The sequence below is a fragment of the Silurus aristotelis genome (assembly GCF_946808225.1).
Source record: "Silurus aristotelis genome assembly, chromosome: 24".
NCBI lineage: Eukaryota > Metazoa > Chordata > Actinopteri > Siluriformes > Siluridae > Silurus > Silurus aristotelis.
The window spans coordinates 14,947,608-15,019,696 of NC_139597.1; the positions used below are offsets into that span (position 1 = coordinate 14,947,608).

Sequence of the window (72,089 nt, forward strand, 5' to 3'; positions counted from 1 at the left end):
GAGTTGAGAAGGAGCCACCTCAGGAGTAGGAAGGACTGAGGAGTAGTGTGGCAGAGGGTGCCACCACCGAATAGACCATCCCACAGAGTCTCATCGGTGCCTCAAGTATGTATCAAGGGATATCAACATCAAGTCCTACACAACAGATCGGCATGATTTTTTAAAGTTGTTGAACAGCAGGTTTAGGGCTCATGATAATTTATTAAATATCATTCAGTATTTAACCCATTAATATCGATCTATGAATGAATTTGTGTGCTAAGAGTAACAGAGTTTTTTTCACATAAACTGAGTTGATTAAGCAACGTGTTATTAATGTTATTATCCTATTCTCGTTAACGAGATGAGTGATAGAGCTGCATGCACACTTTTATCTTTCGCACGTTTTCCCCCTACTTCTTTCTTTCCTATTTTTCTGAATTGGGCTCCTGAGGTCATCCATCATTTTAATTTGGATTCAGCTTTCTTTATTGATGTGAGGTTACCCAACCCATGCCTCTCCTTTCTGAGTTTATGAGTGAGGGAACTTCTCCGAGCAGTGGATTTACATTCCAGGTTAATTAACTGTGCAAATCAGCGCAAAAAAAAAAAAAAATATATATATATATATATATATATATATATATATATATATATATATATATATATATATATATATATATATATATATACAGTGGGTACGGAAAGTATTTAGACCCCTTAAATTTTTCACTCTTTTTTATTTTGCAGCCATTTGCTAAAATCATTTAAGTTCATTTATTTTCCTCATGAATGTACACATAGCACCCTATATTGACAGAAAAACACAGAATTGTTGACACTGTTGCAGATTTATTAAAAAAGAAAAACTAAAATATCACATGGTCCTAAGTATTCAGACCCTTTGCTCAGTATTTAGTAGAAGCCCCCTTTTGATCTAATACAGCCAGGAGTCTTTTTGGGAAAGATGCAACAAGTCTTTCACACCTGGATTTGGGGATCCTCTGCCATTCCTCCTTGCAGGTCCTCTCCAGTTCTGTCAGGTTGGACGGTAAACGTTGGTGGACAGCTATTTTTAGGTCTCTCCAGAGATGCTCAATTGGGTTTAAGTCAGGGCTCTGGCTGGGCCATTCAAGAACAGTCACGGAGTTGTTGTGAAGCCACTCCATCGTTATTTTAGCTGTGTGCTTAGGGTCATTGTCTTGTTGGAAGGTAAACCTTCAGCCCAGTCTGAGGTCCAAAGCACTCTGGAGAAGGTTTTCGTCCAGGATATCCCTGTGCTTGGCCGCATTCATCTTTCCCTTGATTGCAACCAGTCGTCCTGTCCCTGCAGCTGAAAAACACCCCTACAGCATGATGCTGCCACCACCATGCTTCATTGTTGAGACTGTACTGGACAGGTAATGAGAAGTGCCTGGTTTTCTCCACACATACCGCTTAGAATTAAGGCCAAAAAGTTCTATCTTGGTCTCATCAGACCAGAGAATCTTATTTCTCACCATCTTGGAGAACTCCATGCGGGCTTTCATGTGTCTTACACCGAGGAGAGGCTTCCGTCGGGCCACTCTGCCATAAAGCCCCGAATGGTGGAGGGCTGCAGTGATGGTTGACTTTCTACAACTTTCTCCCATCTCCCGACTGCATCTCTGGAGCTCAGCCACAGTGATCTTTGGGTTCTTCTTTACCTCTCTCACCAAGGCTCTTCTCCCCCGATAGCTCAGTTTGGCCGGTCGGCCAGCTCTAGGAATGGTTCTGGTCGTCCCAAACGTCTTCCATTTGAGGATTATGGAGGCCACTGTGCTCTTAGGAACTTTAAGTGCAGCAAAAATTTTTTTGGAACCTTGGCCAGATCTGTGCCTTGCCACAATTCTGTCTCTGAGCTCTTCAGGCAGTTCCTTTGACCTTAATGATTCTCATTTGCTCTGACATGCATTGTGATCTGTAAGGTCTTATATAAACAGGTGTGTGGCTTTCCTAATCAAGTCCAATCAGTATCATCAAACATTTCTGGACTCAAATGAAGGTGTAGAACCATCTCAAGGATGATCAGAAGAAATGGAGAGCACCTGAGTCAAATATATGAGTGTCACAGGAAAGGGTCTGAATACTTAGGACCATGTGATATTTCAGTTTTTCTTTTTTAATAAATCTGCAAAAAGGTCAACAATTCTGTGTTTTTCTGTCAGTATGGGGAGCTGTGTGTACATTCATGAGGAAAAGAAATGAACTTAAATGATTTTAGCAAATGGCTGCAATATAACAAAAAGTGAAAAATTTAAGGGGGTCTGAATACTTTCCGTACCCACTGTATATATATATATATATACCCTGATTGTTGGCTTGCTGCGTGTTTGACCATTTAAGTTTTTATTCACTTTATCCAGGAACGACTGATTTTGCGAAATGTAGTTGGGTAAAAATTAAGATATTTCACTTTGTAATGCAAAGAAGTTAAAGTCTCCCCAAAGGAAAATACTCGAGTAAAGTACAGAAACGTAAAAAAAAAAAATAATAATAAAAACCCTACTTAAGTAGAGTAACGGATTACATTTACTTTGTTACTGTCGAAAAACCTACCTGTAGATTTATAACCGTGCACTCTGACCCCAGCTTCCTAACATCTCTGGCTGTCAGGGGTTCACACCCCGGTATCGCCAAGTGCCCACTCTTGTGTCCTTGAGCAACGCCCTTAACCCTCTGTGCTCTAGGGGCGCCATATCATGGCTACCCTACAATCTGATCCCAGCTTCCGAGCGAGCTGGGATATGCAAAGAAAGAATTTCACTGTTCTATTCTATTCTATTCTATTCTATTCTATTCTATTCTATTCTATATGGCTAAAGAAATGTCTATCATTACCTTTATTTGCTTGTCCTAGATTTAATTCCCATTTGCCGTTATGATCTTCTAGGAAGGATTTCCACTAGATTTTGGACAGTAATTATTTGTGATTGGATACATAATCATTTGTGAACCCAGACTCTGATGTTGATTGAGGAGGCCTGGGGGTTGACTTGGTGTTTAGTCGGGTTGACTGAAATTGAAATTTGTTTGAAGAACAGGTTATGTCCAAAAACTTTTGGGCATATGACTGTATAGAAGCACTTGAACTTTCTTTTATCATAGCCAGGATTCACTGCATGAGTTTGCTCACAAGATAGATTTTTTTGCATGACATGCAAAACATGATTTTGAATGAACAATGCTAAAATAAAACTGATTTTTTTTAATTATGGGATGATCATTATTAACTAACCTATGGATTTGACATTTTTAGAGATTTCTTTTTACATATATTTTATAGAATTTCTATTAGGTATATTTTACAGTAATATATATTTTTTACAGACATTTTATAGAGTTATTTTAGGTATATTTTATAGCATTTATTGTAGTTCTATTTTATTAAATTATTTTTAGGTATATTTAATAGAATTATTTTGAAGCATATTTTATAGAATTTATTTTAGGTCTATATTTATAAAATTATATTTATGTATATTTGATCAAATAATTTTTAGGTATATTGTATACAATTATATTGACATATATTTAATATAATTAGTTGTAGGTCTATTTTATATAATTATTGTATGTTTATATTATTTAATTGTTTTTAGGTCTATTTGTTAGAATAATTGTTTATGGTATTTATATTGAAACACATTTCATTTATTTATTATTCGTGTATTATTATTAATGCTGTAACCCTGTTGTATTATTATTTTATTATTATTATTATATTTTTAATATAAGACTTTTCTAACACTCGAATCCAAATGCGGAAATAAAGCGCTCTTAGTGGCCATACCTCAAATAACACCCTGTTCGTTATCTAGTGTCCTACATAGGGTGTAAAACCTCCTCTCGTGTATTAGTTCATCCCCTATCCAGTGCAGGAAGCTTTGAGAAGGTTTGAGACAAAGCCCGAGTGATTGTAGCTTTACAGAATGACTGCTTGTTTTGATGTAACTGACCCAGGCTTGGGTTTCTCCGGGCACTGCTGAGAATTTTTCTATTATCTTTACTGGAAATAATTTTACTGTCACCTGAGAAGGGATAAAAGGGTAAGAGCGAGTGAATGAGTGAGTATATTGGATATAAACAAAATAAAGTCCACTTCGTCGATTGTGCGTTCTTGTTTGACGAGCTAGCTCGATTAGCTTAGCCTTTTCCGCAGTGATAAGAGTGGAGGCTAAAAGCTAAGATCACTCGTACAACACGGTTTAATAACAACAACAATAATAATTATAATAACACGGTTTAAATACCTTGTGTATAGTCTTTTTTCTGCCTTTATGCTTATGAGACTGGTGTAGTTAATTATCACAGTACAGCAGGTGGGGAATCTCCTTAACCCTGACGGGTCTCTCTATTTACCCAAGATTTCATAATCCCCCAATGGATACTGTTTATTGTTTTATTTATTTTTGCTTATTTATTTTCCACTTTAAGAGAACTGAATTGCATTTCGAGGCCCAATGTGGATCTCAGTCCTGTACTATAAAAGAAGAAGAATTAAATTCTGCTTGACTGATTTACAAAGTTATAATTCTGGATCTGATTGCGTGATTGTGATGATATATATTAGAACCAGTGGTTAATAGATGGTTTCAGCTCTATAATACATTTCCACATCACAAATGCATGAATCAGCCGTGACGCAACCGAATCACGTGATTACATTTTCCTGTTCAAGGGCGTGAGCTAATCAGATAGCTAGAATGGGAAGGGGGCGGGGCTCCGCGCTACCCCTCTATTCATTTCAAAAGTATCTTTTTGGATTCACACCTCCAAGGTTCCAGGTTGACTCTTGGACTTACTTGGGTTTCTGCTGGGTTTCCTTCACGTTCTCAGGTTTCCTCTCATCAGCCAAAAACGTTCCAGCTTTAAAAACTTCAATGTGCTGTCAAAAAGTTCAGAGACCGTTTACAAGAAAATACTATATTTGCCTGTTTACACACAATCATCTTCAAAATAGTCCCCTTGCACTGCAATACAGCGCTCCCGGCATTCCTGCAACTTCTGGAATATGTCCTGGAAGTCTTCTTTTTGAAGCACATTCTGCGATTTGCGGTTCCAGATTTTCCGCATTTGGGTCAAAATAGCGACCTTTAAGCTGAATCTTCATCTTCAAGTAAAGGGTGAAGTTCTCCAGTTGCACAGTTGCACAGCTCCCGATGTACACGGGACAATGTTTTTCGCACACTGACTTATGAAGGTCGGTGCTCCCTGTGACTGTGCGTGCAGCCTTGTGCTGCCATCTGCTGGCGTGTTACAAAACTTGTCTCGAATTTTTTAATGCCACCTTAAATGATGTGTTCCTCGTTTCATTTCATTACATTTATAGCATTTGGTAGACGCCCTCATTCAGAGGGACTTAACATTTGTCATGCATACCATTGAGCAGTTATGGGGTTAAGGGCCTTACTCATCGGCCCAGGATTGGCAGCTTGGTGTGGCTGGGATTTGAACTCGCTACCTTCACATCCTTTTTCCAATGCCTTAATCAATAAGCTACCACCTTCTCATTGGATCTTCCCCAAAGCAGTTTGCTTAGTACCTTATCACTGGTGCTTTTGGGCCCTAAATTTGACCTAGCTGTCAGAAACACAACACAGAAAACAGCTAGACAGGGGTTCACTCAAATTTGAACCGGGGACCTCTTAATCCTCAGTCAAATGCTCTACCACTGAGCTTTACAGAGACTAGACTCCATCTTTATTGAAAAGTTTTATCCGAAAGTGGTTACTGGTTGCCAACAGAAAATTGTTCACCTGATCTTAAATGCAGATTGATTTCAGGAAGGGAGGAGCATACTGCCTTTCTTCTGTCAGTCACAATGACACTATCCAATCATGTGGGCATCTGCTGCTGACTCGCGTGTGTGGAAGAGGGTCGATGGTGCTCGTTATGGACCGTTCATTTTGAACAAGACATAAACGAGAGTGTTTGTTGGAGAGGAGATGTGGGCGTGTCCAAAATAGATTTGACTTTTGATCTGCTGTTAAAAGTGGATTGAGAGTGTGGAATTGGCCTAAGTTGCAGTATTAGGAAACGACCACTAGTAACTTCATACTATGGCGACTGTCAGTGATAAAAACACTGCATTTGTGAATGTATCACTATGCTGCATGCTATGAAAGACTCAAAATTTGCTAGTGGACATGTTTTTTATTTGTCTTACACGGCTACTGTATGTCCTGTATCTTGGCTGTCATCTTGATAAACGCTTGATGTAATTTAATGAGGTGACACCAGCCATTTGATCTGCTACAGAATCCCACTGTAGTGTTTGATTCCACTTTAGCAGACACTAGGTGTGTCAGAAAGATGGACACAGAAACTGCTGACTTTTTCTAGTGTGAAATCTTACCACAGGTTTGCTTTAAATATAAGACACCGTAGTCATTGCATTGGTTCATTTCCAACTGTAAGAGATCAATCGGATTTGGATAAACGTGTGCGTGTGGACCAGAGACTGGGAGTAATGATGTACAAATACTTCGTTACTGCACTTGAGATTTTTCTGGTGTCAGTATTTCACTTCATTATTTATTTTTCGGACAACTTTTCACTTTCGCTCATAAAAATTTTCCCACAAATATGTACTCTCTACTTACTTTTTCAAACCAGGCACGTTGCTTTAGTTCTAATCTATTTGGCAACATGATTGATGTTTCTTCCTTCTCACCGCTTTACTTTAACCTGAGTGAAAAAGTGTAGTCAGTACCTAAACTTTTACCAGAGTATTTTAAAACCAGAGTATCTCAAGTCAAGTCAAGTTTATTTGTATAGCGCTTTTCACAACAGACATTGTCTCAAAGCAGCTTTACAGAAAACAACAGTGAAGGTGAATGGTGTGCGTTTGTCCCTGATGAGCAGCCGTGGCGACAGTGGCAAGGAAAAACTCCTTTAGATAATATGAAGAAGAAACCTTGAGAGGAACCAGACTCAAAGGGGAACCCATCCTCATATGGGTGACATCAAGAGTTTGATCATAAATCTTTCAACAATACAGAACAATTTGTGATCAGAGTATCTGTACTTCTACTTGAGTGAACGATGTGTGTATTTTTGCCATATCTGGTGTGAACTGTGCAAATGACTACAAACTGACCTGTCAACTTGGATCTAGAAGCATAACACTCAATAACACTACTGGTATATTTTTATCCTAAGGTAATATTCAGACAGGCTGTTGTTACTGAGACAGATGTGCATTCAGGCAAATACGTGGAGACAGCTTGTCAGTTTGCTGCCTCCCAGTTTGCCTACTTATACTATGAACTAAAGATATGCATAATGAAAGTGTCTACTTGAGATCTTAGACCATTCGGGTACCAAGAGTATATTAATTTCAACATTCTATGGTTTGGAAAACCCAAATTCTAATCTCAGGTACTATTTAGGATGGATTATTCCAGAAATCTAAGGCTGTCTTATAACTGGGGCTTCGTAAGAGAAAGATCTGCCCTGTGTTGTAGACGTCACTATTCAAGGTACCAACAAACAGCATGCACCTGCACCTAGAAGTAGGTGTGGCGGATCATTATCAACCAAAGGTTCACTCTGGTACTGCGGCGTATAACCATTCAGTGCTTTATGTACAAGTCATGTTTTTTTTTTTTTTTTTTTTTTTTTTTTCTCATCAGTTGCTCAACTTATACATTTGTCTTTGCGAGAATTCTTGCCTAACCTTTTTTGGTTTCATTTATTTATTTTAGAAATTTGTATTAGATATTATATCGTGCAAAATTGATTTTGTAGATGCTACTTCCATTAGATTTTTTCAGATGCTACTTTTATTTAATTTATTTGTAAGTCGACTACTGCTAAACTAACGTTTTTTCAAAACATTTCGAAACCATTATTGAGCACTCACACTAACTGGTTTCCTGATACATGAGTGTTTGAATTGTAAAAACTTTTCATGTAGCTTTGTTTGATGTACATGTGGAATTTCTAGATTAGTAAACACTTTTAAAAGTAAGATCAAAATGCTTCGAGGCTCGGTTTATGTCACAATGACAGCTAAAATCTTTGAGACTGAGCTCGTCAGTGCGGCGTGGTTCCTATCGCTCTGCCTGAAATCAATAAACATGTTTCAGAGTGACCTGTGAATTAATACACAGGGAGGTTTTGGGTTTTTCAAGTTGTTTCATTTGACTTTTAAATCCCCCAATGCACATACAGTACAATATCATTCATCAAATATAGACCAGGCTTCTGCTTTTCTCCTGGTGTGGATCATTTTCTTATAACACAACACTTCCCATCAGATCTGTAATTCGCAAGGCTCCAGGCTGTGACTAAAAAGGTCGCAAATTAATTTGCAAATAATATTTTTGCAGAGATCGCCACCTGCGACTGTACACATTTACACGTTATGACCTTAAAATCATCTTGTTATGACTTAGGATTAGGACTGAAGAGTTTTCATGGCTGAGGTATGACCACGAGAACTAGAAAATGTTTTGCAAATGTTAAAAAAAAAAAAGCACTGGCAATGTCTCGTGCATGCGGACTGTCATTCCTATTTCATTCCTACATTAAATAGACCAGTTCCCTGGCCATGCTGTAAAAAGATGGCAGATGTACACGCTACAGGACGACTGGAAGTACGTGTTTAACATTTTTAAAAGTTCTTTATTGCGTGGCAGTTAAAAATATCATTTGGCAACCGATTTTTTTCTTAATCACTCGGCCTGATGAAGAATTGACGGGTATTTGTGTGATTTATCAGGCTACTTTAGAGCTCTAGTATAAAATGGAAGAAGGAAACTTTTTTGAGACGTAAGGGTGAAATTTTGAATGGATAAAATAAAAAGTATGGCTTTAATTTAATGTGATTTGGTCACAGTAGTAATGATGATGTACAGGGAGAGGAAGATATCTTGGTCGTCTTTTTTTTTTCTTTTTTTTTTTTTGTTCTCTCATGTTCTCCCTAGTCTGTATCGCACTGCCGGATTCGTCCATTTCTTCCGTTTTTTTTCCCAAACCCACAAACTCGTCTCACTGGCTTGTCAGTTCGAGAAACTCTGAACCCGTCGCTTTATTTCCCCTCTCCACAGTCTCAGAGGTCTCTCAACAGTGAGGTGTTTGTACATTCAGTGATTTGTAAGGCGAGTGAGAAAAAGCAGATGGGTGTGTGTGTGTGATGTTGTAAAGGAGAACACAAGTTAGTGAGAGCGAAATATTTGGCTAGGAAGAGAAGAGCGTGAGAGCAGAACACATAGCAGGGTGTCGCTTAGCACCTCAGGGCGACGGGGTGACTGTGCTAATTAACCTCGTCTCTCTTACCAAACGCAGTTAGTCTTGACTTATTTGGTATACACGGACACATACGTTAACGAGCGTGTGCGTGCACCTGGTGCTCTGTGATGGATTTTTTTTATTTTTTATTTTCTGATCCTTGTAGGTTGACAGGCGACCAAACCATGGAATCCATGCTCAACAAGTTAAAGAGCACCGTCACCAAGGTGACGGCCGACGTCACCAGTGCCGTGATGGGAAACCCTGTGACGCGGGAGTTCGAAGTCGGACGTCACATCGCAAGCGGAGGACCTGGAATGAGTTGGAGAATCTACAACGGCACGAAGAAGTCCACCAAGCAGGTGAGCAACAGGTCAAATCTCAACAACCAGGGTCCGGTGTCTGACACTCCGGTGTTCTGTGATTAGTTTCTCGAGGTCTAGAACCAGAAATGGTTGATGAGGGGTGTTAGATTGATTTCCTGCCAGCATGTACCTTGAGGGGTTTATATGAGAATCATTAAACATGTGTAACATGAGAATCTGATAAAAGTGAGACTTTAGTAACGTCAATATCAGTATGATGCTGTAAAACGCAAAAAAAAAACAAAAAACATTTTGTTGTTTTTATTCACTATATAACACCTTATCCTGTCAGATACAAGCTCTTATTAAATGCACACAGAGACATTGCGGGAAACAAAGTTCAGAAGGAAGTAGCAGCGACACACAAAGTGATGCATCAGTTAAAAAAAAATAACGTGTGCATCGGATACAAGCATTTGTATATTTATATATTATTATTAATAGATGTGCTCTACTTTTATAGTGTAGAAAGTGACCATTGATTTTAAATGACCAGTACTTTATATGTAGATTGATTTCTCAGGCGCGTTCTCTCAGCACCACCGCCGCTACATGAATTTGACGTATCGCAACCCTAAGGAGACCGAGGCGTGTCCTGAGATTCACATAACATTTAGATTAACATGCCAGAGGCAGAGCTGGATTTTCTTAGACACACAACTAGGGAAAAAAAAATACATCTGGTTTTATTTAATCTTTTTACCTACTTTGTTGTTGTTGGGGTTTTTTTTGCTCTAGAAGGACCATGTGCAGTGTTCTTAAGTGTAGTTAATGTCCATTTATAATTTAATGTTTGTCTGAACCCAAGAAATAAACCCAAAAGTAAACTATTTGTGCCTTATTTATTTGCCTAACATCATATTTTTTCCATTAAATCGTGTTGTGTTGAGTCGAATCGGAATCGGATTGCACCGCATCGCAATACGGGTAAATCGCAGCGCATCACATCGGTAGCTGCTTCATATGTATCGTGTCGTTGGCTATGGATCGAGATGCGAATCGCAGAATCTTGAGACTTTTGATATGCGAAGCGCAGAATCTTGAGACTTTTCAAGTGGACGTGTCTTGTTTTTCACGCAAGTTTCCCGATGGAATGGTACCATTTACCCAGATGAGGATGGGTTCCTTGTTGAGGCTGGTTCCCCTCAAGGTTTCTTCCTTATTAATTCTCTGGGAGTTTTTCTTTGCCACTGTCACCACTGGCTCACTCATTAGGGATAAACTTGTAGGGACTTACTTTTTATTATTTTATTGGGATTTATTTCTGTGAAGCTGCATTGGAACAATGTCTATTCTTTTAATTGTACAAATAAAATGTCTGATAACAAAAAAAAAACGATTAGTTCGCACAAGTTTTAACTTTATTACAGTATAATAATTAATTCTTCACATGTTCATAAGAGACGAACAAGAAGTGGCACAAGTGAACACAGGGTGTTGAAAAAAAGCTATTTGATGTGAACGAAATATTAAATAAACAAACAAAATAAACCAAAAGAATTTGAATACATAAATAGGTGTGAAAGCATCCTAAAAGCTTCGCATGCATAATCCAATTATTAGAAATAGTTGAATCCTGTTTAATCAATGAATAATGTAATTTTATTTAACACACTTTTTGAGAGCATCTGAAACACACAGATAAGGCTGCATGCAGACTTGGGTTTTGTTGGTTAAATGTGCAGCAACAGAAAGAAGTGATGCAACTGATTGTGACATGATTGTGACACAGTATGAATAATGGATAATATCGCTTTAGACACTGAGAAAGCACCTCTGGCGATTCGTCGCGTGGCGTTGCAGTGTACCGCATTGTCTACAGAGTAACTGTTGAATATTTATATTTCGCACTTAGCCTTTACAAATCGGGGCTGCTGGAAAATTCATTTATGACTTTAATTTCCATTTCATTAACATGTGATTATCAAAAGCAGAAGGTCCACATTTGAATGGTAAGATCACAGAGGCCTGTTTAGAGGCTTAACAGGAGGCCAAACATGTATTTGGAGTATAGAGGAGGGTTGTATTTCAGATACAGAAAAGGATCTGAGTAAAGATAAATAATTGTGTATTTTATTTTAATATGTAACAAATCGAATGTTTCGACTTGTAATGGAATATATTTTTTTATTTGTTACATCATAAAGATTGTGCATATTTAGTAAATTGGATTCCATTTGTCATGTGACCTCTGTTTTGGTGGACTCGAAGACCATCTTAATTTTCTTTGTTTTGAAAGTCGTGTTTTGTTCTTACAGGAAGTAGCAGTCTTTGTGTTTGATAAGAAGGTTGTTGACCGATATCAAAAGTTTGAAAAGGACCAGATCATCGATTCGCTCAAACGAGGAGTTCAGCAGTTAACACGCTTACGACACCCGCGTCTTCTCACGGTCCAGCATCCTCTAGAGGAGTCAAGGTAAACCACACCTACACTTAATCAAACACACACGTTTATCTCAGCGCTGTTCTTTGTTCTTTCTGTTCTCTGTTCCATAATTTATTGGCCAAATGGACTCATAAAGAAAATTTTTTATTTTTTTTTTGTAAACAGTAGTGTTTTTAAGTGTTAAGGCTTTCAGCATAAACACAGTTCTTGGGTGAAATAGCACCTCTTCTCTGTAGACTGTCATTAAAAGGCACAGCTCAGCTTTGGAGAAGTGACAATGAATAATTTATGTATGAAAACGAGAAACAGATAATAGGAACAAAAGCTATTCATCTCCTCATATTCAACGAATATCTGCATAATCCTGGTGCACAGTAAACTAGGGCTGAAACTAATCCTCAAGAGATAACAGACATTGTATCAAAGCAGCTTTACAGAATTTTTAAAGTTAAGGTGTCCATATAACAACACAAGGAGCACTGTGTTTCACCATGGGCCATTATTCCTGATGCACCACCTGGTAAACCCTGGCACACTCTGGACAGGTGTGTGTGTATATATGTGTGTGTGTATATATATATATATATATATATATATATATATATATATATATATATATATATATTTTCTTTTCATTAGAAAATGAAAGAAGCTAAACATGACTCAATCTCCCTCGGACTGGGGCTCCATGCAAGATCTCACCTCGTGGGGTCTCAATGATCCTAAGGAAGGTGAGAAATCAGCCCAGAACTACACGGGAGGAGCTGGTCAATGACCTAAAAAGAGCTGGGACCACCGTTTCCAAGGTTACTGTTGGTAATACACTAAGACGTCATGGTTTGAAATCATGCATGGCACGGAAGGTTCCCCTGCTTAAACCAGCACATGTCCAGGCACGTCTTAAGTTTGCCAATGACCATTTGGATGATCCAGAGGAGTCATGGGAGAAAGTCATGTGGTCAGATGAGACCAAAATAGAACTTTTGGGTCATAATTCCACTAAACGTGTTTGGAGGAAGAAGAATGATGAGTACCATCCCAAGAACACCATCCCTACTGTGAAGCATGGGGGTGGTAGCATCATGCTTTGGGGGTGTTTTTCTGCACATGGGACAGGGCGACTGCACTGTATTAAGGAGAGGATGACCGGGGCCATGTATTGCGAGATTTTGGGGAACAACCTCCTTCCCTCCCTTAGTGCATTGAAGATGGGTCGAGGCTGAGTCTTCCAACATGACAATGACCCGAAGCACACAGCCAGGATAACCAAGGAGTGGCTCTGTAAGAAGCATATCAAGGTTCTGGCGTGGCCTAGCCAGTCTCCAGACCTAAACCCAATAGAGAGTATTTGGAGGGAGCTCAAACTCCGTGTTTCTTAGCGACAGGCCAGAAACCTGACTGATCTAGAGAAGATCTGTGTGGAGGAGTGGGCCAAAATCCCTCCTGCAGTGTGTGCAAACCTGGTGAAAAACTACAGGAAACGTTTGACCTCTGTAATTGCAAACAAAAGCTACTGTAGCAAATATTAACATTGACTTTCTCAGGTGTTCAAATACTTATTTGCAGCTGTATCATACAAATAAATAGTTAAAAAATCATACATTGTGATTTCTGGATTATTTTTTTTTTTTTGGATTATGTCTCTCACAGTGGACATGCACCTACGATGACAATTTCAGACCCCTCCATGATTTCTAAGTGGGAGAACTTGCAAAATAGCAGGGTGTTCAAATACTTATTTTCCTCACTGTATATATATATATATATATATATATATATATATATATATATTATACACACGTGTGTGTGTGTGTGTGTGTGTGTGTATGTATGTATATATATATATATATATATATATATATATATATATATATATATATATATTTGTGTGTATGTATATACATACAGTACAGACCAAAAGTTTGGACACACCTTCTCATTCAAAGAGTTTTCTTTATTTTCATGACTATGAAAATTGTAGATTCACACTGAAGGCATCAAAACTATGAATTAACACGTGTGGAATTATATATGGAATTATATACATAACAAAAAAGTGTGAAACAACTGAAAAATGTCATATTCTAGGTTCTTCAAGTAGCCACCTTTTGCTTTGATTACTGCTTTGCACACTCTTGGCATTCTCTTGATGAGCTTCAAGAGGTAGTCACCTGAAATGGTCTTCCAAAAGTCTTAAAGGAGTTCCCCGAGAGATGCTTGGCACTTCTTGGCCCTTTTGCCTTCACTCTGCGGTCCAGCTCACCCCTAAACCATCTCGATTGGGTTCAGGTCCGGTGACTGTGGAGGCCAGGTCATCTGGCGCAGCACCCCATCACTCTCCTTCTTGCTCAAATAGCCCTTGATGTCTTCAGTGTGACTACAATTTTCATAGTCATAAAAATAAAGAAAACTCTTTGAATGAGAAGGTGTGTCCAAACTTTTGGTCTGTACTGTGTATATATATATATATATATATATATATATATATATATATATATATATATATATATATATATATATATATATATATATATATATATATATATATATATATATATATATATATATATAAATATGTATGTATATGTGTATACATAAAAAAAATAATAATAAAAGTTCGCCAAATTTTTCTCGCAATTCTGACTTTTTTTCTCACAATTCCCACTTTATATCTCGTAATTCTGAATTGTTATTTTTTTTTTTTTGCTGATCGGGCAGCGTCATCACCTCTGTCGTGCCAGGAATTTTTACACATTGAAAATAAAAATGGTTTGATTCAGGCCAAAAAAAACACCAACAACAAATTTTCTAATTTTGGGATCATTTCAAACTAAAACATGGTCATTTGAAATTGATTTTTATATTTTTATTTACGATTTTTTTTAAATATTTGTGTTTGCGTTTTGATGTAATGTGCCAATTAAATGCACTAATATGAAGACATATTCTTGTATACAATTTCAGCAATAAAAATGTAAATGTATTGTTCATTTTATGAGGCCCATCTTATTTTCTCTTGTGTATTTAGTATAGCTCTTTAATAAAGAAAAATCGCTTGTTTTCGATTTTTAAGTATTGCAATAAACATTTGGGCTTCATATTATATTCTCATTGAAGCATCGCAGAGTGCAAACTCATCTGAGACTAACTGCAAGTAAACCAATGAGAAATAATGAGAACTAAAATCCGACAAGAAATCAAATCTCAAATGAAAAATTTAAATCAAATGTCAACCGCAGAAGATTTTTAAACCCAGATCTGCCATCTATTTGTTTGTATGGAAGGATGTGGCCAAAATACTATAATTCTGTAAGAAATCATTTGGTAGTTTCTCTTTGTGGAACAGACAATTCTCACTGCTTGCATCACTCCGACCAATTATTTCTCAATGTTTTCTCACGTTTCTCTTTCTGTACAAAATAGTGACAGTCACATGATAGATAGAGTTTGAGTTTGTATCTTTGTGAAAAAGATGTGAAATATACAGTGAGGAAAATAAGTATTTGAACACCCTGCTCTTTTGCAAGTTCTCCCACTTAGAAATCATGGAGGGGTCTGAAATTGTCATCGTAGGTGCATGTCCACTGTGAGAGACATAATCTAAAAAAAAAATAATAATCCAGAAATCACAATGTATGATTTTTAAACTATATTTTTGTATGATACAGCTGCAAATAAGTATTTGAACACCTGAGAAAGTCAATGTTAATATTTGGTACAGTAGCTTTTGCTCTAGATCAGTCAGGTTTCTGGCCTGTCACTGAGAAACACGGAGTTTGAGCTCCCTCTAAAGATTCTCTATTGGGTTTAGGTCTGGAGACTGGCTAGGCCACGCCAGAACCTTGATATGCTTCTTACAGAGCCACTCCTTGGGTATCCTGGCTGTGTGCTTCGGGTCATTGTCATGTTGGAAGACCCAGCCTCGAGCCATCTTCAATGCTCTAACTGAGGGAAGGAAGGTTGTTTCCCAAAATCTCCCAGTCCGAGGGAGATTGACAGTCATGTTTAGCTTTTTCCATTTTCTAATGATTGCTCCAACAGTGGACCTTTTTTCACCAAGCTGCTTGGCAATTTTCCTGTAGCCCTTTCCAGCCTTGTGAAGGTGTACAATTTTGTCTCTAGTGTCTTTGGACAGCTCTTTGGTCTTGGCCATGTTAGTAGTTGGATTCTTACTGATTGTATGGGGTGGACAGGTGTCTTTATGCAGCAAACGACCTCAAACAGGTGCATCTAATTTAGGATAATAAATGTAGTGGAGGTGGACATTTTAAAGGCAGACTAACAGGTCTTTGAGGGTCAGAATTCTAGCTGATAGACAGGTGTTCAAATACTTATTTGCAGCTGTATCATACAAATAAATAGTTAAAAAAATCATATATTGTGATTTCTGGATTTTTTTTTGGATTATGTCTCTCACAGTGGACATGCACCTACGATGACAATTTCAGACCCCTCCATGATTTCTAAGTGGGAGAACTTGCAAAATAGCAGGGTGTTCAAATACTTATTTTCCTCACTGTATATAATGAGAACACCACTAGATTCACCCGCAATCTGGAGACAAGTGATCACAAGTGACGTCAAAACTTTTGAAAATAGTTCACCAGCTGTTACTGTTTATCATACTTAAGTCTCAAACTTTTTTCCTCTCTCTTTTTCCTTTCTTTTTATTTTTAGGGATTGTCTGGCATTCTGCACAGAGCCTGTGTTTGCAAGCTTGGCTAATGTACTGGGTCAGTGGGACAATCTGCCCAGTCCTGTTCCTACAGATATCAAAGAGCACAAACTTTTCGATGTAGAGACAAAGTATGGTTTACTACAGGTGAGACAACAGTGCCAGAGGCATTTTCTAGAATTTTTCTACACAAAAAATGTATATATAATATGTAATATATTTTATATACATTGATTTTACAGATTTGGTAAAATTAGGTTTGATTGTACTTGTCGATAACCAATTGATCAACTGAGATATATATATATATATATAATCTCAGTTGATCAATTGGTTATCGACAAGTACAATCAAACCTAATTTTACCAAATCTGTAAAATCAATGTATATAAAATATATTACATATTATATATACATTTTTTGTGCCCAGATATCGGAGGGCTTGTCCTTCCTGCACAATGGGGTGAAGATGGTGCACGGTAACCTGTGTACAGAGAACATCATCCTGAATAAGAGTGGAGCGTGGAAAATCATGGGCTTTGACTTCAGCATCTCTTCCAGCAACCCGTCTGACGCAGAGGTAAGAAACATTGTTTATAATATCTGTACTTAAAGCCCATTGCAGAATGTATAAATATATATAAAATGATGATCACCTGCCTTATATTTTGCTGCCAAAACAGTCCTGACGTTAAGCAGCATTAACTTCTTTAGCAATTTGAGATACCTTTATTAACAGATACTGACCCCTGCTGACCAGGAAAAGCCCACAAGAGCTGCAGTTTTGGAGATGCTCTGACACATCACTATTTGGCCCTTGTCAAATTTGCTCAAATCCTTACACTTGCCCATTTCTCCTGCTTCTAACACGTCAACTTTGAGGACGAAATGTTCACTTGCTGCCTAATAGATCCTGAAGAAAAAATCAACAGCAAAATCGCTGTATGTATGTCAGCACTGGCTGCCAAGTAAAGGAAAATATTACTGCAGCTTTTAGTGGAGTGCAAAACAATGCATTAAATCCCTAATCCAATGACTAAAAGTAGGTGAAGATTTCAAATTATCCGAGATCTCATTCATGATCATAAATAGTCATTAAAGTTAGTTCCAGCTATTTTTGGTATTATTATCTAAACAGAGTTCTGAAGTTCTGAAGAGAGGACATTTTTATCACAGACTTTGTTTTGCCATTTTGTTGCTACGCATGATCTTTTCCATCTTATTATATCGTATGATATGACCGTGCTTAAGGTGGATTGTCTGTCTTATAGAAAACTATTTAAAAAAAGACTTGCGCTGTGTTTTTTCTTGTGTTGTAGCCCAAATACGTATGTAAAGAATGGGACCCTAATCTTCCCCCTCTCTGCCTGCCTAATCCGGAGTACGTAGCTCCCGAGTACATCCTGTCAGTCAGCTGTGAGACTGCCTCTGACATGTACTCACTGGGTGTGGTCATGCATGCAGTCTTCAATGAGGGCAAGCCGGTGTTCCAGGTCAATAAGATGGATATTTTCAAGAGTTTTAGCAGGCAACTAGACCAGGTGAGACCTGGCTAAAGTGTTAGTAAATATCTTCAGTCGATCAAGACTCTGCATGATGAGTGAATTTGGTTAATTTTTTCCACTTATTCATACAGATGTTTGGGTTTCTGATACCATATGCTTCACTGTTCTGTATAAAAATGAACACATCAGCTTTCTAGTGCAAGCGACAAATGCCCAACTCATGAAATCATATTTACCTGAAGCCAATCCCTTTTCTGTCTCTTCCAGCTGAGTCGCCTGAGTCCAGGAGTGCTAAGTAAGATCCCAGAGGAAGTGCGAGAGCATGTGAAGATGCTGCTGAGCGTCACAGCCAACGTGAGACCAGACGCAGACCAGATGACGAAGGTGAGATCCTGTTCTCCGGGCTTTCGAACCCCTTTCGCTCGGCAGCAGTTGATCTAATCCAGCTCGTTAACAGTGTAAGCAGGAGTGTTGGTCACATTGCAGCTGAAATCGGACAGGCCAAGTTGCGTAATTTAACCACGAATTATGTAAGACAAGTAAAATATTGTGTCATTTTCTGCAAAGGGGCAGAAAATTCCTGGAAACTTTCTATGGAAACTTTGTCTGGGGAATTTGGGAAATATGCCAAGTTGAAAACTTCTCAGGAATTTATGGTAACTGTATTATATAAAAACATAAATATCTACATTTTGTCTGGTCATAAACCGACATGCATGCAAACTAATACAGATTTTTAAAAAAAATCATTTTTCTATTAATCGTAAGTATAGTTTTTTTGCCCAATAGCTTACACACAGCACAAGGAAGATTTAAACATACATTTTTAATAATATTTAAATATGGATGATGTGTGTTATTTTATGGAGGAATACACTGTGTGTGTGTGTGTGTGTCTGTGTGTGTGTGTGTGTGTGTGTGTGTGTGGGCGTGGGAACTGTATAAAAACCAGATATAAGCTGTCTGTGTGTGCTTTTTATATTTTTAATGATTTTTTTTTTTTTTTTTTTTTTAGATCCCGTTCTTTGACGATGTGGGAGCGGTGACGCTGCAGTATTTTGACTCCTTGTTCCAGAGAGACAATTTACAGAAGTCACAGTTCTACAAAGGTCTCCCGAAAATCCTTCCCAAGCTGCCCAAGGCAAGGAAGAGTGACCATATGATCTCTAATAATCATTTCCTGTTAGTTTCTGGCTGTCTGAAACCAAATCCTTCATCTTCTCAGCAGGAAATGAGTGTAGTTTGTAATTCGGCACACTTCCCTGATTTAATGGTTCATTTGCCAGGAAATATTTGACCTCTGCATGTATAATACACTTTTTTTTTATATTTTGTTTTGGGTTATGATTGGGTGTTTATGTCTGTACTCTGACTGTATCAGTCTGTGTGACCGACCCTTGTTGTTCTATTCTACAGAGAGTTATAGTTTACCGGATCCTTCCAGCCCTCACATCTGAGTTTGTGAATCCCGACATGGTGCCGTTTGTGCTGCCCAACGTGCTGCTCATAGCAGAAGAGTGCACCAAAGAAGAGTACATACGTCTGATCCTACCCGACCTTACCCCAGTGTTCAAACAACAAGAACCTGTTCAGGTGCAAATGCGCACACTTACACACGTGTTGAAAGCAAAGAAGGGTAGATGATATTGATGAGGTAAAAATGGTGGTTCAGTTTAGTTCTGAATTTAGGTGTAGTATGATTTTTTTTGGTGGTTCTTTAAATAATGTTAAATTTTTTAATTCATTTTGGACATTGCACATCTGCACTCCATGAACTCCATGGAAGTCTTGGGTAGTGTCTTAATTTATTACTTCAATGAACTTTTGAATGGCGTTTCATAGAAATATAAATTTAACTCCTTTCCCCTCCACAAACCTTTATAGTGTAAAATAGTAGAGATAATTCTACAATGCTAAAAACTACTGTTCCATTGAATATCCAGCAAAGTGTTCATGAAATTCTGAATGCTGAATCAGACTTGCATGTGAGAACCTTCAGGACGGTGTGTAAATTCCAGCTAAAGGTGCGTGTTAAAAAATTAGCAAATATTTATTATTAAATTTAAATGGTTAAATCAGGAAAAACATATTATTCCTACTGTGTACTTTATATTTCGTCCCTGAGAGAAACATTGAATTTAGTGTTCCCTGATTTATTAAATAAATCAGAAACCTGAACACTAGCGATTAGTAATGGATATTTTCACAGGCACACACACACACACACACACACACACACACACACACACACACACACACACACACACATCCTCACAACTGGCCTATTCTTTCCCCAATGGATAAATGTCCTCAATTTTTCTTCTGACCCTTCTTATTTTCCTCCCCTTCCTTCATGCTCTCAGGCCAGCAACATGGTAAGTGGTCCTTATAACTGGAAGATCAGAGTGTTGTGATCATTCCAATATTTTGGTTTCATCGTTCAGTGTTTTCTCTAGTTTCCAGTATTTACATCATTAATTATAAAATGAAGTATTCATCACTTACATCTCTCTCTCTCTCTCTTTCTCTCTCTCTCTCTCTCTCTGTTTCTTATATATGTGTTGTAGCAGCTCGTTCTAAAATTAGGTGATGATGTAGTTAGTAATCTTCCTTTACACCTATTAGGCATAACATTTTGACATTATGACCGGTGAAGTGAATAACACTGAAATCTCTTCATCATGGAACATTTTGTCCTTAAATTGGGCAAGAGTAAGTCCTTGAGCGAGTTTTATGAGGGCCAAATTGTGACGTCTAGACGACTGGGTCAGAGCATTTCCAAAACTGCAGCGCTTAAGGGCTTTTCCCGGTCTGCAGTGCTCAGTGTCTATTCTATAAAAATTGTCCAAGAAAGGAACAGTGGTGAAATGCGACAGGGTCATGGTTGGCACGTGGGGAGCAAAGACTGACCCGTGTGGTCCGATCCAACAGACAAGCTCCTGTAACTCAAATTGCTAAAGTTAATGCTGTTGATACTCGACGGGTCAGAACTGTTTTAGCATCAAGAGGGGGACCAACACAATATTAGGCAGGTGGTCATAATGTTATGCCTGATTAGTGAATTCCATATTCAGTGAAAAACTAATTGCACATTAGTTGGCAGGTCTAAACATTTTTATTTTTATTTTTTTCTTTAATTGTGTGTAATGATTATTTCTGAATAGTGCTTAAAAAAGAATCAGTTTTGCTTTTCATTTATAATAAATAAAAAAAACACTATGCAGAACAGGACCTTCTCCTTGACTACATTGTGCTTTTTTTATTTTTATTTCTGCTATTCTGATACTTTAGTAATCTTTAGTAAGTAAAACAATTCATGTCTTTTAGTGGTAAGTTATCATCTCCCTTAAATATCAGGAATAAAACATGATGTGCTTTATTGAATATACAATAAAAGGATGGTGTAAAGTCCTGTTACACTCCAAAATTTTCTAATTTCCTAGAACAGCAGTCTTGGAGTGTTTTATTTCTTTTATGCCAGAGCCGTAGTTTTTTTTTACTATAATTTCTATTTATATTATGGCAGATAAAAGAGGACTTGACCAGACTTTTTGCAGCTTATCGTGCGTTGAAAAATAGTTCTAAAGGGTTTACAGTGGACACTCCATCCACAAATATGAAATAAACCTCTCCTCACAGAAAGCTTTATCATGTCCAATGTTTAAATAACAGCACATTTTGTAATAATTACATTTATGTGGCACATCCCGTATAAAATCCATCCTTGTCAAATAGCTCTTACTATAGAAACGATATCATAATATTAATATAAATCTGTAGCTAGTTGCTCTGATTTAGAAAAGGAATCAGCAAACAGATTTTAGATTTCAGCAGCGCTGTGGTATAAATCAGAGTCCTTATTGCTGGAGACTGTGAATAATACTGTCTCTCTCTCTCTCTCTCTCTCTCTCTCTCTCTCTCTCTCTCTCTCTCTCTCTCTCTCTCTCTCTCTCTCTCCCCCCCCCCCCACTCAGATACTTCTAATATTCTTACAAAAAATGGACCTGCTTCTGACCAAGACGCCAGCCGAGGACATCAAAAACAGTGTGTTGCCAATGGTGTACAGAGCACTAGAAGCTCCCTCGATTCAAATTCAGGTAACCATGCACTGAAATAAAGCATGTAGGCTAAGGGAATCCATCACAGTACCACGTATGTTCAAAACTTACGTTTTAAAATGATTTTGTTTGCAGGAGTTGTGCCTGAATATTATCCCCACCTTTGCCAACCTGATCGAATATCCTTCCATGAAGAACGCGCTTATCCCTCGGATCAAAACGGCTTGTTTGCAGACGTCCTCCCTGGCTGTGAGTTCAGCAGGATACAAAATGTATCTGAAACATGCTTTTTTCCCCACGTTCGCTTTCCTGAAACCGTTTGTGTGGCCTTCTCTCGGCAGGTGAGGGTGAACTCCTTGGTGTGTCTTGGGAAGATTCTGGAGTATTTAGATAAGTGGTTTGTCATCGACGAAATCCTGCCGTTCCTACAGCAGATACCTTCCCGTGAACCCGCAGTCCTCATGGGCATTCTGGGTAATTGGGTTTCATTATGATACAGATGCACTGAGAATTAGTTTTTTTTATACTCTGATGTAGATGATTGTAGTCTGTGACTAATGGCTGCTGTGAGGGTCATCACTAATGAGGACCAAACAACAGAAAATAATGAGGTATCCCAAAACGATGCTGAAAAATAATTTCATGGCTGCTAGGAATGGTTCATAGCAGCGATGGTAAGATTCACTGATTTGCTCTAGAAAAGTGTGCATCAGATGCAAGTTGGCATTTGTATAACAATGCATCGTTTTTTTTTATTTTTTATATTTGTGTCAGTCAAAAACGATCTAGTTATATAAAATTATTAGTAGATGCGCTTTCGCTTTTATTATTTAGAAAGTGAGCAATCATTTGTGACCAATATTTTTTATGTAGATTGATTTCTCTCGCTAAAAACAGTTTCTCAAGTGCGTTCTCTCAGCACCACTGCTGCTACGTGAATGACGCATCACAACACTACGGAAACCGTGGCGTGTCCTGAGAGTCACATAGAATACAGATTAACATGGCAGAGGTAGAGCTGCATCTTCCTGGAGACAGAACAGGAAAATAACATCTTTTTTTTCCCTTTAATTTCTTTTAACTACAAAGACCTGTTTGCGAAAGGGCCATGCGTTAAAAGTCAGAAGGCACTTAAGTAAATTGATGATTTGCTGTCTGTCTGAACCAAAGTAATAAAAGTGTACTATCAGTACCATATTAAATTGCATAGCATCATGTTTTTACTATTGCATCGTATTGCATCGCATTGTGTAAAATTAAATCAGAATCGAATCGCACTGCATAGCAATGGGGTTAATTTTAGCACTTCGCATTGGTAGTTTTTTTTATACAATGTGTGTGTCTTTAATGTATCGTATTATTGTCTATGTAGTGAGATGCAAATCGCATCGGTCTTAGTTTTGAAGATGCACATCCCTAGTTTATATACATATTTGCAAGCTGTTAGAACTAGTTTGTGTCTGTTTAATTCCTTTTTTTTTATTATTAGCATTATTATAATTTTTTTTATTAATATTTTATATATATTTTTTTTTTTTTTTTTTTTTTTTTTTACTACAGGCATCTATAAGTGCACATTTACCCATAAGAAGCTCGGCATCCCAAAAGAGCACCTTGCAGCAAAAAGTCTGCCGCATCTGGTCTCACTTAGTATCGACAACAACCTTAATCTCAACCAGGTAAACACACGCACGCACACAAAACACTGAAGATATACATATTTACTTCCTATTACAAGATAATGAATATAGCCCATTTTAAACGTAAAATCTTTTAGCAAATTGCAAAACTGTAAATGAAATGGGGACGTTTGAAACTTTTTTTAAGGGACACATACATGGTCCTTTTGTTTCTATGCAACAAATTAGTTAATTTAACAGTATAAAAATTCACATTGACCAAACAAATACAGAAGTTACTCTACATTTTTATTGAAAAAATAAAATCCTCTAATGAATAACAGCATTATACACTCTCGCTAGATGGAGATTTCTTTCTGACCTTGTGATACAGTTCATCCCAGAGCAGCTCAATAGGAATTAGGTGCAGTGACCTTGCAGGCCATTCCATGAAAGATAACACTCCAGCCGAATACGTGCTCTCTAAATAACGCTTACAAAGCTTTGATGTACTGTACACTTCGGGTTATTGTCTTGTTGCATGGTGAAGTCCCAATTAGTCGCAGTCCAGACAGAATTGTGTGGCGTTGAAGTATGTAATGGTTGCCATGTTGGCTCAGTATTCCTTACAATATTTAACTTCCATGTAGATAATGAGTTCGCAATGAGTTAAGTGTACAGAAACGTGTAAAGCGAAATGTGTCATAGCTACGTCTTTCATCCGGAACATATATATATATATATAATATTTTATATATATATATATATATATATATATATATATATATATATATATATATATATATATATATATATATATTTGTATACCCTTATAAAATGAAATATAAGATCTGATTACATTAAATATATTTGCACTTGGTCATTTTTGCAGTGCATAAAACATTAATGTTATATAAATAAACTCCATTGATTGTCTAAAATATTGTTCAATGTACCATACATAATGAGTGTATGCTTGCATAGTAAGTTCTACACACACACACACTCACACACACACACACTGCACCTGTTGTATCCCTTTGATTTATCCAGATCACTGTGTGTTTCAGTTTAACTCGTTCATGGCCGTGATTAGAGATATGCTGAGTCGAATGGAGGCAGAGCACAAGACCAAGCTGGAGCAGCTCCACAGCATGCAGGAGCAGCAAAGGTGCCACTTCTCACTCTGATCTCACAAAAACATTCACAAAAGCAAAAATATTTCGTTTTCCCAACAATGCGTGATCATTAATAAAAATGATAATAAATTGTAATCATTAAAACAGATTTATGCTGATGCACCAGATACACAGAGGAGAATTTTTTGCTATATAGCTTTTCTATAGGCTTTTCTTTCTACATTTAAATGTAGGTCGGGATGTCACGACACTCAGGGTTTGCGATATATATCATGCGATAATATCGTAATTGTTGTTTTAATGATATGCAAAATCACTATCGAGTATGTCCCTCAATTTCAGTAACCAATCAAAAGGCTGAATGAAGTGTTGACACTGAGTTCACTGAATGTTGTGTACTAGTGAGCGGTGCTCACATGCACAGCGCGGTGTAGCGCGACAGATTGCGGTGTTTGACAAAAGTTAAAACGAGCAAAGAAACCGTGAGAAGAGAAGATACACCAGTAACCTCACAATCCACGCAATAATTAATTCTTACACGTGGATCGCCATCACCAGCATGGGGGTGGTTTGGTTTTGAAAGGTCAGCTGTTAGTTGAAGGATGACCGATTTCTTTTACCATCTTTGAATTCCCACTGTACTGAATATTAGGATTATGAAAAGGTTCGCGAGTCAGCCGAACTGCAGCAGACGGTAAAATGAAAAAAGAAGTACACAAATGTTTTTTTTTTTCTTCAGTAAAGAGATTTAAACCTTCTTATCGATACTAGTCTCATTATTTGACTTTTTTTCGCCACAAGGTACCGGATGAAATAACATTGCTTGAAGTTTTTACCATGTAGTAGCATAAATTGAAAGTGTATCACGTCTAGATTGAAGTGAAGAATTGTGGGTATTGGCTAGGTCAAACTGACAGTTTTAGTCCAAAGAGGCTATTTTAATGAATTTCAGGCTTCGTTATAAGATGCGAGTCATGCTGAAATTTGTAGGTCCTTTTTGGCACCACTTAGGCGTAAGTCAGCATTTTGCTGAGAGAGCGAGAGCGAGAGAGCTGACTTGCTGACTTGCTGACTCATCTCTCAATTTACAGGAACACATACTATTTTTAATTAATTATCATCTAACATTTTCATTAGGAATAATGCCATTTTCTTATTTATAGAAGCCTTAACCTCAACCAAATAAATCCACCAGAAGAGACAAAGAGCAACCCCAGTCCACCCAGTAAAGTTCGCGATGTGAGTGCTGTTATAGCTCTTCTTATTTATATCTGAATTGTTGCAATGTCGCACCATAAAGAACCGACCTGTATGTGTTTCTCTCAGATTGACGACATCTTCGGTGCGAACTCAGCGTGCACAGGAGTAAACGGCAAAGAGAACGGGTCCTCCACTGCCCCTTTTCAGCCCTCTAGAGTAAGTCTGTGCAGTACAGAATGTGTGTGTATGTGTAAATATATATATAAGAGGTGTACTGGTACAATAAATGTACTGTTTGGTACGTACCTCAGTTTTTAAGTCACTGTTCGTGAAGACCGAGGTGTTTCACATAGAATAAAGATTAACATGGCAGAGGTAGAGCTGCGTCTTCCTGGAGACAGAAAAACAACATCTGGGTTTATTTAATCAGTTTTTTCTTATTTTATTGCACTACAAATACCTGTTTGTAAAAGGGCCATGTGTTAGTAAGAAGGCACTTAAGTAAATTTATGATTTGCTGTCTGTCTGAACCCAAAAGATTAAAGCAAACTGCCTTTACCACATTGAATTGGATAATTCACAATGCATCAAAGTGTTATTAGTGGATGAAAATGAGTGAATCGTTGGCTATGCATCGAAATGCGAATCACACCGGTTTCAGTTATGGAGATACACATCGCTAGTGCCCATAGGCTCGAAATTTTGCTACCAATGCTGACTGAAATATGAAACATAAAGTTGGTAAAGTGTGTTTGTTTACCTAAATGGATGTAAAATTCACTATAGTTTTCGATGTCAGTCTCACCACACTGTCGTGCTTTATTCTTGATTAATTTTTTTTGTTTAGGTGTCCCTCACTCTGGAAGAGAAGCAGCGCTTGGCTAAGGAGCAGGAACAAGCGTCCAAACTGAGAAATCAGCAGCCTCTGGCCCCACAGAACATCAAACCCACTACAACATCCACAGCTGGACAGGTTTGTCAGATGATGAAGTTTGTGCTTAAATATATGCAATCTTTTTTTTTTTTTCTTTCAGAATTGTGAGGTTTTTGTAAAAACCAAATGTTGTTTAAGAACCTCAGATCATAGAGAATACGCAATGCTTTTGTTCTTTCCCAGGCTAAAGACTTGACCAGCAGTCTCCTGAACAACATGACCTCGCTGAACAGTCTCTCGCTGACCTCCGGCCCTCGCACAGCACCCATGCAGACTTGTGCACTCTCATCTGGCTTCTCCTCCACAGCCTCTATGGCCCCCATTAGCAATGGGCCTAATTCTCCAATGAGCTTCCAAGCAGGAGGCATGGGTATGCGCCCTGCAGCACCCGGCCTCTACGGAGGCATAGCCGGCACCAGCAACACACCGAACTTCAATGCCCACTCGCAGAACCAGAATCAGTCCGGCAAGCCGCCCGACTTGTCCGCCCTGGACTCTTTGTTTTCAGCTAACAAGCCCAAAGTCAGCCTTAACCAAATGGTCCCCAAACCAACTGCAGGCACCACAAGCTCTCCCTGGATGAACCAGTTTGGTACAGGCCAACCCTCTCAGACTGCACCCATGCAGGCAATACCAATGGGAATGACAGGGGTGCAAGGAGGATTTGGAATGCAAGCTAACCCTTTCTTCAGCCCCCAGAACTTCTCACAACCTAATGCTGCTGTTCCCACCATGAAAACAGGCATGCTAAAACAGAGCATGTCGGTCAATAACGACCTGAAAGACCTCTTTGGTTAAAAGGCTCCTTGTTTCCATTTGCCTAATGAAAGGAAGGTTAAAAAAGAGGAATCAATACCATCCTTTTTTTTTTTTTTTTTTTTTTTTTTTTATTTATTTATTTTTTATTGTGCTGGACCTTGCAGTCAATCAGAGGTTGATTTTAGAGGTTGATTTCAGAGGTTGATCACCAGCCTTAACCAAGCAGGGTCACATGTCACACTAGTGTCTTTGCACTTGTTTTACTGTTATCTGTCTGAACACTGCACATTAGGCATAAATGTGTTCTTATGTTTTTTCGTTCTTAAATTTCACACACACACAAATATTCCTCAAATAAGGAGAAGACGCAGGTAACGGAAGTGCTTCTCCTGGTCAGTTTGCTAGAATGGAAAATAATGAGGAATTTGCGGTTTGCTCACTTTACACCGACCTCTCGGTGGAATTTTAGAAGCACACGCAAATTGTAATCACGAGTGGGCTATGGATTCTCTATTCTTAAAAAAAGATATCGAGAAAGCAAATGGAAAAAGAATGAGTAACAGCATGGGAGTCAGTGGGGACAGCTGCAAAATAATCAGCACAGTTACTGGAAAGCATCTGATGACAGTAGGTTTCAAATTTAGCTTTTTTCCCGGCAATGAAAAACGGCGAACAAACTTCTGGTGTAACTTTTGCTTAAACCTGAAATTATTTTCGTCACATATTCTGTATAACGAGGTCAGACATTTGCACTGTTTTTTATGGTTCCATGCTCACACTCACTGAGTGTTCTTTCTTATACTGTGAGTTGAAACCTGCCCAAGCATTTATCTGAGTTTTTAGGAGAGTTGACACAATTGGCGATCCATTTCTTTTTTTTTTTTTTTTTTTTTTTTTTTTTTTTTTTTTTTTTTGAAATCAAATTCATAGTATAAGAACAATTCAATCAACTTCAGTGCATCAAACAGCAATCGTATTATAATTCAGTTTTCCCAATGGCTTTCAATCATATTGCAATGCAACAATCCAGTTTGATTTCTAACATTGGAAATCATATTTTGACTGATGCTTGATTCCATATTGATTTTTTTTTAAGACATTCTGCTGCATCAGAACAAAAACTAATGAATGCAACGAGAAATTCCCTTAATTGATATCAAACAAAGGATGTATAATGGATTGATGCATACTGTAACACTGATTAGTTTCTTGTTTAAGTTACACTGGTTGATGGAATAATGCTTCAACAATGTTTGCATAGAATCTTTTTTCCATTAGTGGTTATGTAAATTATACCGAACCACATTTTCCATATTTCGTGTTGGAGAAGTAAATCTGGTTTGCAATAATCATGTTGATCCAAAGGAGCTGTTCAGATTTTAAGCATGTAGTGTTTCAGAAAAGGACCACATTCACACACATTGGTGCAAATGTGATACCTCTTGTGTGAATGTGAACCTGAGAAAGGATGATGTGTGAGTATTTTTTATTTTTAGAATAGAATGATGGAGAATGTTAGTTTTTTGTTGTTTTTTTTTACACCTAATGCTGGAGTTATTATAAACTAACAGTGTGCGATGGTTTGAGTTCGAGCAGAACAGAACAAATGGTTGTTGCAGCGCATGTCTTAGTTCTAGAAATCGATCAGGGAAGATTTCTCTCTGGGTATAAATTGGAATCTGACCACTTCGAAAGCCTTCAGTGAAATGTAGCCTTGGTGTGGGTTTTGCGTCTGGCTTTGCGTTCGTCCAACTGTTTGTGCAACTGATTTGTATTTAGTGTTTGCGGTTCTCGTTACTGATTTTCACTGGAGTCACGTGACCGTAGCATCGACGCTGAGCCGATTCAGATGCTTTATGAAATAAAGAAAATAAAAAGAATAATCACACATAGACCAACTGAACCTTTTATTTTTTATCATGACCAAATAGATATCATGAGACTCTGTATTATATTTACATATCATAGAAATTAATTGTACAGTAAAGTGAAATTTATTTGACATTAGTTAAGAGGTTTTTTTAATATATTATCACTTGGGATCACTTTCATAAAAGGGACCTCTGAGTACAAGAGTAGAAAAAAGAAAGAAGCCTTATGAATAGAGGTGTGCAATAAAAGGTCTTGGAAGGGTTTTGGTAAATTGGCTTGAAGTCAACGTGCGTTTTATTACATATGGTTTTGGTATGAGGACAGAATCAAACCTATCGAATACACAGTTTCATTTAAGCATCGTTATTAAAGATTCAGCAAAAAAGGAAGTCCACAAACTTGAACTAAAAAAATCTTTTTTTCTTTCATCTATTTTGAAAGTGTTTATTTCTCTGATCTGGTTTCATTGTTAGTCATTTGACCTCTAAATCAAAGATGATAAAAAAAAAAGAAAAAAAAAAAAAGAAGCAAAGCCTATTCTTCTATCTTTATATTATACCAATGTAATATGTGTACAGTGTGGCACTTTTGTGAACTTTGTATCGTGTTATGAGATTGTACTGTCTGAAGTTTGATGAAAATCTGTAAATATCTCTCAAACACACACACACACACACACACACACACACACACGCCGACGTTCTCTTTGAAGCTTTTCAGTCATTTTGTCTAACTGATTTGATTGTGTAGATTCTTAATGACAGTGTATAGTTTTGGACAGAAAAAAATCGATTTGAAGAATAACCAAAAGGTTTAAATAAAGATCTTCAAACAGCAAGAACTTTTCTTTTTTTAATGATTTTCTGATCATTATTAATGACTCTCAGAAATCGTAAACCTTGAATGAGTGTATTGAATTTACTTTTCATTTTAACATAGTTGAAAATGAAAAGTGTCTTGGTTTACGGTGACTGATGAAGCTGATGTCTTTTTTAGTCCTAACACTGAATAAATCTTTGTACAACAGCTCCTATAAAGTGACAGACAGCATCTGGGCATCATGGGCATGTGTGAGGACTTGAGTGACTCGTACACATAATAATGAATCATCTTCTTACAATGGCTCCTATAAAGTACATGCTATAGCATTAGACAGCAACCGAACACCCAGTTTTTAAAGTCGATGTGTTGAAAGCAGGAAAAAAGTACCTGAATTAATTTTATAAAAGCCAAATTGCGATGACAGGGTCAAAGAGTCTTCAAAATGGCAGTTCATGTCCCCCCAGTTCTTATTTTCAGTCTGCCTGGTAAATACCTATCAAAAGTGACCCTTAGAAATGACTACTGGCGAACACCTTTGTGTATGTGGAGCAAAGGTTAACTCATTTGGTTCGAGCCTGTAAAATTTTAGCTACTGCAAAGCTGTTGCTGCAGAAAAAGCTATTGTTAGACCTGATCGAAAGGTGTCTAAAACAGTGTTATAGCTTGTTTTGTATAACTGCAGATGTTCAGAGTGCCCATGCTAATTTCTGTTTAACACAGAAAGCACCTAGGGGCATGTGAGCATTAGAAGTGGACGATGAAGGAGCAATGGAAGTAGCTCTTGTTGATGTTTAACATGTTCTTTTATGTCAAGTCTGCATATTACACTATGACCACCTGCCTAGTATTGTGTTGGTCCCCCTTTTGCTGCCAAAACAGTCCTGACTCATGGAGCATTAACAGCGTTAACCTCTTCAGTAATTTGTGCTACAGGAGCGTGTCTGTTGGGTTGGACCACATGGGACAGCCTTTGCTCCCCAGGTGCCTTAAAAGAGCCTTGCCTGCCCATGACCCTGTCGCCGGTTCACCACTGTTCCTTCCTTGGACCACTTTTGATAGATACTGAGATGCTCCGACCCAGTCGTCTAGACATCACAATTTTGTCCTTGTCAAACTCGTTTAAATCCTTATGCTAGCCCATTTTTCCTGCTTCTAACACATCGACATTGAGGACAAAGTGTTCACATGCTGTCTAATATATCTCACTGACTAACAGGCACCATGATGAAGAGATAATCAGTGTTATTCACTTCACCAGTCACAATTGTTATGATGTAATAATGTTACGCCTGATGGTGTATAATGCTTACCTGGTGAAGAGGTGACACCAGGATGCACTTTGGGAAGAAGGTAAGCTAGAAGAAGCAATTTTAAGTGGAATGACCTGCTTATATTATTGCTTATAGCCACCAGATTTACACTGCTTTAAATGACATGCCAACTTTGGTAGATGCCCTTATCCAGAACAACTTACTTTTATTTACCTCCCCCAAACTCATCATTTGGCATCATTGGAAACTTTATTGGAACATGAAGCAATATCAAAATAAGTATAAATAAAAAAACAACTTAAAGGATTCTACCAGAGCTTCTACATGGATTTTTTTTATTGCCCCCTGGACAAGATTCTCATTAGCACGATATCTCAAGAATGAATAATCAAGCATTTGTTGGATTTATATGGAATTGTCATTGTAACCAGCACGTGCACTCATTTTGCAATCGACCCAACAAGGACAAATCCCATCCACGTCAAATTACATTATTTTCCCACAATAGCTTTTTTTTTGTAGTATTTCAGGCAGATATAATGAGAAAAACTAATCTTTCCAGTGGAGGCTTCCCGGTTAACATGCAGGCATCAAATTCTACTTGTTTTAGCTATGCAGCGTTCTGTGGAAACATCTGACTTAATGACACTCCATTCCTCTTGGTTTGATGGGGCTCGTTATGTTTCTACAACACCATGTCTGAAAACAGTGCTGAAGCAAATAATAAATTTATATGATGGTTTTTATTTTACATAATCATTTATATAGTAATAGCATACAGAGGTTTTTGTGTATATATATATATATATATATATATATATATATATATATATATATATATATATATATATATATATATATATATATACAGTGGGTACGGAAAGTATTCAGACCCCCTTAAATTTTTCACTCTTTTTTATTTTGCAGCCATTTGCTAAAATCATTTAAGTTCATTTCTTTTCCTCATGAATGTACACACAGCTCCCCATACTGACAGAAAAACACAGAATTGTTGACACTGTTGCAGATTTATTAAAAAAGAAAAACTGAAATATCACATGGTCCTAAGTATTTAGACCCTTTGCTCAGTATTAAGTAGAAGCCCCCTTTTGATCTAATACAGCCAGCAGTCTTTTTGGGAAGGCAGCAACAAGTGTTTCACACCTGGATTCAGGGATCCTCTGCCATTCCTCCTTGCAGATCCTCTCCAGTTCTGTCAAGTTGGACGGTAAACATTGGTGGACAGCTATTTTTAGGTCTCTCCAGAGATGCTCAATTGGGTTTAAGTCAGGGCTCTGGCTGGGCCATTCAAGAACAGTCACGGAGTTGTTGTGAAGCCACTCCTTCGATATTTTAGCTGTGTGCTTAGGGTCATTGTCTTGTTGGAAGGTAACCCTTCAGCCCAGTCTGAGTTCCAGAGCACTCTGGAGAAGGTTTTCGTCCAGGATATCCCTGTGCTTGGCCGCATTCATCTTTCCCTTGATTGCAACCAGTCGTCCTGTCCCTGCAGGTGAAAAACACCCCCACAGCATGATGCTGCCACCACCATGCTTCATTGTTGAGACTATACTGGACAGGTGATGAGCAGTGCCTGGTTTTCTCCACACATACCGCTTAGAATTAAGGCCAAAAAGTTCTATCTTGGTCTCATCAGACCAGAGAATCTTATTTCTCACCATCTTGAAGAACTCCATGCGGGTTTTCATGTGTCCTGCACTGAGGAAAGGCTTCCGTCGGGCCACTCTGCTATAAAGCCCCACTGGTGAAGGGCTGCAGTGATGGTTGACTTTCTACAACTTTCTCCCATCTCCCGACTGCATCTCTGGAGCTCAGCCACAGTGATCTTTGGGTTCTTCTTTACCTCTCTCACCAAGGCTCTTCTCCCCCGATAGCTCAGTTTGGCCGGACGGCCAGCTCTAGGAAGGGTTCTGGTCGTCCCAAACATCTTCCATTTGAGGATTATGGAGGCCACTGTGCTCTTAGGAACCTTAAGTGCAGCAAAAAAATTTTTGGAACCTTGGCCAGATCTGTGCCTTGCTACAATTCTGTCTCTGAGCTCTTCAGGCAGTTCCTTTGACCTTAATGATTCTCATTTGCTCTGACATGCATTATGATCTGGAAGGTCTTATATAAACAGGTGTGTGGCTTTCCTAATCAAGTCCAATCAGTATAATCAAAAATTTCTGGACTCAAATGAAGGTGTAGAACCATCTCAAGGATGATCAGAAGAAATGGAGAGCACCTGAGTTAAATATATGAGTGTCACAGCAAAGGGTCTGAATACTTAGGACCATGTGATATTTCAGTTTTTCTTTTTTAATAAATCTGCAAAAAGGTCAACAATTCTGTGTTTTTCTGTCAGTATGGGGAGCTGTGTGTACATTCATGAGGAAGAACAATAAACTTTAATGATTTTAGCAAATGGCTGCAATATAACAAAAAGTGAAAAATTTAAGGGGGTCTGAATACTTTCCGTACCCACTGTGTATATATATATATATATATATATATATATATATATATATATATATATATATATATATATATATATATATATATATATATATATATATATATATATATATATATATATTAGATCCATATACTGATATATGTATCATGTTTCCTGAGAATGCTTGAAAAAACAATCTGCACTTTCTGCAGCTGTAAATATTCAGACATGAGAAAGTCTTCAGTACAGATGACTTAATAGAAAGTCCTAGAGAGGAAAAGAGATTTCAACAAGAGAGGTGTTTAACAGCTGTTCTATAGTTAAGTCTGTAAAAGTGCAGACTCATTCAGAGAAGTGGATAATAAGATGTTGGACTTTTGATCAAAAGGTCATTAGTTTAAATCCCACCACTGCCAAGTTGCCACTGCTGGGTCCTTAAGCAAAATCTTTAATCTTCAGCTGTATAACAGAAAAATGTAAGTCGCTCTGGATAAGAGCCCTTGTCATAAAATATAAATTAAATTCCAGTAATCTGATTGTTCAAACAGTGTTCAGAAGAGCCTATAATTTCTCTAACCCAAATTTTGGATTTCACACTCCAACACTGTTTTTGGTATGGAACCGTCCAATTCCTGATTTAGAACAATTACTATAGTGGTATTAGTGACATCATTAGCAGACATGACAAGCAGTATAATACAATTTGTGACTTGAAATATGAAAATGGACTGAACAAGACAGAAAGGAAAGTAGATTTTAAGAGAAACACCTTTATCATATTTTACAAATTATTACATCTGAGCTTTAATTGCTATAATAGCTTTAATTGCCAAATTGCTATAAAGTGATCTGAGATCTGTTTTTGTTAGTGAAGCCAAAAAAAATGCCCATATGGTGCAAAATCCTTGATATAAATGTTGTACCAAAGGACCACTGGGGAAAAAAAATATGATTAAAGTTCAATCATATTTTAGTCAATCAAAGTTGATTAAAGTGCAGGTAAAACTTTGGCATTTGAGTATTACAGAGAGTTTTCTTTAAAACATTCAAAAGCATTTTCAAAACTTCGGTTCATGAGAAAAAAAAGACAGTGAAGTCAACTAATAGCAGACTCTATTCTTCACCAAGTTTATAAGAAAATATGTAAAGTGGGTGCAAATAGAATGTCTGGCTCAACTGAACTAGAAATATACAGTATACTTTTATAGAAACTCATTCCTATAGTCACACAACTCAAGAGATACAGAATGACAGCTAGGGTGATAATATAAATGCTAAAGTTTTTAGAAATAAATAAATAAATACGGAGAAAAGCTAGAAATCTGGTCCTTTAGAGCTAGACGCGGCGAACCGGCCTCCTCGTATGAGTGGATAGGTTTGTCTGGGTCATGTCTGCAAAGAACAAGAAGTCATTACTTGTCAGAATACTGTGTGTCTTAGTGTGTGTGTGTGTGTGTGTGTGTGTGTGTGTGTGTGTGTGTGTGTGTGTGTGTGTGTATATGTGTGTGTTCAATATTTCACCAAAACATTAATCCCATGTACATTAAATAAAAGTTTTCAAGTTAGATTCAGTTGTATGTAAAATGCTAAGTAGCTGCACTAATAATGAATAGAAGGTATTAAGATATTGTGTGTGTGTGTGCGTGTGTGTGTGTGTGTTTACCTGAGAAGTTGATTTGGTAGTTGAACTTCTCCGATCTGAATCTTATAGTTCCTGTCCTGTTCTGCTGGTACTGCATCTCAATCTGCTGACTTGAGATAGTACATTTCCCTCTTCCTGTGCCCTACACACACACACACACACACACACACACACACACAGGTTTTTTTTTTTACTTGAGATGAATTGCTAGTCTATTTTGCGAATAATCTCCAGCAGCCAGCTCTCCCCCATTCTACAAGATTGAACCAGCCAGGAGTGTGAGGGAGAGTCATTCCATTACTTTTTTTTTTATCTCCCTTAGATCTGTATATATATTTCACAAAATTGAGTACACCCCTCACATTTTAGCCATTTTAGAATATGGGACAAGGGACAATACTATAGAAATGAAATTAGATATATTTTAGAGTAATATAAGAAATTAAACAGTGACCTTAGATGTTTGGGATCATTTTTATGTTGAAAAAGTGCCTGGCAACCTAGGGCACAGAGTGGGCACAGTACATCTGTGAATTCTTGATGCTATCTATGAAATGCAACTCCCTGACACCTGCAGCACTCATGCAACCCCACACAAGAACACTGCCACCAACATGCTGTAGTGTTTTTACCAAGCATTTTTCATTGTACTCCTCACCCGTGCGACACCATACAGTTTGGAACCCATCAAGAGTCAAAAAACATTAATCTTTGCCTCATGACTCCAAAATATAGAGTCCCGAAACTCTTCGCCATTCACAGCATGAGTTTCTTCTAGTTCTAACTTCTTTCATCACAAAACGCTCTTGACGAGGTGTTAACTTGCGTGGATGTCTCAGCGAACTTCCATTCCAAATCCATCCTTTTCAAATTTTTACTAATTTTTCTAATAAACTACAGGGCATTATAGGAAGGTACATTTTCTCTCTTAAATACCACTCTTGATTCACAATTCTCATGTGGCCACCTGTGTGATGATCAAGTAAGACTCATCTGCTGGTGAATTTCTGTTCAATTGCAATTTTATTTAATGTTTCCTCCTGATGCTTTCATCAGAGTGTACAAATTTTTTGCACAATGATCTTAAATTATTTTGTAATAATAGTTTTTATTTTGCCTTTGGTATTAACTAATCAAATTTAAAACTAATCAATCAGATTTGCACAAATGTCTAATTGTATAGGATCCAATAGAATGTAGTAAATTAATAGAGAGATGGATCTACTCATTATTCTGGGCACTATATATATATATATATATATATATATATATATATATATATATATATATATATATATTCTTACTTACTTTAATGAAGTCTTTCCAGCAGCCGTCCATATCTTTAAACTGCCAGATAACTTGGCACAGAGTGCTGTGGTGGGAGGAGTTGATTGTCAATAAAAACAATCTGATCAACACAGTTTTATATTATAACCAAATCCTGGAGTATCACAAAATGTCTAATGTTGCAGCTTTGCATAATTTTAACATCAGCACAGTATAAAATGTGTTAATTCATGATGGAACCCTACCTGCTTTTGCTCTCGTTAGCAACGATTCTCCGAACTGCTCTAGTTGTCTTATAAGTCTTATTGATTTGGTACATTCCTGCAAAAAAGAAAAACAACAACATATGACATCGAACGCTGAAAAACTGTGAGTAAATTATTAGTAGAAGAAGTAGTTCGACTTACCATCGAAAGAGAGAGTGTAACTGTACCACCCAGCTCTGAAATCAAGCTGGCCATGTGGACTGCTCTGATACTGTCTCTCTATATCCATACTGTCCAGAGAGGAATTCTTAAAAAAAACACACACACACACACACACACACACACACACACACACACACACACACACACACACACACACACACACACACACACACATTCCTATGAAAAACTCAGATGCACCCTTCACTAAAGATACACTTAAGATACTGCTGCATGTGAAAGCTGTGCGTCTAGCTAGGAGGAGAATCACTCACTGGTTTCTGATAGTCTTTCCAGGTACCTTCCTCATCCATAAACTGCCAGGTAACCGTAGTGGGTGGATTTACAGTGGCTGATGGAAATGTATATATGCTGGAGGTTGATGGTTCCAAAGTGTTCAGACTGCACACAGATATGAAGTTTCACAATTTCATTTCATAACAGTATAAACATTTGCATTTTTATCACAGTTAGAAATGTAGCACCTGTTGTTTATGTAGACTGTGGAGATGAACTTTGGCCTGCGCCGCACTTTCCTCTGTTTGTGAGTGGACAGGTTTGTTTGCATCATGTCTGTAGGAATGGAAAAAGGTTGTTATTTTAATATGCATTTTAGATGTGCATAGAACCCAAAAGCATTCATCTTAGTTTATCAGGATTTTTTTTTTTTTTACCAGAGAAATTCAAAATGTACAATGTTTTTCCTGTTGTAAACTGGTAGGAGCCTTCAGGGTTGTAGTTATACTGCAGCTCCAAGTCCTGACTGCTGACCGACGATGTGCTGCAACTCGATCCCTGTGTGAGATTACAAGTGAGTAATACACACACACACACACACACAAATATTTATATATATATATATATATAAATATATATATATGTAGAGCTCTTCAGCCTCACCTGCTCGCCATATTCACACCAGAAACTGTTGTCTCTGTAAAACCAGCCCATGTCTTCTCTCTGGTCATGAGACATAGTCGATAGTCGGCGTACAGCAAGGTTGGCATAAGGCCCTATTAATGTCATGGCATCAAAGTCAATGTAAAGAGACCTGTGAAGAATGAAAAAAAAAGTTAATCAGAAAATTCACTAAATATAGCAATGCAAAAATAAAACTAAAAGAAAATCACCCTAAGTGTGTATCAATGGTGATCCCTTTTGTTCCAGGCTGGCAGTAGTTACACTCGATTATAAAATCGTTATTTATCTCCAACCATCTTTTGCCATCAAACAGGTTCCACTCATAATGTTTTGCTGTAAATTAGTAAATAAAAATAAAAAATATATAAAAATTCATTCATTCAGTCTCACACACACATTGGTTAGTTACGTAGTGACCTAAAATTTTTTGATTTGTATTTGTTTCAAATCACCTCTTAGGCTCGGTGGTGTCTCAGGTGCTGACATGCTGTTAAACATGCTGTTGAAGTTGTTCGAGTAAAACCATTCACCAGTGGCCATGGCTAAATTAAGAAGAAGAGAGACGTGATATTGGTTAGACACATGAAATTATACAAATGACAGTCTGCTTGGTCTTGAAAAGTCTTGACACTTGCATATGGTTACAGCTTTTTGACTCTAAAATAAACAAACTAACGACAAAAAATAAAACGTATGCTTAAAGTCTGGGGCACAGTAACATGTCAAGAAAGACAGAATCTGATAATTAGCAGATCTCAGTCATCAAAGTCAAATTTTGGTTACAATAGAACACAGAAAAACTTTCAACAGTCAAATATTTAATGAAGAAATTGACAAATTTAAGGAATACATTTAAAATGTATTCCTTAAATTTGTCAATTTCTTCATTAAATATTTTAGTAAAACTAAACAAATTGGGTTTGTAGTTATTATACAGGCATGCAATAATTTAGGGTTTTTTAATATTGTCAATTAAGTCAATTCATGCTGCACATCATTACAGCCCCACCCATTCCTATTTGGTTATAGTGCAATTGTTTTTCAACAAATTTTACCAATTGTTTCTCACATACTCACAGTTCAACTTCTCAGAATATGCTTTCTTTTGACATTGGATATAGGGGCCAGTATAAATTTTTCATTATGTCATTTCATTATGTTTTGGTGAGACGGAAAATGGTGTATCACCTATTAAATTGCTGCATGTGTGAACATAACATATGTTATGGGGGATTCAGTTAGCGCCTCCTGCCCCACCGCCACCCGGGCCCATTTAAATTATTTACCTGTTTTTCTGCTAATGTTTAATATACAGAATATGTTTACATACTTTGGGCAATTTTGCATTGATTCTTAATTTTTTTATTTTTTTTTATTTTTTAAGTACTAATGATTTGTATGGTGGGAGGGCGAAGCCATTGGGGAGGTGACAAAAGGAATCTCACCTCGGATGCCAAAAAGGCTAGAAATGTCCCAGTTTTTTAATTGAAAAGCTCTTTATCTACACCACTATTTTATGTTCCAAAGAATCCTCTAAAAATGCTTACACCCCATACTGTGCACATATACAAATGAAAGTCAGGCTTGTTTACATTTTTATTTTATTTTTTTCAACTCTATGGTCTAAACAGTTCTGTATTTAAAGACCCATCACTGATAACTACACCTCAACAATGATGGAAAAGTAATGAATAATCATTCTGTGCCACCCAGATGAGGATTGGATCCCTTTGAATCAGGTTCCTCTCAAGGCTTTTTAAAAATACAATCTCTAGGAGATGTCACCACTGGCTCGCTCATTACAGATAAACTTACACTAACATATATTTTATAATAATTTTATCTCTGTAATACTGTGTAATGTAACACTAATTTGTAACGATGCAACATTAATTTGTGACAATACCCTTGTTAAAAACGCTCTACAAATAAAACTGAAACTAAATTGACTTGAATGTTGAGGAAGAAGGAATCCATAATGTTCAGGAAGAGATCCAAGTACATAAACAGACATAGATTTGTTGACGATTTGGTGTCGTTGTTATGAGTAACTCAAAACTATAGAGTTGTTAGTTTTGAGGTGAAAAGGATTTGTGTGTGTGTCTGGCAAAAATTCTATAAATGTACATTTTAATGTAAAAGTAGTTGAATGGGTCACATGACTGCATCACATGACAAAATGTTTTGCATATTTTTATTCAGATTTCTCAGTTCAAACTAAACATCTGTTGCACAAAAATCTCATTATGGACAGAAATGAAAACATAGAGAAGAAAAAGATTATATACAAAAAAATAAAATAAAATGATATACACACATTATTGTGTGCAAATGCTGCTATGCTGAGCTTGTATATGCAGCTAGTTCTTTTTCAGGTTCTTGTTGTATTAATTTATGAAATGCCATGAATATACAGCACAGATTATAATTCATCCAACCCCACTTTCCCCAATTTGTAACCTTAATCCTATCAACAGATAATTAAAAACTTTCAATTTTTTGTCTAAATTCATAACAAATAAGTGACAACTTACCAGATCCGTCTCTCTGAGTGTACACGCTAAAATACACACAACCAACTGAACCCAATCTGAAACCGGTTTAGTCAGCTGTCAGTTTTAAAGATAAAATGAACTAAAATACTACGTTGTAGCACTTCATAAACACCCCCTCTTTAATGCAGGTCTACACAAACACACTTTCATGGGAAAAGACAGTAGATATTTCATACTTCCTGAGGTTTTAGGTTGCTTTCGTTTTCATTTCTCTTTCACTCACTATATTTAACACATCTCTGAGCACACATCTGTACTTTATTCTGGTGTGTGTACCAGGAAGACACATGACCAGACCTTTACAGAAACTTCTTTTAATTTCTAGATTAATAGAAAAAACATATTTCCCTTCAATATTTTGTTTAAATTTAAGGTTCTGATTAGTTACTGTATGCTGCTGCTGATAGTTGCTTTGCATTTATGTATGTATGTACATATGTATGTATGTATTTATGTATTAATATTATTATTATTATTATTATATTGCCTTTCATTTGGTTTATTGCATGAGAAACATCACGCAGCTGGAAAACAGCAACTAGAGAAACTGTGGTTTTCTACAACTTCTGAATTTTAGCATAGTATCAAAAACGTGTCACAAATGTCACAATGTCATTTCTTTTTCACCACGAGAGACAAATTAATAAATTTTCTCGAAAAAAAATATATATTTGCTAGACTTACCTGTTGTGTCTTTATAGTTTGAAGCCATGTTCAGGATATGAAGAGAAATTTCTATTTTCAGTTTCATTTCATTGTAAATGTTTAGTGGACAGGAATGTCAAAAAACAGAGTTAACGAGTTTATTATCTTGTATAATAGATATAACATGTTTCTAAGACCCGTGCTTATCTAACGTGGAGCTTATTTAGTTGAAAAAAAAAACCCATAAACATTAATAAGCACATTATTTATTATTATGAAGCATAATTACTGAAGAGTGGAAGAGTACAGGGTTTGAAAGTATGAACCGATATCATGACGCATTGCTTCAGTTCTTAATCATAATACTTGGATTTTTTGTATTACTTTACCTTAATAAAATATAATATATAAAATATAACTCTGTATAATGTAAATTGTTTTACTGCGCCATCTTGTGGACCCACTTCCTCAAATTTATGAAGTACAGTCTTTGAGCTAAATCATTACTGAAGTTCAAATGTAATTTTCTAATTTAAAATAATGTTCAATATCAAAATTTGTACGTGTTGGCCTTTTTAAAAACAAATGTAAATATATCTTCCCCACAGACATCCTTTCCCACAGTTATACCATACATTCAAAATATCATTAGCATGCTCTGTTTTGGCTGGCTTTAGCTGAGCATTCATTCATTTATCGTATTTGGAATGGTTACTAAATTCTTAGCAGACTCAAGATTGTAAAGCATAAAACTTGTGTCATTTTGTACTGTTATGTAATTTTATATCATTAATGCTATGCTGTCTCTGGCTAGCATTTAGCCACTAGCACTAGCACTTGTATAGATATTGTAGTATGTCATAAAATCTAAAGAAATGTGGTGAACATTATAAATGAAATCATACAGAAGTGTATGATGTGATAAATGAGACATTCTTTAATTTTGTAAAATTATTTATGATGAGTATTTTTCTGAGAACATACTCTTGCAGTGTGAGTTGTAGCCACATCAGAATTAGATCTGCATGCTTTGGCCTGGTTTAGTGGGGTATTTGTTCTATTTGTTGTATGTACTTTGCAGTATGGACAATAAAATCTCATTATCCAACATCAGTGTGTGCTGCCTGGCACTGGAGACTCGCTTTAGAAATAAAATTGAATTGAATTAAACTGAACTGAATAAACTGCCATGAGACAGTGTGACAGGGAGGTTCCACTTCACCATTGCTGTATGTGGATCAAATAAAGTGAAGTACATTTGGGCAGTTGGTCATCAGTATAAATACATAAGTCCTCAGTAATGAAGCACAAACACAATCAGCACAGTTTTTTTTTCCAATGCGATTTTTATATTTAAGGAAAACTTTAAGAATATAATTAAAGAAATCTGTAATACTTAGAGTCGTTATCACTTGATATTGTTGATGATTTGCCATAAAAACAATAGGCATATAATCCCACATTAAATCATCATTTCAGAAGTATTACCCAGTCACAATAATCATTTGGTAAACATAATATTCTAATATATTTGGTGTAAACAGGCTTGTTTGTGTTTTACACTCACACACATTTAAAGGACATGGAATATCCAAAAGGCAGTATGTAAAATGGTGTTACAATTTAAATAAGGGTTAACCATCACCATCAGCACATGTACTATTCAGATGGCATTACCACTACTTTATCCTCTGCAAATGTCTGAAGCCTGCTGTAAGAGTAGCATCACTGCTTCACACGTCGGATATTGCGAGTGGCGTGTGTTTTCACGTTGGTTTGGATCATCTCTGTTTAAAAAAGAAAAAGCCCAAAGTCAGCAAACATCGTCCAACCCAAATGAGACCAGAAGCATCATCTAGTTAAATCATATGTGGAATATATTGTGGAACATGCTGTCTATGATGGACTGCAGCAATAAAATCACAGATTTCATGACAGCAAAAATAAAACATTTATTATTTAATTATATATACAAATATATTGCAGCAGCACATACTGTAAAGTACTATCACCATTACACAAGTAATTAAAACTAATTCTGACGATAACTAAAGAATTCTAAATGCCTCTACAGAATCTGAGAAAACCCTAACCATCAACTCATAAAGAGTATAAATAAGAGATTGGTTTCATACGTGAGAAGTCCAGGATGAACTGGTCTTCATTTACATTAAAGCTCATGGAGCCCTGACGATTGCTCTGGAACTCTTGCTCAATGACTGCACTTGATACTGAACAAGAGCCCTAAAAAGAGAGAGAGAGAGAGAGAGAGAGAGAGAGAGAGAGAGAGAGAGAGAGAGAGAAGAGAGAGAGAGAGAGAGAGAGAGAGAGAGAGAGAGAGAGAGAGAGAGAGAGAGAGAGAGAAGAACACAGATGCAAGCAACTTAGAAAAAACATTTAGGAAGACTCAACATTTAAAGAGAAATGGCACTCATAAGGATTGGCTAAGACAGTCTGGCCTTCTACCGTTCTCAAATGCTCACTGGAATGATCATACCTCTGTGAAGATAAATGCCTCTGAGGAAACTGCCACTCTGTGTACATTATGGATGTGCAACTGAGGCAGATGCAATTCGCATCTCGAATATAAAGCAGCTACCTATACAATGTGATACAATTCCCCCCTATTACGATGCAGTGCGATCCAAATTCATTCAACACAATGCGATTCACTGCAATACAGTGTAATGGAAAAAACATGATGCTAGGCAATTCATAAGGGTAGTAATAGTTCACTTTTATTTCTTAGGTTCAGACAGACAGCAAATCATAAGTGTCTTCTGACTTCTAACACATGGCTCTTTCACAAACACACCTTTTTACTGCAAAAAAATTAATAAACCCAGATGCTATTTTCCAGTTCTATCTCCAGGAAGATGCAACTCTACCTCTGCCATGTTAATCTATATTTTACGTGACTCTCGGGATACGCCTCGGTCTCTATAATGTTGTGGTATGTCATATTCACGTAGCAGCAGTGGTGCTGAGAGAACGCGCTTAATGACAGTTTAGCGAGTAGAAATCAATCTACATATAAATTATTGGTCGCTTTCTAAATAATAAAAGTATAAAGCCTCCACAAAGCCAGGATCATCAGAGAAGCAATCAACATAATCAAAGACAATAGTCACCCCAACACTGTCTTTTCTCATTCCTACCAACAGGCTGATGCTACAGGAGTGTTGAAGCAAGAACATCGAAGTTGAAAACAGTTTTTACCCACAGATCATCAGGCTTGTGAACGACACCTACAGAATCTACTGCCTCTTTTTCTATCACTGCAGACAGACCTTGAGAGGTATCTAATAAGCCCTTCCTTGCTACACACCCAAAATGCAAATATCACCAATGACTACAGTCTACCTTTGCATATCTTGCAGAGACCCTACACCTCTTTACAATGGGAATACCAACAAGAACCTACATTGCACACTGCACACTTTATACACATAAGTGAGACAGTAAAGTAAAGTGGTTAAGGCATTTGGCTTTGGATCTGAAAGTCGTGAGTTAAAATCCCAGCCAGACCAAGCTGCCACTTCTGGGCACTTGACCAAGGCCAAAAACCCCTTAGCTGCATGAATGAGATAAATGTAAGTCACTGTGGATAAGGGTAACTGCCAAATGCCATAAATGTAAATGTTATACATGAACACACTTCTGTTTCTTGCATTTGCACTACAATAACTTTATACATTTGTAAATCATATATTTTCTTTTGTCTGTTTGCTTAAGTCCTTAATGGATGCCATAGGCTGCTTGAAGTATTCACAGAGTAAGAATTTCATTGTATGGTGTGGAAGACTGTTTACTGTACATATGAAAATAAACCCTTGAATTGTAGCATTTTTCCTAATGGGTAAAAAAAAAGCTTACTTGAGGACTGAAGTTATGCCAGTTTCCACGTCTCCCACTGAACTGCCACAGAGGAGCCTTTTTAGATAAAGTCAACATGGACTTTAACTTATTTGTCACTGTATTCACTCTGTTGAGAGAGCATGACAGATAAGCAGCCACACGAGTTTGAGTTATTACAGGAATGAGGTAAATGTCATTTTTAGACCAGGTTTAATTGGCCTGAGTTGATTCATGCAAACAAACATGGTTGATCATGGCTATCATACCTTTCATACCTAATTATGCTGAAGAACAGCTCTGAATATTGGGACTTTTAGCTTCAGATAGCTGCTTTAACTTTAGTTGCTTAATTCCTTCCTGTGTTCAATCTTGAAATGACCTATACACTTTTATAAAGGTCATAGCCAAGGTAAAACAGTGCTGCTAAAGCAATGTCTTGACCATCGGGTTTCTTTAGTAATCAGACAACAAGGCTGCTTTTCTGTTTATTATTATACGAATCTACAAATCTATGCTGATGTAGCTTTTTATTTACAACCCTTGCAAGTGTGAAGTCTTTAGGGTTTGAGAAATATTACGTGTTCTAGAATAATCTATATAGTATCCGTGGTGGATGAAGCGCACAAAGCATATTCTTACTTGAGTTAAAGTAGAACACTAAGTAAAATATTACTCCAAAAAAGTAAAGCTGCTCCCTTTAAACTTCACTTGAGTAAAAATACAAAAGCGTTTGCATTCAAAAGTACTTAAGTATCCAACGTGTATGTTGGTAATAAGTATATACCACCAAGTGGCACTCAAAACAAGTTCAAAACAGAGCACGACCTGATTTCGCAAAATGTCGGTGGGAAAAAAGTACGATATTTAATTTTGAAATGTAGTGAAGTTAAAGTAAAAGTCTCCCCAAATGGAAATACTTCAGTAAAGTACATATATGCAAAAAAGCTACTTAAGTACAATAACACTTTTAATTACATTTACTTTATAACTGTAGAGTAACACTGTAGAGTATTAGGATCAATCTGTCTCTCTGTAACTCTCTATATCTAAGCTATGAGAAGCTAGAGATAAAAACTTGAGCAGTTTAAAATAAATGGCACTGGGGCTGTTATAGAATTTGCATTGTTTATGTATTGAAAGGAAATTGTGTCAGCAATTACAACTTTACCCTTCAGCCTGAGAAGAATCAAATTTTGGACGTCTTCTGATCTTCCTTTTGCGGCCTGTGGACAAGTTTTTCTGGCACATGTCTGGCCAAAAACACACACAAACCAAATGAAGTCAAATTATATCAAGAGCCTTTGCATTTCTCTCATTTTACATTCGTTTTGGTGAAAGTCACACACCTTTAAATCTTATCTCGTAGTTGCTGGAGTCAATAATGAATTGCAGAGTACATGACTTCTTCTTGAACTCACTTTCCAGCATGGAGCTATTCACTGGACTGGAGTTCCCCTGTGCGTCCTGCAAATGCATTCAGACATATTAAAATTCCATTACATTTTCTTGAGATGGTAATTAAAAGGTGAGTTCTATAGATTTCCACATGGCCTTCTTGTAATGCTTTTTTAGGCCTTCTTTCAATAGAAATACAATGTTTCAATAACCACATACACTACAATATATTTATATGAAACTGTAAAAACGTAACAATGTTTTACTCTGCTGGAGAGACACAGAGTTTAATTCTTCCCTGATTTCTTATGATTTGTTTAAAACATGGCAGCAATCCCATTTTCGCTAAAAAAACTATTGAACAACATGTGACTGTAGTATTTAGTTTCCTCAAAGCATTCAGTTCAATGAGTTCAACATTTAAGGTTTTAGAAAGAAACAATTACATACTATTTATGCTTTATTTTACTGCATGCCTAAAATTGCAGACTTTATCACCATGTATTTTGTAGTGTATACAGCAGGGAGACTATGCAAAAGAAAATGTGCTATTTTGCTAGTAAATATTCAAATATGCCATTACTTCTATATAACTCTTTTACCTTTTATTTTCTATGGAGTGCAAATACTGTACGTTGAGCATGCACATACATACATTTCCATGCTGAGGAAGTTTTGACGTTGGTACAGCTTACCTTCTTTCCGAACTCACGCCAGCCATCGGTTTCTCTGTAATACCACAGCCAATTGCTCTTTCGGGAGCCCCTACGTCTTACTTGCAGGTTGGTCTTTTTCAAGATACGCATTCTTGTAAAGTCGATAGACAGAGCACTTTAAATGCAAAGGAAAGAGGGTTTAGATTCAATTTCTTACAAAATGATAAAAACATATATTAAAACCCAGAGCTTTGATTGTCATCTCAAAGATACTCATCCTATTCTACATGGAGTAAAACTCTGTTTTCTGTCTGGATTCGATTTCACAAGTGAGTCCTCCTGTTATCTTTATATCTTAATTTGTAATACAGTAATCCACCACTTTACCGTGGTTCGAATCTCGTGCCACCGGTTTATCGCGGAATCGCATTTTCCACATAACTCATTTGTTTTTATGGAGTTTTATGTTAAAATAAGGAAGTATATTAATTAATATATAATTATTAATTAATAAATGAAGTAAAATGTTAATACAGTACAGCACTGTATACATTAAATAGCATTTTGGCGTGGCGTCCGTTTTCTTTTAGCGCAGGTGGATTTAGAACGTGGGGATTACTGTAGTTATAACTTCAACATGTATTGTTATTGTAGAATTCTTCTTCTTCTTCTTCTTCTTCTTCTTCTTCTTCCGGCTGCTCCCAATAGGGGTCGCCACAGCGGATCATCCGTCTCCATACCACCCTGTCCTCTACATCTGCCTCTTTCACACCAACTACCTGCATGTCTTCCCTCACCACATCCATGAACCTCCTCCTTGGCCTTCCTCTTTTCCTCCTACCTGGTGGCTCCATCTTCAGCATTTTTCTACCAATATAATTCATGTCCCTTCTCTGCACATGTCCAAACCATCTCAATCTCGCCTCCCTCACCTTGTCACCAAAACATCCTACATGTGCTGTTCCTCTAATAAACTCATTTCTAATCTTGTCCATCCTCGTCACTCCCAACGAAAACCTCAACATCTTCAGCTCTGCTACCTCCAGCTCCACCTCCTGTCTTTACTCAATGCCACTGTCTCTAATCCATACAACATCGCAGGTCTCACCACAGTCCTATAAACTTTCCCTTTCATTCTTGCAGATACTCTTCTATCACAAATCACTCCTGTCACTCTTCTCCACCCACTCCACCCTGCCTGCACTCTTTTCTTTACTTCCCTAACACACTCTCCATTACTTTGCACTGTTGACCCCAGGTACCTGAACTCCTCCACCTTCTCCACCTCTTCTCCCTGCAACCGCATCACTCCACTGCCCTCCCTCTCATTCACACACATGTACTCTGTCTTACTCCTACTGACTTTCATTCCCCTTCTCTCCAGCGCATACCTCCACCTCTCCAGGCTCTTCTCCACCTGCTCTCTACTCTCACCACAAACACAATATCATCTGCAAACATCATAGTCCAGGGAGACTCCTGTCTGACCTCGTCCGTCAACCTGTCCATCACCACTGCAAACAGGAAAGGGCTTGTTTTGTATTGTGTATTTTGTTTTGTAATGTATTGTTATTGTAGAATATTGATTTGATATTGATTCAAATCAGTTTCTGTCTGATGTCATGTGATAGAATAATAGCTTTTCTGTAGACATTTCTTTGGGATACGAACCCACAGGGAGTATTGTAGATGGTGATGCCTTTAGTGTAAGGGCGTGAGAATTGAGCTTCCAGGATATAATCATTTTCTACATCTTGCCAGCCGTTTCCCAAATTTAATTGCCATCTATAGGGTCTGCTGTCCGTATCACTGTCTGGAAGATAATACATCAAATTTTCAAATTTTTTTTTGTTTCTGTAAACAGTTTAAATACACACATGTATGAAGCAAACAAAAGATAGAACAAACATGAATATACGAACCAGAACCAGATGAGGAACTGCGACTGCGATCTGTGTAACCTTGAGTCCTCCTGCTACGACTTCTCGTCTCTTGATTGTTGCTTGCAGTATTGGAGATTGAGCCATGATAAAGGCGACATCCCGAGGCATAACGACAATTGCCTTTTAAATAGTATCTGCACACGTGCAGGTCTGGACAGGAGGTCCCGTTGCGACAGTTGCCTTTGTTGTAGTAATAGCAGACCTGCCTCTGGGGGCAAAAAAAGCAAGCAAGCCCTTTAATAACTTCCAAAACAAATGCTTTATTTCATAGTCAGGTTCTTAATTTTTTAACAGTTCTTAGCACTGTTTTCAGAGCTAGCATGCATAACTACTTAGTCCCATTAGACAGTTTTGGAAACAATTGCTGTTCAGACCTCTGGAAATCATCATTTAGAAATTGTACTGGTTCATTTACATTTACATTTGCGGCATTTAGCAGACGCCCTTATCCAGAGCGACGTACAAAAGTGCTTTAAGTCTCTAGTAATGAATAAATCTACACTGGTACGCAAGATTACAAACTTAATATAAATATAACCCTAGAATTCCAGAAACTTGGAAAGTGCAAATTTAAGTGTATCAGGAAGAGGTAGGGCTTCAGTCATCATCTGAGATGGTACATCTCAGAGGCTTCGGGACCATGTGTAGGTACCATCTACCACATATGACTAGAGGTATTTCCACAGTTAGGGTTTCTGTGCTCTCTATCAGGATTTATCTGCAACTGTTTATAGAGCACTAGTCACAGAATAAGACAGAAATTAGAAGGCTACAAAGCAAATTCCTAATGACGAATGAACCTTTTATGCTGATGAAATTAGATGGACCCAAATACAAAACACTGTGTAAAGGCTGTGTATCATATTTAAAGCAGTCTGGTTTACCTGAAATGAGATTCAAATAAAAATAAAAGTATGTCTGTTCAATCTGCTCTGAATAACCACCTAATATAATGTTTACAGTACTTACAACTACTTCGCAAAAATTGCTAACAGTGTGTCCAGGAACTTATTGGAATTACGAGACTTAAGTAACATGAACAGGAGTAAAGTTTGAACAGGATTGTGCATACAGGAATAAAGAGTATACCGGAGTAATGTGTAAACAGCAGCAAAGGTTGAACAGGAGTGATAGAAAAAAGGAAATTTGTATACAGGACTAGAAGAAGTGTAGCACCAGTAAGGGTTGAACGAGAGTGTATTTATAAGATTAATGTAAACAGGAGCGAAGTGTAAACAGGAACATTTTGTGATAGTGAAGTGTCTAGAATACAGGAGTGAAGTGTGAACAGGAGTAAAGTGTAAAAAAGAAGGTCAAGAGTAAAAAGAATGAAATGTGAATACGAGTAAAGAAGCATTAGATTCATGTTGGAATGAATAGGAATGAGTGTAAAAATGAGTGAATTGTAAACAGGAGTGATATGTGAATAGCAGTCAAGTGTGAAAGAATGAAGAGTGAAATATGAACAGATTTTAAGCGTAGCCAGGGGTGTAGTGTGAATGGGGTGAAGTATAAATAGGAGTGAAGGTTTTTATTAGTTTCGCTTTAGGCTGAATAGGAATGTGGATAGAGGTGAAGCATGAACAAAAGTGAAGTGGGAACAGGAGTGAAGTGTGAATTAAGAGTGAAGTGTAAATAGGAGCGAAATGTCAATTAGGAGTGAAGTGTGAACAGGAGTGAAGTGTGAATTAAGAGTAAAGTGTAAATAGGAGCGAAGTGTCAAATAGGAGTGAAGTGTGAACAGGAGTGAAGTGTGAACACAAGTGATTTGTTTACATAAACAAAATGTAAACAGGAGTGATGTAAGTTACCTGTTGTGTTTCTGAGTCTGAATCAGATCCAGAAAGTGAATCCATGTCAGTTTCGCTAAAATCTGACACACTCCTATCTATAGAAAGAGAAATTCAGTGATCATATACAAAAATTAACTTATATGTTCCTTATATATAGTCTATATATATATATATATATATATATATATATATATATATATATATATATATATATATATATATATATATATATATATATATATATATATTTTGTTCGTTGTTTTGTAATAGGTTTCGTTTTAGGATTCGATTTACTGCTAAAGTGAACAAAATGAAAACAATTCCCAACAAACGTTCAACCCAAATAAAACTATTGATCTTATTTACAAACCAGTATGACAAATTGCACACTGCCATCATAATTTCATCACGAAAGCCGCTAGAAAATGTAATAAAGTTGAGAAACTCACCAAATGCGTCCTCGCAATTCGAAGCCATTTTCAAAAGTCAAATAAGAGAAAAAACTTTCGGTTTCATTTCATTGTGTGTTTAAAGAGACAGGAAAGTTTTGACAGCGTCAGAATGAAACTTATGAAACTTTAAAAAAAATTGTTTTTTATTGTAGAACAGGTTTCCGAGAAACGCGCCTATGTATGCGTTTATATCGTTAAAAATCATAAAAAAAAAAATTATTAAAAATTTATTATTCAAGCATAATCATTGTCACTGGGTGGTGCAAGAGTTTAAGGTAAATTGTTGTACTGCACCATCTTGTGGACCCACGTGGAACTACAGTGTGTCAAAGACAATATTATTATTTCTGAATTTATAAAGTACAGTTCCTTAGCTACACCACTGTTAAAGTTCATAGTTAGTTTCAAACTCGTGACCTTTCTGAAAAGATTTTAATAAAAAATGTGAGCCTTTTTGAAAAATGTAGAAATGCTGTTATATATTTAGCATTACAGAGCTTGGACATTTTAATCTTGTGTCACTGTTTGTGTCTATGATGTTAAGGTTACAATGCTGGCAATAGTTCGATCAACTGAAACTATTGCCACACTTAATACGAGCTGTCAGCCGTTTTAGAGATATTTGTTCCTCAGAATGTTTACTCAGAGTTATTATCTCACACATTCAAGGCTGCTAACATTAGCATGTCAAGTAAGTTGAATAGGCTTTTATTGTCATTCCAACCATTTTCAGTAGAGCACACAGTGTAACAAAGCAAGGTTCCCCTAAGACCAAGGTGCTACATAAGACAAATAAATGAACAAAAAGTAACACAGTTTACAGAACTACACAAAACTGACTGGGACACAACACAAAAAGTCTGAGACATTTAGTGTAAAGAAAATAACATAAGACACTGCATCACTGCAGCACTGACCAGGAAAGAAATTTTTTATTTAATTCAATTTAATTAAGTTTTGTCTGTATAGTGCTTTTAACAATTGACATTATTCCAAAGCAGCTTTACAGAGATAAAAAAGTTATGAAGTTGGAATAAAGTATAAAGGCCCATAAGTTTGTTCCTTATAAGTTTATTTGTATAAGTTTATCTCTGATGAGTGAGCCAGTGGCAAATGTGGTAAGGAAAAACTTTATGAGACAGTATGAGGTAAAAACCTTGAGAGGAACCAGACTCAAAAGGGAACCTGTCCTAATCTGGGTGGCACCGAATGTCCAGAAGATTTGTGTTAGTGCAAAGTGGTGGACAAAGTAACCAAACCATGTACTTGCACTAGGTAAAAAATTACTCCAGTAAAAGTAAAAGTGCTCCGTTTAAACTTCACTTGAGTAAAAGTACAAAAGATTTGCCTTTAAATGTACTTAAGTATCCAAACAACTATGATTTATTATATCTATAATGTCATATCATTTTTGTCACAAGACAAAATTGTTTAATCAACTCAGTTTATGTGAAAAAAGACTCTAATGTTACTCTTAGCACACCAATCTATTAAAAGAATGATATTAATGAGTCAAACTCTGATTGATATCTACTAAAATTTTAACGAGCCCAAAACCTTGCAACCAAAATCATACAAATAAGGCCACAGGTGTTGTGGTGAGTTCGAGTCAGGAGTTTCTTCCATCATTAATCCCTTTTTAAATGTTTTGCTTGCTGTTGAACTGATGCTGAACTGTGTGTTGGTGAATTAAAAATGTTGTTCTCTAATGAATGTATCCAGACTGAACATCCACCATATAGAACACAAGCAGAGAAGAAATGATGATGATCAGGTGATCAGCAATGTCTCTGTTCTTAGTCATGTGTACATCACTGACTCCCTCTGTCTCATTCTTGTTGCCCTTTGCCTTGCTTATTTTTTTCCTCGTAGGCTAGACTACATCTGTGGTGCGTGAGAGCCAGGAAAGATACACCAGTGGTAGGTTGGAAAACCAATCAGACAGGAAATGAAAAAAAACAGGAAATAGGTTGATGGGCTTAAAACGGCACTCATTGAGGAGAAAAATATTGATCATGTCACCAAATAGATAAAAACTAATTGGTTAGAAAATGTAAGAAGTAGAAAGTACAGATATTTGTGTGAAAAAATTTAATGAGTGAAAGTAAATAGTTAATTTACACCTCTGATCATACATAAAAAGAAATGACTGATTTTGCAAAATGTAATAGATTTGATTTTGAAATGTAGTGAAGTTAAAGTAAAAGTCTCCCCAAACAGAAAAACTTCAGTACAGATAAGTGAAAAAGCTGCTTAATTACAGTAACAAATTACATTTACTTTATTACTGTCTACCACTGCTGTGTACTAAGTAGTTGAATGGCTTGTGGAAAGAAACTGTTACACAATCTGGACTGGAAACAGATAAATTCCCAAACCAGGCAATGATGCAGCTGCTCAGGATTGTCTCAATGGCCTCCCTGTAGAATGCTGTGAAGATTTACGGGAGGAGCTGGGTGTTCCCCAGCTTTCTCAACAGCATTGCTCCTTTCCTTGTTCTGTTTCTGCTGTGTTTCTGGTCAGCTTCATATATGTTTACTAAATTGTTTGTAAGTTCAAGATTATATTGCATTACATTCGTATCGAATTGTAATTTTATATTATGAATGACATGCGCTCTTGAATTTTGTAACATTATTTATAAGTATTGTTCTAAGAACATCCTCTTTCAGCGTGAATTGTTGCTGCATCAGAATTAGATCTCCATCTCCTTGTTCAGTCGGGCATTTGTGCCATTTGTTGTGTTTGCTGAATACTTATGGGAGTATGGACAGTAAAGTCTCATTATCCACCATCTTTGTGTGTTTCCCTGGCACTGGAGACTCACACAGCAGGGAGGTCCCATTTGATTCTACCAAAAGGTGGCACTGTATCTTCTGAATCTTATTGCGAGAAGATTATATGCCACAATAGAGTTGTAAATATAACACTAACAGTTGGAAAAGGAACTTTTTCTAATGAGCCTTGGGTTTCTGGTTCTGCACTGTTACAAGTATGAGAAAAAATAAATAAATAGACCGGACCACATGTTATTTGATTTTTTCCCTTTAATCCTCCAAAATACAGTAGCTTAAAGTGGATTTGTGGATCACACTATAGATTTTGCAGGATGCTGCTACTGCAACAGATTCCTTTTAGTGTTACTAAGACCTTAGTGGGGGAGTGGTGGCTCCAGCGGTTAAGGCGCTTGGTTGCCGATCGGAAGGTCTGGGGTTCAAGCCCCGGTATCGCCAAGCTGCCACTCTTGGGCCCTTGAGCAAGGCCCTTAACCCTCTATGCTCCAGGGGGTCCCTTACGAGGGAAATATCAAGGTCCGTGACGTCGGAGTGACGTGGGGCCGCCTTCCCGTGGGCTCACCACCTGCAGGAGAGACCCTAAGGGACGGTGCTGTGAGGATTGGGCAGCAGTCGAAGGCGGGGGCCTGCTTAGACTGCTGCCCCCGCGACCCGAATTACGGATAAGCGGGAGAAAATGAATGAATGAATGAATCATTTTAAAATCACACTTATGCATACAAATGGTTTGTAAAATATGGCACTAGATTTCTGTAGTTTCTGTTTTGATGGGGAGAGTCTGTAAACTTTCAATCTTTCTCCCTCTATATCAGTGTTCACCAACCTATTTGAAACTTTTTTTTCTTTTTGAGAGCTACTTCTTGGGTACAGATTAATGTGAAGGGCTACCAGTTTAATACACACTTCTGAAATAACACATTTGCTCAATTTACCTTTAATTATATGTTATTATTAATAATTAATGATATTTATCTTTGTGAAGACACTCATCATGTTAATGATTTCTCACAATAGTTATCAACAATGATTTAACAAGGTAGGAAAAATCAACATGCAAAACTTTATTTCTATAAATCTCTGCAAGTATTTACATTTTTAAATGATCACTTCTACAACATTTTCACTAGCCACTAAAGATTTTAACAAATCATGCACTACGTTGCATCATGTTTGTACAGATTATCAATTACGTAACATACAAAAAAACGTGTTGGTGACCCCTGCGCTACACAGATCTTCTTTGTAAATCAGTTCTGGGCTTTGGTTCAACTTTTTGCCATGAAGGATATTCAGAGACTTCTAAGAACTCACAAGCACGTTTTTCTCTCAAGAACTTTTTAGTATTTGGGTCCATTTTGCCTGCCTTTATCTCCAACCAGTCACCCTGTCTGTGCCACTGTAAAGCACCTCTGTAGCTTAATTATATAGTGAAGCACCACCACCACCGTGCTTCACTATATAATGTTATAGATGATAAAATGGTATAAGCCAGTTGAGCAGCAAAACCTGATTTTCATTAGACATATACATTTGTTAAAGTGGAAGAAAACCTTTTGATTTTCAGTCTGATCGCTTTCAAATTGCTAAATTGTTGTGAGTCAGTGTGACAGGGAGGTTCCACTGCACCTCTGATTGTTGTTGTAGGTGGATTAAATAAAGTGAAGTACATTTTTTCAGTCGGTCATCAGTATAAATAATCCTCACTAATGAAGCCCATTTAAACGATGCAGTGCTTGTTTTGTAAAAGAGTACAAAAAGACTTGTATATACTGTAGCTTTGTGAAATCATCTACTACGAACATTTGCTGTGTAATGTCTGAAAAAAATTATGATTTGTATCAGTATTAAATACAACTGTGAATTAATTGTATTTACTTATAATGTTTTGATTTGTCTATTTAAATAACTTTCTTTCGGCTTCTTCCATTAGGGGTCGCCTTAGCGGATCATCCGCATGTTTGATTTGGCACATGTTTTTACGCTGGATGCCCTTCCTAACGCAACCCTCCCCATTTATCCGGGTTTGGGACCGGCACTGAGAGTGCACTGGCTTGTGCAAGCCTAATGGCTGGAGGGATGACCAGGGATCGAACCCGGGCCGCAGCGATGAGAGCGGCGCATCCTAACCACTAGACCACCAAGGAACCTGATTTGTCTATTTAAATAATTTAGTAAAAATTTATATTTCTGAAAAGGATTTGCTGCTATATAAAAATGCAAAAAATTTAAGGTGCTCAAGTTTTTCCTTGTCAATTCTACCTCCTATCATAACTGTCACATAATAGTCTCTTAAGAAAATACCACAACATTAGTGATTATCGTTTTAGTTTAATAAACAACATCTTCTGTATAATTTTCTGTGTATGAGCAATAGAAACAATATTATATTAGAATGAGTGCATAATATTAACGTATGGAGCTGTGCTGCTATCTATCTATCTATCTATCTATCTATCTATCTATCTATCTATCTATCTATCTATCTATCTATCTATCTATCTATCTATCTATCTATCTATCTATCTATCTATATATATATATATATATATATATATGTATAAAACCCTCCTGACCAATCTGATTTGGACATTCAAATGTCTTGCTGTATTTAATGTTTTGTATGACAGTTATCTGGTGTTTATTAAAGCACAGTTACTTTTGTAAATTACTTTTAATTTCACTCAAATAGCTGTAGTAGTCTTAAAGTAATGCCAAAGTAATGAGCACAAAGTAGTCATAAGATACTCCTTTTAGGGTGTCATGTATCAGTCAGCTTGATGACTACCCAGTATGCGTAGCTCCTATTTAGACAATAGACAATACTGTTTAAAGCTTGGAGCCTTTACTAGAAAATTTCTCTGGAGTGTTCAGGCCTCTGCTAGAGACATGAATGTGTGACCTGTTAATGGCTTGCATGATGCCATCAGGACAGGCTGTGGTGTTTCTCTGGGATGTTTAGGGGCATTTGTCTGCTCTAATTCCTGTACTGGGTTCTAGTTTGTGAAACCTTACTCTACTCTTTAGGGTTTTTTAAGAACCAGGGTAAAATAGCAGCCCTGGTATATAGAATAGGTTTTGCAGGTTGTGTTACATGTGTATAACAGTATAGATTGGGATGTCTACACTGGGCTTTGTACATGAATCAGAAAATCTGCATTGTGTCCTGAACAAGGTTTTTCACTGTCTGGATTTCTTATAATCTTCCTCATTTGGCTAAAGCATGTTACAAAGCCTAGGTTTGGTATATAGTGTAAAAAACTTCTATAAACATTTTAGTATCATTTTTACACTTTTCTTAATTTTATTTTTAATCATTAGAGAGCATTTGGTGCTGTTGGTACTATGACGGGTAAAGGGAGAGAGATAGCTGATATGATGGAGAGGAGAAAGGTAGATGTGTTGTGTGTTCACGAGACCAAGTGGAAAGGGAGTAAGGCCAGAAACATTGGAGGTGGGTTTAAACTGTTTTATCATGGTGTGGATGGGAAGAGAAATGGTGTAGGGGTGATTCTGAAGGAAGCGTACAGTAAGAGTGTAGTGGAGGTGAAGAGAGTTTCTGATAGGGTGATGATCGTGAAGGTGGAAGTTGAAGGGATGATGATAAATGTCATCAGTGCCTATGCTCCACAAGTTGGCTGTGAGATGGAGGAGAAAGAAAGATTCTGGAGTGAATTAGATGAAGTGGTAGATGGTGTACCTAGGAAAGAACGATTGGTGATTGGGGCAGACTTTAATGGGCATGTGGGTGAAGGGAACAGAGGTGATGAGGAGGTGATGGGTAGGTATGGTTTTAAGGAGAGGAATGTGGAAGGGCAGATGGTGGTAGATTTTGCTAAAAGGATGGAAATGGCAGTGGTGAACACGTATTTTAAGAAGAAGGAGGATCATAGGGTGACGTATAAGAGTGGAGGAAGGTGCACACAGGTGGATTATCTTCTGTGTAGGAGATGCAACCTGAAGGAGATTGGAGACCGTAAGGTGTTGGCGGGGGACAGTGTAGCTAGACAGCATCGGATGGTGGTCTGTAGGATGGTTTTGGAGGCGAAGAAGAAGAGGAGGAAAGTAAGGTTTGAAAGAAGAATAAGATGGTGGAAACTGAAGGAGGAAGAGTGTAGTGTGAGGTTCAGGGAAGAGGTCAGACAGGGGCTTGGTGGTGGTGAAGAGGTGCCGGATGATTGGGCAACTACTGCAGGAGTGATGAGGGAGGCAGCTAGAAAAGTACTTGGTGTGACATCTGGAAATAGAAAGCAAGACAAGGAGACGTGGTGGTGGAATGAGGAAGTGCAGGAGAGCATTAGGGGAAAGAGATTGGCAAAACAGATGTGGGATCGACAGAGTGATGAGAAAAGTAGGCAGGAGTACAAGGAGATGCGGCAGCAGGTTAAAAGGGATGTGGCGAAAGCCAAGGAAAAGGCATATGAGGAACTGTATAAGAGGTTGGACACTAAGGAAGGAGAAAAGGATTTATACCGATTGGCTAAGCAGAGGGACCGAGCTGGGAAGGATGTACTGCAAGTTAGAGCAATAAAGGATGGAGAGGGAAATGTGTTGACTAGTGAGGAGAGTGTGTTGAGAAGATGGAGGGAGTATTTTGAGCAGCTGATGAATGAGGAAAATTAGAGAGAGAGAAGGTTGGAGGATGTGGAGTTGGTGAAGCAGGATGTAGATAGGATTAGTAAGGAGGAAGTGAGAGCAGCGATTAAGAGGATGAAGAATGGAAAGTCGGTTGGACCAGATGACATACCGGTAGAAGCGTGGAGATGTTTAGGAGAGATGGCAGTGGAGTTTTTAACCAGATTGTTTAACCATTCTGGAAGGGGAGAGGATGCCTGAGGAATGGAGAAGGAGTGTGCTGGTACCGATCTTTAAGCATTAGGGAGATGTGCAGACCTGCAGTAACTACAGGGGAATTAAGTTGATCAGTCACACCATGAAGTTATGGGAAAGAGTAGTGGAAGCCAGGCTGAGAGAAGAGGTGACCATCTGTGAGCAACAGTATGGTTTCATGCCGAAGAAGAGCACCAAAAATGCCTTATTTGCTTTGAGGATGTTGATGGAGAAGTATAGAGAAGGACAGAAGGAGCTGCATTGTGGATTTGTGGATTTAGAGAAAGCGTACGACAGGGTGCCGAGAGAGGAGTTGTGGTATTGTATGAGGAAGTCAGGTGTGTCAGAGAAGTATGTGAGGGTGGTGCAGGACATGTATGAGGACAGTGTGATGGCAGTAAAGTGTGCAGTAGGTACGACAGACTGGTTCAGGGTGAAGGTTGGACTGCATCAAGGATCGGCCCTGAGCCCTTTCCTGTTTGCAGTGGTGATGGACAGGTTGACGGACGAGGTCAGACAGGAGTCTCCCTGGACTATGATGTTTGCAGATGATATTGTGATTTGTGGTGAGAGTAGAGAGCAGGTTGAGAAGAGCCTGGAGAGGTGGAGATATGCGCTGGAGAGAAGGGGAATGAAAGTCAGTAGGAGTAAGACAGAGTACATGTGTGTGAATGAGAGGGAGGGCAGTGGAGTGATGCGGTTGCAGGGAGAAGAGGTGAAGAAGGTGGAGGAGTTCAGGTACCTGGGGTCAACAGTGCAAAGTAATGGAGAGTGTGTTAGGGAAGTAAAGAAAAGAGTGCAGGCAGGGTGGAGTGGGTGGAGAAGAGTGACAGGAGTGATTTGTGATAGAAGAGTATCTGCAAGAATGAAAGGGAAAGTTTATAGGACTGTGGTGAGACCTGCGATGTTGTATGGATTAGAGACAGTGGCATTGAGTAAAAGACAGGAGGTGGAGCTGGAGGTAGCAGAGCTGAAGATGTTGAGGTTTTCGTTGGGAGTGACGAGGATGGACAAGATTAGAAATGAGTTTATTAGAGGGACAGCACATGTAGGATGTTTTGGTGACAAGGTGAGGGAGGCGAGATTGAGATGGTTTGGACATGTGCAGAGAAGGGACATGAATTATATTGGTAGAAAAATGCTGAAGATGGAGCCACCAGGTAGGAGGAAAAGAGGAAGGCCAAGGAGGAGGTTCATGGATGTGGTGAGTGAAGACATGCAGGTAGTTGGTGTAAAAGAGGCAGATATAGAGGACAGGGTGGTATGGAGACGGATGATCCGCTGTGGCGACCCCTAATGGGAGCAGCCGAAAGAAGAAGAAGAAGAAGAGAGCATTTGGTGCTATAAGAAATACATCAGCTGTACAGCCAGAACATGAGACATTCAAACTAAAGACTGCTTCTATGCAAAGGTCAAAAACAGTCGATAATAAAATAAAGTGAATATATTCATAACTGGCTTCTAGGGAGCAGTGATTTCCTGTGATGCTTTTTGTGAGTTTTGAGGATTTCTGGCCATGTGTATGGAGTGAAATAATCTCATTATTCCGACACTGTTTTCGTTAACCAAGTTTTAGAATAACATCTGGTCTAATTATTATTTTTTTTATATCTATGTATTTCCTGGACCAAGAACTATGGACTCCCGAACTACTGTCACACACTACATGATAAATTGAGGATGTAGCATGAAATGACAGGGAAAATTAAGTTAGGTAAAATAGTCTGAAATAAAGAGCACTGCGCACTCAGGGTAAATACAAGTTTGCATAGAGGTCTGGACCTCTAATTCAAAAAATTTATTTTTTATTAAGGCTTTGTCAGTCAGCATTACACAGAGAATATGACATGTCTAACATTTCTGTTCTGCACATCTACATAAATTCAATTCATTTATATTTGTGTAGCAATTTTAACAATGGAAAATGTCTCAAAGCAGCTTTACAGAGATAGTGGTTATGAACAGTTCCTTGTATTGTAAGTTAGTGAGACAGTGGCGAAAGTGGCAAAGAAAAATGGCATGAGGAAGAAACCTTGAGACGAGCGAGACTTAAAAGGAAACCTATCCTCGTCTGTGTGGCATCAAAAGTCTTGCTTTAGGTTTAATTACTGTCCAGACATAAATTACAGATTTCTCACACATATGATAATCCCATTTAAACTGTTTTGGAAAATAAACTATAATTTCATTGATGAGAGGTGAAATAAAGATGTGTTAAAACAAGATGTTTTTTCAAAGAGAATGTTACAGAGTACTCAATTTTCTGCTGAAAGGGCCACATATTCATAATGTCACACATTGATAAGTTCATCTAAAATAACATAGATGAGTTAAAAATCAAATGGAATTTGAAATAAGGAACCACCTGCAGGAGGGACCGTAAGGGACCGGTGCTGAGAGGATTGGGCAGCAGTCGAAGGCGGGGGCCCGAATTACGGATAAGCGGGAGAAGATGATGACGATGATGATGATGAATATGCTTTCAAATTTGATACACCACATATAACGTTTTAGATTCTCACAAAATAGCTTTTAACTTCAAGATACTCCAGGATTTTTCTGTCATTTTTATTGCATTCTATTTTTTCATTACTCCTTTCTACAACTACCTCAGTGACCTCGATTTGTTATATGTTTAATCAACTTTAGTTGATGTTTAATCAGTTTTAGTTGATTAACTTCATGTCTTGTAATATGGGTCTATTCTATTCTATTCTATTCTATTCTATTCTATTCTATTCTATTCTATTCTATTCTATTCTATTCTATTCTACACTTTATGTCCACTTTTCTTAGATAGATCTCAGAATAATTGACTTTAACACACAATCTCACATGGAGAAACCTCTTTAGAGATAACCATTGACTCTGGGCCTCTGGACTGATTTCAAATAAATTTTAGATTCATGCTTTATTTATGTCAAAATACATTACTGTCACGAATGAAATGCTGTGCCAATGCATGAAGTGCATCCGATTCATCAGATTTGCCTGGAGAAATGAATTGACATACAGCCAAAGCTCTCTCAACATACGCTTTGGTGTGTGACAAACACAGAATCTACTTCTGTATCAACCCCACCACCCACCGCCCCAACCCCCGTGTTCAGCACATGCACCCTCCCCTTAATTGTTCATCTTTGCCATAGAGGTCAGTGGTGTTTGCACTGGATGCGTTCAACACAAGTCTTACATAAGCACCATTAGCTTTCTAAAGGCCAGTGAATTATTCAGTGTGGGGAATTTTCCACTGAACCCTGAGTGACCAAAGCTTAGACACGATGTGGACAGTAATTATGCTACAAAGAACACTTGAATGTTTCAGCATTTGTTGAATGTGCCTTTATAAGCACTCAGCCATGCACTGCTAATGTGTGCTTTCATATACGGAATAAAATATATCCTACCCTGTTAACAATGCTTAAAACCTTTTAAATAATTTATTTGAAATGAATGAATGTCTGAGAATAGATTCATTGTAAATGATGAAAAACCCCCCCAGAGTGATCTATCAGATGACACATAACAAAGATCTCGTAGTCTAATGATACTAAAAGTGAATTAACGTTCTGTCAGTTCCAGTGTAATAGGTTCATTACAGGGTCTAATGCTATACTATACTGTACTATACTATACTGATGCTAAACTATACGTGCACAAAGTCTCAGTTACCGGTTTATTAGGTACTAGATCAATACACTTAATAAACACTGTATATTTAGTATACACATACAGTTTATTAGTAATGAGACCAATTGATTTAATTACTATTATTCCATTCATTGTATAATAGATCAATGTAAAGTGTGGCAAAAATGTGCGTATATACTGTCACATCCATAGGGTAATCCCCAGGTTGTTACAGCCACAAAACTTCATTTAATCGTTTTGTATGTTGTAGTATACAATGCCTATTCGCTTCACTGGAAATAAGAGGCCCCAAACTGTTCCAGCACGACAGTGACCTGTTCAAAATGTCCACAGAGACATGGCATGACAAAGTGGAAGTGGAAGAACTTGAGTAAAGTAATGAAGCCCTGGGATCTTAAAATTAATGCGTTAACACAAATAAATTTTAACTGCACAAATTTTATTTGGATGTGAATAATACAGCTTACATTTCAGTGACCATATGTATAAAAAATATTAATTAATAAATATAAAATGGGTGAAATTAAAACCTTCAATACAAAGCAAAATTTATTCATGACATCCTTTCTTTATTCAAATACATATATATATATATATATATATATATATATATATAAATTCTTAACCATTCGTTTTACTGATACGCCAAGTCTTAAATCAAGCATTAAAATCCACCATGATGCACACATCTACTGTCCGTGTGAAAACATAGCAAAAGTTCAGTTTGGTGTCCTGATGACTTGCATGGTTTAAAACATAATAATTACTTTGAAACATTAACAAGAATATTTTGTCTTCATGCTCTATGTTGAGTTTGGTTTCACTAATAATTACCAAACATTTGCATAAAGCAATCTATATTTGTCCATGCCCATGTTGATCAGAGTATTAAAAACTAAGTAAAAAGTATTAATTTAAAGTACATTTAGAACAGATTAAAATGTGCAAATAAGTTGCGATTTATAATGAGTTAACTAATGACAATCATGCAATTAATTGTGATAAAATATTTATATTGAAAAAAAAATATTAATCATTTATTATAGAATTGAATTATTTGTTTTCAAGTTTTTCAAGTAATTAAGGTGTCTTAAATTACGTAAATCATCAGGACACTAAATAAAACCTTTGCTATGTTTCCACATGTTTTAATTGCCGGATGTGTGAGTCATAGTGGATTTTGGTGCTTGTAAAACAAATGTTTAGTGATTAAAAATAATTTTTTGCTGGAGTTAATTTTTTATTTTTTATATCTGAGTAAGGAAAGGAAGTTGTGAATAAATGTGTTTGTGTTAAAGGTTTTAATTTAGCCTATTTTATATTTATTTATATATTGGTCAAACATATATTTGCTCTTTAATTATAATATATAATGATAATAATAATAACAATAATAATAATAATAATAATAACAATTTATTGTTAATTAAATTAAATGTGTATAGATTAAGAGTAAAGATTTTAAATGACTACATTTATCTGCATAATTTTTTATCACTAACGATTAAGACAAAGGAGACAAAGGAATGAAAAAAACACTTTCTGAGAGACATCTGGGTGACACCACATAATCTGATTATGAATAATTCCCTTCTGTAACTGTGCACTAGGAAATTCATCGTAGCTTACTCATGAAACCTTTTCCCCCATCTATCCATCTTCTGTTTGTTAATCTGGATCCTGAATTCAAACATGAATTAAATGTCTCATTTAGTGAAAAGTCAGGCTCCAGTAACATATAAACTAAAAGCAATGAATTCATAATAACTTCACTGTTTTAAAAAGATCTTTAGTTTTTTTCTTCTACTTTCTATCACTAATGATTAAGCCAAAGAAGACAACAGGATGGAAAAACCCCAAAGTTTTGCTTTTGATTTTTTTAGTTCCAGTGTGTTAAAATTAAATGTTGAACAGAAAGAAATGAATGCAATATTAGTACTTAAGTAAAAATAACCTTTCGTTCGGCTTCTCCCATTAGGGGTTGCTACAGCGGATCCTCCGCATGTTTGATTTGGCACATGTTTTTATGCTGGATGCCCTTTCTAACACAACCCTCCCCATTTATCCAGGCTTGGGACCGGCACTGAGAGGGGCTGGGGTTGGATCTCTGACCGGGGATCGAACCCGGGCTGCAGCGGTAAGCACGCCGCATCCTAACCACTAGACCACCAGGGAACCTGCAATAGTAGTACTTAAGTTTCTTTCGGCTTCTCCCGTTAGGGGTCGCCACAGCAGATCCTCCGCACGTTTGATTTGGCATATGTTTTACGCTGGATGCCCTTCCTAACGCAACCCTCCCCAATTTATCCGGGCTTGGGACCGGCACTGAGAGTGGCGGGGGATGGTTCCCTGACCGGGAATCGAACCCGGGTTGCAGCGGTGAGAGCGCTGCATCTTAACCACTAGACCACCAGGGGACCATAATAGTAGTACTTAAGTAATATGACATAATTGGTCAGGGATCTGAATACTTTTGCATGGGTTGTATATAATTAATATAATTCATTCATTCACTCATTTTCTCCCGCTCATCCGTAATTCGGGTCGCGGGGGCAGCAGTCTAAGCAGGCCCCCGCCTTCGACTGCTGCCCAATCCTCACAGCACCGTCCCTTACGGTCCCTCCTGCAGGTGGTGAGCCCACGGGAAGGCTAATTAATATAATATAAAGCTCAAAAGAAAAGTAGGCTATTCACAGCTAGATAACCCTGCTGACACTACATATGCCGTACCAACCATGACAGTTCCTTTTTTTTCCCCTGATAACTATGTCATGCTTTTTCCAAGCAAAATTCTGTCTGGACAACCGTTCCAACACAGCATTGAGACAAAGTAAATATGCATAAAGTAAAATCCTCTTTAACTCACTTCACTAGCTGGTCTATACCAATGCCTTTTCCAGTGTCTTCTTGAACCAGGATGATCATTAAGACATTTCTGTGACTGACATTTTTCAGCCAGCAACCTATAATGCAGTGGTAATCAGTGTGTTGGTAATCAATTGCTAGGCACCAGTACATTTCCACACCGTCAGGGAAAAACACAGCGAGTTTGGAAAACAAGTCTCCTTATGCTATAACAGCTGTATCAGATGACTTTTTTACTGCTCCAAACTCCCAGCTGAACTAAGCAGGAAATAAAATGATCATTGTGCTTCCTTTTTGTACAATAAGATCTTGTATAACTCAGAGTCAGCTGCTAGCTATTTTTGTAGTAGGTGCCCTGAAATATGCTATTAGTTGGTATGTACTGTCCTACATGCACAACGCCTACACTGCAGCTGTGGCCAAAGAGAGAGAGAGAGAGAGAGAGAGAGAGAGAGAGAGAGAGAGAGAGAGAGAGAGAGAGAGAGAGAGAGAGAGAGAGAGAGAGAGAGAGAGAGAGAGGGTCAGAGAGTCAGAGAGAGAGAGAGAGAGAAAACGAATATGTAAAAGATGAGAGGAAATGGAGGAGGGGGTAGGGTGAATATGGATGATTTTATTTGCCTTGTGTGTGTGTGTGTGTGTGTGTGTGTGTGTGTGTGTGTGTGTGTGTGTGTTTTTTGCATTACAAGGCAATTACCACACCATCATATGCAATTTTAGTCTTCTGATGCAATCCCTTATGTATTAATAATATGTTGATCAAGATCAGAATTATTTCCATACAAACCTTCTGATGACAAATCACAGACTACAACACAAGTGAATGTGGTTTGCAAGTAAGGGTGATGGAATAGAGGAAACAGATAAACTGTTTTATAAAATCTCCCAGGTATTTGAATAATTTTTGATGAAGCTTCAATTATAATAATATTTGGTTAAATATACAGAGCCAGATCCACAACACATGCTGTTTGAATATACTATGTAGCAGGGACACAGTGCTGCTGCATGTTAAAACGGTATTCTATTCATTATGTTATCCATTTCAGAATGCTGCAAAAAATTAACAATAGGCTAAGCTCAATTTTTTGGTGTTTAACCACAGATTTTCCACATATTTACCCTAACAACTCTCAAGCACCCCCTCAACATGTGTGACTCCAAGGGATGCTCCATGAACAGGCCTGAATAAAAAAAATCTGACATAACCCTCAATCAACATTTGGTTGCCAACAGCTATGCTGCATATTTTAAATGACGAATTGGTTAATTTAATTATGTATAAAAAAAAAGGGCATCTCTTCAATCTTCTCCAGCTCTCACTGATTAAATGGACTGAATCTGTGAATTTATGTTTGGACTGGAGGGCTGCCAGTCAGCTTTACATTTGCTGATGGACCAAAGTGGATTGATTTTTGGAAAGTGCGGCACTCAGAAGGTCACAACTCAATACATTTAAGCTTTTTTCTGCCCTTGATGGACTGTTTTGGCTCAGGCCCACTTTGAACTGAGTCTCATTGGCCAGTGGGTTTGTGAGTAGGGACTGTGATTGGTGGAAGCTGTTCTGACCTGAAAGAGAGAGAGAGAAAGAGAGAGAGAGAGAGAGAGAGAGAAAGAGAAAGAGAGAGAGAGAGAGAGAGAGAGAGAGAGAGAGAGAGAGAGAGAGAAAAAGAGAGAGAGAGAGATTACATACAGTGCCTGATAAAAACAGACCCAGTCCTTACTCCTAGACAATCAGATTAAGAGAGACAGATGTATTTCGGACTGCAGAATATGTACAGACACACAGACACAAAGAGATTTATAACTTCCTGTTCAGTGTGGAACTGGAACAGATCAAACTTTCAGTTAACCTCAATTTATAATATAATGTCACATAATGTTGGAGATCATAGTACAGTTAAATCTGGCATTTAATTACACTACACTACTCATTAGCACTCAGTATATCACATGACTAAGTCACCTGCTAACTCTGCTTTGTGGAGAAGGTTGCACCGTCTCAGTACTGTCTTGGTGGAGGATTGCATCTTCTGATTGCTCCAATAAAGTATCGCTCTCTAGGGACCTCATCTGGTGAAGGGCATCAGCAGGGAGCTAGTTTGCTTGATTATCAAGGAACTTCTTTGAACCTTATATCATGCTTTATCAAAAATCCCATTTTAAAGGGTGGTGTGGGTCGGCGGGTAGGGTTTGGGGGCATTCAGTCATGGTAGTGCAGAATATAGCTCAGAACCACACTACACATCAGCACATTATATGACCAGTCACCTGCCTCATTGATCGGTGTGTGTCTTACTGTGTACCTTTAGTAGTTGTTGTATATATGTTGTATGTAATCCTCCTTGTGTTGATGTTATTTCTATGCATGGCTAGTTTCTGTTTGTTTTTGTTCTAAGTGATGGACAAGAAAGTAGGAAAAATAAGTTTTACCTAGAAGTAAAACAGGTGCACTTTATTTAGCAAAAAGCTGCTTGACTTTTCAGCTTATTTAAACAGTTAGTCTTATTAGCACATTATTTTATTGTAAGTATTAGTTTGAAGGCACTGAAGAAGCATGAATTGCATTTTACTGTTCTTGCAGTTGCTTACTGTCACAAATACCACACTGCAGTGGAGACAGATTAATGAGCGGTTAACTGTACTTGAGATCTTGGGTTCCCAGACACTATATTTATTTCTTCTGTAGCTATTTTAAAATTATGATGTAGAACTGCTCTTCCTGCCAATGCATAAACAACTACACTAAAAATTCTAAAAATGAGTTTTAGGCAGTTTTGGCCAAGAGTTATTGGAAAAGAAAAATCACAATTACACCGAATAAAATCTGATTGAGCAAGCCAGAAAAAAAAAAATCTTAATGGAATGCACAACACTGCTCTTTAAATAGTTTCTCTCAAATCATCACAGGATCTAATGATTAAAAATAAACGTAGTTGCGAACATTGTTAACATTTAAAGCTCAAAATCCTTGATAAAAAACTCACCACAAAAGAATAAAACAATAATTTTCTATGATTTTTTATGCTCCAACCTCAGTCATGTGGCAGGAGCTGCATCCGATATGTGAGATATAAAGAGAGCATGAGAATTAATTTGATCTTTCATATAAACAGGTTCCCTTTCCAGGAAGTTGTATTTTATACTGTAGCAATCCACTGTTACATGACTAATTCATTAAAGTCCTGAGGAATAAGAACAGTTAAATCGTTGCATGGCAGAGATGCCTTGTCACTGCTGTTTGATTTCTCTGTTTTTGCCGCAGGTAAGTACTGGTAAGTCGGTAAAAAATCTTTTTTTTAAAGGAAAATCAAGATAAAGGCAAGCGGTCTTTCAGGCTGTGTGTGGGAGCAGAGCATGCTCAGTTGGTCACACTTTGGATGTATGTCTCTGCATACGCTTCACTCCTGCAGAGCACTCTTCGAGGAGGGCGCTCTTGCTGCTCCTCAAGTGTCTGGTCCCGATTCTGCTCAGGCGAAATGGCGGCTTACATCATGGGGTTCGCAGATGGACCTTTGTGACGGGCTTGTCGCTTTCTCCTTACTCACCTGCCAAATCCAGCACCTTCATACAGGGTTTGGGAGCCCGCTCTTTGGCATTTTTCCCCCATTAAGAGGGTGCGGGCATCTCGATTTGTTGTTAACATTTGGATTAAAAATAAAAAACTTAGTCATAATTCCACAGTCTTGCATTTCTACCTCACCACGTTACCGTGTTAAGCGTAGTTTAACGTCAGCTACAGCAGCGCGTTTTATCAATAATCTTCCAAAAATTACGATATTAGATAGATCTCCGTCTGACCCTGCAGAGCTCGACTGGGCCACTGAACACCTAGAATCAACGTTACGTTACACTCTAGACGATGTAGCTCCCCTTAAGACCAAAATGATCAGGGAGAAAAAATGAGCACAGTGGTATAATGATCATACGCGCACCTTAAAACAGACCACTCGAAAACTAGAACGTAAATGGCGTCAAACAAAATTAACAGTATTTCAAATAGCATGGAAGGAGAGCCTCCTAAATTATAGAAAATCTCTTAGTGCTGCTAGATCAGCATATTTCTCCACCCTCATAGAAAATAACAAGCATAATCCTAGATTTTTATTCAGCATGGTAGCAAAATTAACAGGGAATAAAAGCACTGCACTAACAAGCACACCATCATTAGGTACTAATGATTTCATGAACTTTTTTAATAATAAAATTGAGAACATCAGGCAAGAAGTCCAGACGGTTAATATAAATCCAAATTATTTTACAAGTAACCCTGTAGACAGCAGCATAATTATAGCAGACAATCAACTACAAAGCTTCACTCCTATTCATGCGAATGACTTAGTTTTATTAATTTCCTCATCAAAATCATCAACCTGCATTCTCGATCCCTTGCCTACAAGTTTCTTTAAAGAGATAACTCCAGAGGTAATTAAACCTGTTTTAAAAATAATAAACTCTTTCATTAGCACTGGTTATGTACCAAAATCCTTCAAACTGGCAGTTATCCACCCCCATATTAAGAAACCTGACCTTGACCCATGTCAGCTGTCCAAATACAGACCAATATCAAATCTCTCCTTTATATCCAAAATTTTAGAAAAGGTTGTAGCACAGCAGTTCTGCTCACACCTACTTATGAATAACATTTTTTGAAATGTATCTGTCAGGATTTCGGCCTCATCATAGCACAGAGACAGCGCTAGTTAAGGTGGTAAATGACCTGTTATTGGCCTCTGATCAGGGTTTTGTCCCCTTACTTGTTTTGCTAGACCGTAGTGCAGCTTTTGACACCATTGATCACACTATACTACTTGCTAGACTTGAGAACGTTGTTGGAATAAAGGGAACAGCTCTCTCTTGGCTCAGGTCTTATTTGACTGATCGCTATCAGTTTGTTGATGTAAATGGTGAGTTCTCCACACTCTATGAGGTAAAGTTTGGTGTTCCTCAAGGATCTGTCTTAGGCCCACTGCTTTTCTCTTTATATATGCTGCCTCTTGGTGAAATCATTCATAAACATGGGATTCGCTTTCATTGCTATGCTGATGACACACAGCTGTATATTTCAGCAAAGCCAGATGAGAGAGATCAGCTTAACAATGTTGAGAAGTGTGTAAAGGACATTAGACAGTGGATGCTTAATAACTTTCTTCTGCTCAACTCAGCATCTCTGGATGGTGTTTCTGTTTCAGCATGTACGGCTGTCAAAGACCTTGGTGTGATTATTGACCCTAGTCTTTCCTTTGAGTCTCACGTGAATAATATCACCAGGATCGCCTTCTTTCACCTTAGAAATATTGCTAAAATTAGAAATATGATGTCGTTACAGGATGCAGAAAAACTAGTTCATGCTTTTGTTACTTCCAGATTAGACTACTGTAACGCTTTACTGTCTGGGTGTGCGAGTAAGTGCATAAATAAGCTTCAGTTAGTTTAGAATGCAGCAGCAAGAGTCCTCACTAGATCTAGGAAATATGACCACATCACCCCTGTTTTATTCAGTCTACACTGGCTCCCAATTAAATCTCGCATTGATTATAAAATACTACTACTGACGTATAAAGCACTTAACGGTCTCGCACCGCAGTATCTGAGTGAACTTCTGTACTCCACGCCTACTTAGATCAAAAGGTGCTGGCTATCTGTTGGTTCCTCAAATAATGAAGACTACATTAGGGGGCAGATCTTTCTCTTATAAAGCCCCACATTTATGGAACAGCCTTCCAACCAGTGTTTGGGACTCAAACACAGTCTCAGTGTTCAAGTCGAGGTTGAAAACGTCAAACCTTTGATCAGTAGATTTTTTTTTCTTAGGTAAAGGCTCAGATCTGGAGGGAAAATGGATATAGAGTGTTTGGTGAACTGGTATATTCGTATGCTGTCGTCCCCTCACATTCACACGTTCACTCAGGTTTGTTGACGGTGGTGTGGTGGGTCGTCTCTTATCCCAGAGATCCCTCATGTCTGTGTTACCTTCTGGTTCTCCCTTTTAGTTATGCTGCCATAGAGAGTCTTGCCGGAGTCCAAACTGCACAGTGACATTAACTTTCATACAACAATAAGGACACTTAATAATCCATATCCTTCTCTT

The 72,089-nt window shown here is 37.5% G+C and overlaps 3 protein-coding genes across 5 annotated transcripts; 1 reads left to right on the forward strand and 2 right to left on the reverse strand.

Annotated features, from left to right (window-relative positions):
* Nucleotides 1–3,877: 3,877 nt before the first annotated feature.
* Nucleotides 3,878–30,587, forward strand: scyl2 (SCY1 like pseudokinase 2). The gene is made up of 18 exons (XM_083528367.1): nt 3,878–4,046; nt 9,401–9,596; nt 11,858–12,015; nt 16,663–16,807; nt 17,091–17,240; nt 17,980–18,201; nt 18,433–18,549; nt 19,181–19,306; nt 19,582–19,758; nt 22,140–22,262; nt 22,359–22,472; nt 22,565–22,697; nt 23,784–23,902; nt 24,913–25,013; nt 26,145–26,220; nt 26,308–26,397; nt 27,029–27,154; nt 27,299–30,587. The coding sequence occupies exons 2-18, from the start codon at nt 9,420–9,422 to the stop codon at nt 27,911–27,913; spliced, it is 2,769 nt and encodes a 922-aa protein (XP_083384493.1). The 5' UTR covers nt 3,878–4,046; nt 9,401–9,419; the 3' UTR covers nt 27,914–30,587.
* A 3,820-nt stretch (nt 30,588–34,407) lies between these two features.
* LOC310719160 (uncharacterized protein) lies at nt 34,408–41,859 on the reverse strand. Of its 3 annotated transcripts, none has more exons than XM_083528611.1 (13): nt 41,806–41,859; nt 39,019–39,108; nt 38,776–38,899; nt 38,546–38,696; nt 38,320–38,440; nt 38,131–38,218; nt 37,921–38,047; nt 37,628–37,733; nt 37,466–37,541; nt 37,242–37,305; nt 35,955–36,075; nt 35,597–35,683; nt 34,408–35,224 (listed from the first exon to the last, which is right to left on the reverse strand). In XM_083528611.1, exons 1-12 carry the CDS (start codon nt 41,831–41,833, stop codon nt 35,628–35,630), a joined length of 1,152 nt encoding a protein of 383 aa, XP_083384737.1. In that variant the 5' UTR covers nt 41,834–41,859; the 3' UTR covers nt 34,408–35,224; nt 35,597–35,627. The 3 variants fall into 3 exon arrangements, with proteins under 3 accessions (XP_083384737.1, XP_083384739.1, XP_083384738.1); XM_083528613.1 differs by lacking the exon at nt 41,806–41,859 and adding an exon at nt 41,101–41,332; XM_083528612.1 differs by lacking the exons at nt 34,408–35,224; nt 41,806–41,859 and adding an exon at nt 41,101–41,330 and having other exon boundaries at nt 35,276–35,683.
* Nucleotides 41,860–43,092: 1,233 nt separating this feature from the next.
* LOC310718955 (uncharacterized protein) lies at nt 43,093–51,985 on the reverse strand. The gene is made up of 10 exons (XM_083528086.1): nt 51,861–51,985; nt 51,430–51,506; nt 49,598–49,826; nt 49,347–49,488; nt 47,715–47,850; nt 46,971–47,088; nt 46,793–46,874; nt 45,643–45,751; nt 43,902–44,010; nt 43,093–43,553 (listed from the first exon to the last, which is right to left on the reverse strand). Exons 1-10 carry the CDS (start codon nt 51,886–51,888, stop codon nt 43,492–43,494), a joined length of 1,092 nt encoding a protein of 363 aa, XP_083384212.1. The 5' UTR covers nt 51,889–51,985; the 3' UTR covers nt 43,093–43,491.
* Nucleotides 51,986–72,089: the final 20,104 nt, after the last annotated feature.

Excerpts from the sequence above, each read along its gene's own strand:
- scyl2 (XM_083528367.1), top strand. The coding sequence starts at position 9,420 with ATGGAATCCATGCTCAACAAGTTAAAGAGCACCGTCACCAAGGTGACG. Across the intron at positions 19,307-19,581 it reads TCCTTCCCAAGCTGCCCAAG|AGAGTTATAGTTTACCGGAT; the intron begins GCAAGGAAGAGT and ends TCTATTCTACAG. Across the intron at positions 22,473-22,564 it reads TGCAGACGTCCTCCCTGGCT|GTGAGGGTGAACTCCTTGGT; the intron begins GTGAGTTCAGCA and ends TTCTCTCGGCAG.
- LOC310719160 (XM_083528611.1), bottom strand. The coding sequence starts at position 41,833 with ATGGCTTCAAACTATAAAGACACAACAG. Across the intron at positions 39,109-41,805 it reads AAACTATAAAGACACAACAG|CCATGGCCACTGGTGAATGG; the intron begins GTAAGTCTAGCA and ends TTCTTAATTTAG. Across the intron at positions 38,219-38,319 it reads GTACATTTTGAATTTCTCTG|ACATGATGCAAACAAACCTG; the intron begins GTAAAAAAAAAA and ends CCATTCCTACAG.
- LOC310718955 (XM_083528086.1), bottom strand. The coding sequence starts at position 51,888 with ATGGCTTCGAATTGCGAGGACGCATTTG. Across the intron at positions 49,489-49,597 it reads CAGTTCCTCATCTGGTTCTG|ACAGTGATACGGACAGCAGA; the intron begins GTTCGTATATTC and ends ATTATCTTCCAG. Across the intron at positions 47,851-49,346 it reads ATCTACAATACTCCCTGTGG|TGCTCTGTCTATCGACTTTA; the intron begins GTTCGTATCCCA and ends TTGCATTTAAAG.